The 58,787-nt window shown below is 40.8% G+C and overlaps 2 protein-coding genes across 4 annotated transcripts in view; one reads left to right on the top strand and one right to left on the bottom strand.

Moving 5' to 3' along the window:
- The first annotated feature begins 8,058 nt into the window (after nt 1–8,058).
- SYTL3 (synaptotagmin like 3) lies at nt 8,059–42,115 on the top strand. The gene is made up of 16 exons (XM_018564423.1): nt 8,059–8,282; nt 12,541–12,756; nt 15,564–15,628; nt 16,558–16,609; nt 18,242–18,308; nt 21,530–21,602; nt 22,125–22,252; nt 22,657–22,794; nt 25,424–25,602; nt 28,347–28,449; nt 30,330–30,500; nt 34,350–34,464; nt 34,540–34,645; nt 34,755–34,951; nt 37,733–37,812; nt 42,008–42,115. The coding sequence occupies exons 1-16, from the start codon at nt 8,173–8,175 to the stop codon at nt 42,113–42,115; spliced, it is 1,908 nt and encodes a 635-aa protein (XP_018419925.1). The 5' UTR covers nt 8,059–8,172.
- A 4,277-nt stretch (nt 42,116–46,392) lies between these two features.
- EZR (ezrin) overlaps nt 46,393–58,787 on the bottom strand; it is an 80,201-nt gene continuing 67,806 nt past the window's right edge. For all 3 annotated transcript variants that reach the window (XM_018564428.1, XM_018564429.1, XM_018564430.1), the window contains 5 exons: nt 56,477–56,607; nt 54,461–54,621; nt 50,710–50,802; nt 47,216–47,458; nt 46,393–46,594 (listed from right to left, as the gene is read on the bottom strand). In XM_018564428.1, the coding sequence (XP_018419930.1) occupies nt 46,430–46,594; nt 47,216–47,458; nt 50,710–50,802; nt 54,461–54,621; nt 56,477–56,607 (793 nt within the window). In that variant the 3' untranslated portion in view covers nt 46,393–46,429. The remainder of the gene's footprint in view (nt 46,595–47,215; nt 47,459–50,709; nt 50,803–54,460; nt 54,622–56,476; nt 56,608–58,787) is intronic.

The following is a 58,787-nucleotide window of genomic DNA, read 5'->3' as shown; positions in this document are numbered from 1 at the left end:
TCCCTTTGCAGAGAAACAGCCCCAAAGCATGATGTTGCCACCCCCATGCTTCACAGTAGGTATGGTGTTCTTTGGATGCAACTCAGCATTCTCTCTCCTCCAAACACGATGAGTTGTGTTTCTACCAAATAGTTCTATTTTGGTTTCATCTGACCATATGACATTCTCCCAATACTCTTCTGGGTTAGGCTTCTATCTGGGTGGGGGGAGAAGGGGGTATGGGGGGTGGTCGGGTTAGGTGTGGCACTGCTGGGCTATGATGTAATGCTGTATAAAAATAATAATGACACCTGAGCATGTCCCCCTGGTGTCATTATTATTATTATGTCCCCCCATGTGTCCGTCCCCAGTGTCATTATTGTTCTGTCCGTCCCCAGTGTCATTATTGTTCTGTCCGTCCCCTGGTGTAATTATTGTTATGTCCGTCCCCGTTATTATTATTGTTATGTCCATCCCCTGGTGTCATTATTGTTATGTCCGTCCCCAGTGTCATTATTGTTATGTCCGTCCCCAGTGTCATTATTGTTATGCCCATCCCCTGGTGTCATTATTGTTATGTCCATCCCCTGGTGTCATTATTGTTATTGACACCAGGGGACATAACAATGATAATGACATCAGGGGGACATAATAATAATGACACAGGGGGGGGGGACATAATAATAATAATGATAATGACACCAGGGGAATATAATAATAATGACACTGGGGGGGGACATAATAATAATGATAATGGCACCAGGGGGATATAATAATAATGACACTGGGGGGGACATAATAATGATAATGACACCAGGGGACATAATAATAATAATAATGACACCAGGGGGACATAATAATAATGACACGGGTGGGGAGGGCGTAATAATAATAATAATAGTGACACCAGGGGATCTGGATAATATTTTTTTGATCCATCCCAGCTGCAGCGTGGCTCTGCTCTGTCAACATATAGTGGGCAATATTGCATGGGGGGCGTGGTGGAGGGCCCAAGAAAATGTTTGCCCGGGGTCCAATCAATATTAAAGACGGCCCTGCCCCCGTGTGGTCCTGGGATTTTTGCTCACCGTTCTTGTGATCATTTTGACCCCACGGGGTGAGATCTTGCGTGGAGCCCCAGATCGAGGGAGATTATCAGTGGTCTTGTATGTCTTCCATTTTCTAATTATTGCTCCCACAGTTGATTTGTTCACACCAAGCTGCTTGCCTATTGCAGATTCAGTCTTCCCAGCCTGGTGCAGGTCTACAATTTTGTTTCTGTGTCCTTCGACAGCTCTTTGGTCTTCACCATAGTGGAGTTTGGAGTGTGACTGTTTGAGGTTGTGGACAGGTGTCTTTTATACTGATAACAAGTTCAAACAGGTGCCATTGATACAGGTAATGAGTGCAGGACAGAGGAGCCTCTTAAAGAAGAAGGTACAGGTCTGTAGGAGCCAGAACTCTTGCTTGTTTGTAGGTTTTTCTTGAGAGAAGTATGAAAGCAGGGTGATGTGCTGTTTTCAGAAAGCCATGTACAGCACCCTGATGCTCCCTTCCAAAAGCCATAATCTGACCGCACTGCATAGAGTAGCAGAGACCCAGAGATTATGGAACTGGGTCTAACACCTTGGTTCTCAACTGGTTAGTCTTGACCCATAAGTGGGTCGCCGCGTGCCTTCCACTTTTCGGGGTGAGAGGCTCCAAAAAAAAAATTACATTTTTTTGGAGTGTATATATGTGTGTGTGAGATTGTGTCTGTGGTTGTGTCTGTCAGCGTTTTTGAGGGCCATTCACACTAGTACAGTGGGTTAATCGAACAGGCCAATTACAGGCCTCTCTCATCAGGCCCATCAGGCCTCCTATTTAACATAGGTACCTCCACCAGGGACAGTAAGGCTGGGGTGGAAAGTGCTAGATGATGCGGGGAATCCAAGAGTCAGAAAATGAGGCGGTCTCTATCTTACTTGCCTCTAATGTTCTAATGTGAAAAGCTCACAGGGTGAAGTGAAATCAGAGTAAGCAATGTCAGTACATGGGAGGAGCTTGTACAACTGTGGAAGACTGAAGGGAAGGCTGGAGTTCAGATTTAATTATATTTTTTACGAGATGGCGTTCAGCAGAGGAGTTCGGTGAACATATACAAACCTGAATTAGTGAATTAACGTGCTGGTAAATGCTAACATATTTAATCATTTATTAAAAAGGGCACCTTATTCATTATAATAAGTGTATAACGTGTACATTTCTAACACTTAAAAACAGGAGATTTATCAAAGTATGCAGCGCTTGCTGTGTCAGTGGGAGAGACTTAATGTAAAAGTCATTTAACAGTTATAGTGTTTAGACTGCATAATCAAATTAGATTGTTTAAATGTAACCCATTGATCTCCATCCAGAAGATTACTGACAGATGATGTCAATATATATATTTAAAAAAATGAATATATGGAGGGACGAGAGTGCTCTGCTAATAATTTTATCCACCCCAATAGAAGACAACTAGCACTAATGGTGAGGGCTATATGTACAAGGATTGCTATTTGTTGTTGTGGCGGGGGGGTTGCTTGTTCAAAATATTAGGAATATGGCACTTGATCTCCTCCCCACCATCCCGGTTTCTATATTCATCTTTAAAGGCCACTGACTTTGACTATGAATATCCCACTTGATCCCCACCCCACAATCCAGGCTTCTATATTAATCTTTGAGGCCACTGACTTTGACTAGGCATAGAGCACATGATCTCTCCACACTTTTCAGGCTTCTTTATTAATCTTTGAGGCCGCCAACTGTGACTAGGAATATCACACTTGATCTCCTCCCCAACTTCCAGGCATCTTTATTAATCTTTAAGGCCACTGACTTTGACAAGGAATATCCCACTTGATCCCCTCCCCACCTTTCAGACTTCTTTAAGACTTGGAATATCACACTTGATCCCCTCCCCACCTTTCAGACTTCTTTATTAATCTCTGAGGCCACTGACTTTGACTGGGAATATGACACTTGGTCTCCTCCTTACCTTCCAGGTTTCTCTATTAATCCTTGAGGCCACTGGCTGTGACTAGGAATATCACACTTGATCTCCTCCCCATCTTTCAGGCATCTCTTTTAAGGTTTGGGTTCACTGACTGTGACTAGGAATATGGCACTTGACATCCTCCCCACCTTCCAGGCTTCTCTAATAATCTTTGAGGCCACTTATCACATTGATGCACCGTTGGAGAGGTGTGAGAGGAGTTGGTCCAAGAACTAATTTCCAAGTGGAAATCTATATTTGCATATTAGAAAGTCCAGAATTTAGAAGCTTCCAGACACCTCAAGAACATAGCTAAGTATATGTGCAGGCACCTTTGTGTGTATTCACTAAGCACTTTACATTGCCATACAGGTAAGCGTTTGATTTGTTTCCAAATAATCTGGAACTTAAAATCAAACATCAATTCTGTCATCTTTACATAAAGTAGATCGGCACCTCCCCTATGCTCATCCCTATATAGATATATCTTTATACAGATTTAATTCACATGGAATTTTGTAGACTCCTAATAATGTATGTATATTAAACATAAATATACAAGATATTTATCCTCTGGCAGCAGTTCTTTCCTTGAAGATTTATCCTAAGTAAATGGCCAATGTACAAATAAAACAAAACCTCTCCATTCTTCTGTAAATGGCAAATGCACAAATATAACAAAACCTCTTCAGTCATCAACAATTATGTCGGATGTCAGCAGATCATATGAAATCCTGAAACTAGCAGATATTGCTGATAATTTAACAGTTTTTTAGTCAACAGAACAGCTTGATCTCTTGTTTTTGTTATTATCTACACAAGAACTCTAAAGTCATGTCAGCACTGGACTCATGTTAAAAAAAAGCAGTTCTAACACATTTAGCATTAGCCACATTTGTGCATATAACCATATCTTTCAATCTCAGTAGACATAATTATATTTACATACATGCAAGTATTGCTAAAGTAGATAGGCCGCAGTGCATTTTGCTGTTTAGTAGACCAGAACCAACATATTCTTATGTCAGCATACAAATATAATTTTGATTTAATATGACTTCTGGCAGATATTAGTGTTTACAGACTCCCAGTTCAGGTCTCAGAAGTGCCCTGTTACCAGGAATTAATTAAATCTATCTACATATAGATTGAGATACTAAACTACCTGTTGCTTGACCCTCACCTCTACAGTCTTACCAGTAGTTGTTAGTGCTGGATAAAATTTTTAAGGGGCTAACCGCTGACTTCCCTTTATTTACATTATAGATAAATGCTGACAACCCTTGTACGAGCGTGGAAATAATTATTTGTGTTAATATGGCTTGCACCAGTCATACACTCGATCATCATCCTCAGTTTGCTTGCTATGCACATTCTGCTTTGTGGGACGAGATCCCCCCCATAGATTTTTGGTATACTTACAGACAGGGAGACACAAAACAGATCTTTTACAATATAATACCAGATCACAAACCTAGGGGTAAAGAGAATATTTAAGAGCAACACCCCTGACCCCAAATAGAGCAATCTGTTTTTCTTTAACCATTTTGCTGCCAAGGCCTTTTAATGCGTTTTTTGCACACGTAACATTTCACATTTTAGGCCTGCAAATTACTTAAAACCCCCCCAAACATTATATATTTTCTGAAACCAAAGACCCTGTACAATAAAACGGTGGCAGCTGCAATTTTTTATGTCTCACGATAGTAGCGCAACTCTTTATCAAACCCAAATGTTTTGCAAAAAATGCACTTATGTTTAGTGTAGTGCCCAAAAACACAATATAATACACATTTTTCTAAAACGCATGCAGAGGCGAGGGAACTTTTGATTTTTGATTTTTAAATTTTTTACTTAATTGCGATCACATAAGGGTGTTTACAAGCCCCCTATGTGATGGCATACTAGTAGTGACAGGTCATTTAGACCCCTAATGTCACCTTTGCACTACAAATAAGCTATTGGATCGCAGATTCTGGAGCCAAGAAATGACAGCTGAGGGACCAGAAGTGATGCATTCAGTGTTGCTTTCATTGCCATAGAGCAGAGGGGAGATCTGTGAACAGATGTTCGTCGGTCTCCTTCCCCGCTTCCTGATGACACACGTCGGTGGCAGCAAAAGAGTTAAAAGTGTATGTGTAGCCAAAACTCTTTTTTATAGTTTTGGGTAGAGTACAGGAGGATTAAAACTCCCACTGGATTATATTTTGCTGTCTGTGTACCAATGGGGAAATTTATGCTGACTTCCCGTCCCACAGGGGCAAAAGAAAATTAGAGAAAACCTGATAAGGAAAGCAGAGGTACCCTCTTAGACATCTGTCCCCAGAACATATGTATCCATTGGAAGCAATCTTCCCAAGTATTAAACTGATAAACAACCGCTCTGGGGGGATAGCTTCAAGTAAATTTACTCAGATAGCCAGCCAGACATGCAGCAACTTAGGCGCATTCATTCAAAAATATGGGCTTGTAGACCACTTTTGATAGGGTTTTGAACAATAGAGCTATCTGTGTTACCTTAAATTATCTCCAAAAATCAGATAAAAATGACACATATACTCATATTTAATTGGAGCAGGACCATTAGATGGGTCTTCTTGTCTTGATAAGATATCAAGATTAGAGGAAAGATGTTCATTAAGCCAAGGTTGAATGAACATATTTATGATTATATGTTTAAATTCTTGTTACCTTGTTTTATAAGGCCTAAATGTTCTACATGAACTCTAGTTACCTCTATCTACAAAGTGAAATGTCCTACCTGTTGCTTGTTCATACAACTCATTTTCTATATATTATATGTATATATGATGTTTCCACTATAAAATAGTGCACTCTATAAATGCAGACGTGGCACAATGTATAATGATGGTAATTAAGTGAAATTTTAAGGTAATTCACATAATTAAAGCTTGACGATGTGATTCAGCAGGGATCATACGTTTTCCCTATACAACCTTTTGTGTTGGGACAAGTCTAAATGTTTGGATTTCCCCTCACTTTCTTTCTAGACGATGATGGTCATCAGTAGAAATAGAGACGTGAATCTCCCCACTGGGTACATGGATATGAACAAAAACATGACAAAGTCTAACCTTTCCCACTCTTTCTAAAATGAAAAAAAACTTCTTCATTTTGGATATACAGTAATGTAGAAGACTGAGCAACTCGGGTTTTGTTTTTTATTGCTATCTGTATCCCCAGTGTGGTTATTTACTGTCACTATTGGTCCTTGCTTTGAGAAATCCATGACCTTAACCCTTCCCTACTCTCTCCAAAACTAAACAAAAAAGCTTTTGCATAGCAAGTACCCGGACAAAAACACCACAGTTAAAGTCGTATTTGTATTTAACCACCTCCCGTCCATGGCCATTCTTGAACGGCCAGACGGGAGTCTTAAGACGTCCTGTCCCTCCCCCCTGCTTGTGCGTAGCGCTCAGCGTGCACACGAGTGGGGAACTGTTAGCAATGTAAACAGGAACTGGCATGGCATCATTCTCAGTGGAGATCAAAGGGAGATCAGTACAGAATCTCCCTTTGATCTCTTCTCGGTCCCCGAATGCAGGAAGTGATGTATATTCAGTGTCACTCTCTGGTACAGGACACCGGCAAGAAGCTGGTGAAGCAGATCTCTGCTTCATCAGCTTCCCTGGGGGTCCCTAGGTGACATTAGGGGTCTTAGAGACCCCTGATGTTTCCATAAAGAGGACCTGTCACGTGAATTGGCTGTCACATAGGGGATTTCTTAGTCCCTTATGTGATGATAGCAATAAAGTTAAGTGTCAAAAAAAAAGTTTAAAAAAAATTAAAGCATAAAAAATAAAGAACTAAAAAATATTGTCAAAAAAATTATTTAAAATAACACAAAAAAATGTTTTAAAGTCCCCTGCCCCGCCCCCCCCCCCCTCGTGCCAAAACGACGATTGCGCCTGTTGTGCCGCACATGTTACATATCGCCGCAAACATTTTAGGGCCATCAATCACTGATAACATTAAACTGATAAGCTTTTAAAGCGTCGTCTGTAGCCAATTTTGGGTGTGGTCGTTTTCTGCGATTTCGTGGGCGCTCACAATTTTAAAGCTTGACATGTTTGGTGTCTATTTACTTGATGTGACCCCGTCTTTTATATTTTACCAAAAAATTGGGGTGATAATAAATGTTTCATAACATTTCATAGGGAAACTGTTTTTTTTTTTATACATAATTTAGGATACTTTTGTTGTTATATAGTAAAAAATAAAACCCCCAGTGGTGATTAAATACCACCAAAAGAAAGCTCTATCTGTCCCCAAAACATTGTATAAAATTCATTTCAGTACGGCGTTGCATGACTGAATAAACGTCAGTCAAAGTACCGCAGCTGAATACTGAAAAATGGCCTGGCCAGGAAGGGGGTGTAACACCCTGGTCTTCAAGTGGTTAATGCAGGCAGTTTGTTTTGAGTATTATTTTATAAAGAACAATCTGTTAACTATCATACCTTGCTTACTGAAATCATAATACCTCTTAATAGCATTGTGTACAAAAAAAACCTTTGCTGCTGTGCAGACCTATAACTCTAGAGGAGACCAACTTTTTGCATTTACAGTGGAGGCTGAGTGCTGAAAGCAAAACCTTTTCATTTGTTCTGCAAGCTGTGTCTAATGAATGGCTCCACTTAGCTGCTGCACATTATATCATCATAGTCTTGGCACATTATCGCAAATAAGTGGTTATGTTTCCCGCAGATACATTATGGGGTTAAGACCAGAAATAACAATGTGAAACTGCATTTTTGTTTTACTTCTGAATAGGTGAGCTTTTTTTTCTTTTCTTAAACACATACATTTGTGATATCATTAGAAGAAAAATGCTGCATATAAAGTCTATTGGGCAGAATGTTCTTTGGTAAAAGCATAGATAAAGTCAATCTTGCTGAAGACTAGTTAGGTGCCCTCCCAGAATTGTTAATGGTAGAGCAAACATTTAATTGATTTGCTTGCATTGTTCCAGTGATGTTGTGAAAAGTTGAGCTTCATAATTGAGTACTGAGTGGATGCACTCTTCTGTCCCAGGATAATGACACATTAAGCAAAGAGAGAAGTCACTGCAATCGAGTGCAGGCATCTATGAGAGCTGCAATACAGCTGAAGCACATAATAGCAGGTGGAGATATTGCTGGACCGGACCGAAGATGGCTGTTAATTTTGATTTAAGCTTTCTGAAGGAACTCGAAAGAGAAAAGGTACTTGACGTCTTGTATCGAGACCAGACACTTCAGAAATCAGAAGAGGAAAGAATAAGGTATTGTGGAAATTTGTTTTCTCATCTATAAAATGAGCAACATTGTTTTGTTGCAGTATAAACAGGAGGAAATGTATCTTTTTTTGTATCTTTAGCAAAAACTGTATATCTAAAGATGACATTTTAAAAGCATGATCCTCAAATATTATGGTACTTATACAAAGAGTTGTGATCATCTGCAGCTAGAAGGCAAAAAATACTTCTTTTCAACAATATGAATGTGGTCATGAAAACATGTGTATACTTGGATGGTTATTTGGCATTCATACGAGAATAACTTTCCAGTATTATCTATTGTTCCATTGGTGGTGTTTTACGCTAAAGGCTTAAAGTGTACCTGGACTCAAAAAGTAAAGATTTGTTATGTTATTGTGAATATTTAGAAATGTTAATTATAAACTAAGAAATACCTGAGAATACATATGAAAGGCATGCTGCCTGGGAAGGGTATAGTTCCAGAGAAGTCCAGTCATGCTTCTCAGGCCTGCTGTCTGTGGAGAGTATAATCTCCAGAGAAAGGACCAGTTCATGTTTTTTGGCTTGTTGCCCGGGGAAGGATGCTGAATCTATAGAAGAGTCATCATAAGTCAGTTGCCATTTTCCAATTAAACGGCCACTAGCTTGTGAAAGTGGCTGAAGATACCTAAATGTACCTGTCCATTGGCCTATTGAATCTTTAGTCTGTGGCAGAGGTTAAAGATACTATAGATATATATACTAAATATAAGTGAGCAAAAGGAATTGTTGCCGTGGTTTTTGGGTATCCTGTAGGCTGCAACCCCCAACCCTCTCTCCCTTGGACAACTAAGCCAATAACATTGAAAAAGAAGATTGATGGAGTAGAAGTCTGTCTGGTAATGAGTGCCCTCTACAAGGCAAATCACCAGTAGTAAGGCTCAGAGTGCCTACATTGTTCAGCAGCTCCTGAGGGGGTCAGTGTTACACCATTATACATCTTAATTTTAAATATTTTTAGTTTTTTATGGCTCTGTATTATTACAAAATATTTTACATAAACCAAAATTACATTATGTTAATAGAATTAAACTAGGGCTGTGCAAATTACCGATTAATTTCTCGATTAATCGTTAATCTTTTTGATCGATTACAATTTTTTTGATCGATTCAAAATTTTGAAAACTTTCTGCACGAGCGCCAGCCAAGGCATTGGCCTATACACATACAGCACAGCAAAGAAGTAATAAAATGAACTAGGATCACACTAATCCAGCACGTTATTATTCTGAGTTGCCCCACTCAAGCGGCGGCCCTATTGAGTGGGGCACTTGAGATTAATAACGTGCTGGATTAGTGTGATCCTAGTTCATTTTATTACTTCATTGCTGTGCTGTATGTGTATAGGCCAGTGTAGTTGGATCTGTATGTGCGTTATAATTAATCGATTAATCGATTTTACAAAATTTCGTAAGAGTCATCATAAGTCAGTTGCCATTTTCCAATTAAACGGCCACTAGCTTGTGAAAGTGGCTGAAGATACCTAAATGTACCTGTCCATTGGCCTATTGAATCTTTAGTCTGTGGCAGAGGTTAAAGATACTATAGATATATATACTAAATATAAGTGAGCAAAAGGAATTGTTGCCGTGGTTTTTGGGTATCCTGTAGGCTGCAACCCCCAACCCTCTCTCCCTTGGACAACTAAGCCAATAACATTGAAAAAGAAGATTGATGGAGTAGAAGTCTGTCTGGTAATGAGTGCCCTCTACAAGGCAAATCACCAGTAGTAAGGCTCAGAGTGCCTACATTGTTCAGCAGCTCCTGAGGGGGTCAGTGTTACACCATTATACATCTTAATTTTAAATATTTTTAGTTTTTTATGGCTCTGTATTATTACAAAATATTTTACATAAACCAAAATTACATTATGTTAATAGAATTAAACTAGGGCTGTGCAAATTACCGATTAATTTCTCGATTAATCGTTAATCTTTTTGATCGATTACAATTTTTTTGATCGATTCAAAATTTTGAAAACTTTCTGCACGAGCGCCAGCCAAGGCATTGGCCTATACACATACAGCACAGCAAAGAAGTAATAAAATGAACTAGGATCACACTAATCCAGCACGTTATTATTCTGAGTTGCCCCACTCAAGCGGCGGCCCTATTGAGTGGGGCACTTGAGATTAATAACGTGCTGGATTAGTGTGATCCTAGTTCATTTTATTACTTCATTGCTGTGCTGTATGTGTATAGGCCAGTGTAGTTGGATCTGTATGTGCGTTATAATTAATCGATTAATCGATTTTACAAAATTTCGATTAATCGAACACAAAAATGTTAATCAGTAACAGCCCTAAATTAAACTCGTCATGGTCTGCTGGCTATTTAGAGTCAACTCCATCAACAGCTTTGGTTTTAGATGATGAGATTCTCAAGCTTCCTAATAAATGGAGACTGCTGCAGGAGTAGGGGTGGTAACTGACTTCAGGCATAACCCAAAATTATAACTAACACTTTACAATAGCAGTAAACAGATATGTGCATTAACAGATCAATGTCTGCATCTCACTGGTTTTCAGTCTGTAAGCCAACCTTTCTCAACCAGGGTGCTTCCTCAGGGGTGCCTCAAAATTTTATTTAAGTGGGACTGTGATGTGTGGTGGAACGAAAACCGATGTAAAAAGGGAACTCTGATGATTAAGGGAGGACTCTGATATGAAAAAGGGGCTCCTGATGTGAAAGGGTGACTTTCATGTGAAGGGTGGAATCTTGATTTGAAGGGGGCACTTCGATGTGAAAGTGGAAAGCCACTTTTTTGCGTGTTTTATGACATTTTAGACTGTGGTGCCTGGAGATTTTGCATACATTTAAAGGGTGCCATGACTGACAAAAGGTTGAGAAACGCTGCTGTAGACACACTGAGCATTTTAACTTTGAAATCAGTCTGAAATGCTTCTGGGGTTTATTATTCACACTTCAGGTGAATTTGACCTTCAGTTGACCTGCATTTGACCTGCTTCCAGTGGCTTTTGCATTCTCATAGATATGTATGGGCACATAAGCAGTTCTAAATTGAAGAAAAGATCATCAACACAGGCCCCAATCTGTTGTTGGAAAATAAACACAACATGCACATATTTACACTACATACAGAAAAATAACAGGAAACCAATGGTAAAATGGCCCAGTTGTTGACAGCTAACAATTCAACAGGGTTAGTGATGTTCTAATACTCTTAAGGCCTGGTTCACACCTGGGCGTTTTACAGCGCGTTCCTACGCGCTGTAAAACGCTCAACATGTGAAAACCAATAATTGCCTATAGGCATGGTTCCCACCTTGGCGTTTTACAGCACGTAGGAACGCGATGTAAAATGCCCTACGCCCAAAGAAGTACAGGAGCTTCTTTGGGGCGTATTTGACGTGCGTATCCATTGGGATACAGCCGGATAGCCTACGGAAACGCGTGTTTGTCGTGCGTTTCTTTTACCGCAAATCACGGTAAAAATACGCCTCATGAACCGCGCGGCAAACGCGCATATTCCATACGCCCAGGTGTGAACCATAGAGATTCATGTTATCCTTTGGAATTAAACCCTTATATGTTATACAGTCACTTCCAATAGACAACTCTGGGACGCATATAGCAAAAGAAAAGTCAGCTGAACAGAATAAAAGTGCTTGCTAAATTTGGACTGTCCTTGCAGTTCATCTCAACCTGGTGCTTTGTATAAGGAGCGTTCCTGTACAATATGCCCCAAATAATATATGCAAGCTTTAAACAACCTATTCCTATGTCAATGTTTACAGAAATAACTGCCAAATATATACTACTAAGCTTATAAACAGCTCACAGGTACATAATCAATAATAAAAACTCTGCTCCAGTCTGTGTCGTAAGACCCAGTTATTGCCCCCCCAAAGGCGGGTTGAAGTTGGACCCAGACTTTCAGTCACAGCAGGCACTTCAGAGACACCTTAGCCCTTCCTGTAATGGGCATCTGTTGGTGACCAGGACGAATAGTTAGAGATAGAGGTAAGGGTCTATCTGTTCATTTTTGTCAAAAGGTTAAAATGTGCATATCATTAACAGTCTGCTAGGCAAAAAAAAAAATGGAGAAAGGAGTGTGCTTGAAACAGGTAAAGACACTGATTATTAAAGTACTATTAAGGTTCTTTAACTGTGTCTGCTAGAATTTTCTTTTTGTTACACTTGATTGATTATTTGTATCAATGAGCATCACAGTGTCATTTATGTTTGTTATGTATCTACTCTTTTCTGTTGTTTGATGCAGAAAATTGAAAGCACATCTACAACAGCTTCGATGGAAAGGTGCAAAAAGTGCAAGTCAAGAATACCAAGAGAGGTCTTGTGCCCGCTGTCAGAAAGCCCTCGGAAGGATTGTGAACAGAGGCGTTGTTTGCAATGGTTGCAGCCATAGAGTCTGTCATGGATGTCAGGTTTTTCGCAGTAGTCTAGCGTGGAAGTGTACAGTTTGCAATGCTCATGGGTAATAATTCTCCTCATATGTATTGTCTCTTTCACCTAGCCTTCCTTCTTTTGCAAATGAGCAGGAAACAGTTTGGGAATATCAAACAAATGACTGTATAACTGAGGCATTCAATAATTAACCTTTCTTCTCTACTTAGTTCTTTACACCTCATCTGCAAATATATAGGCTTGGTAATAAAAATAATTTCCTGGAATAAGGAAAGATTGCACGGTGAAATGCTGTAGAATATAGTTGATTCCATAAGAGACAAAAGCTCAGTTTACATACCAAACCTTCTTATTGACAATCTTTCCTCTAATAACCAGTTTCTGTACATCAGTGAGCTGTTCTTTTGTAAGAGGAACTCCATTAACAACTTTGTCTCAAAGTGGAAATTAATAAATATCATTTTCTGCAAGCCAAATCTTCAATTAGGAATACAAGGCTGAGTTATCCTGAAGAGCAAGGCTCTTCTTTTGGGCCTACGTGAGTCACAGTTTTTTCTTCTGAAATACACTAAGCTATAGCTGCATTTTTGGCTGCCAAAAAACTAGGGATGCACTGATACCGATACTAGTATCAGTGCCGATACCAAGTATTTGGGCGAGTACTCGTACTCGCCTAAATGCTCCAATACTTACCTCCGATACCAGAACTTCCGGTCAGAGCGGGATCTCCCTCTGACCGGCAGTGCCAAGGGAGCATGTAGCTGGCTTCCTTTCCAATCAGGAAGCCGGTAGGTGGGTTATGATCTGCCTCCCAACTTCCTGATTGGCTAGGAAGCTGACTTCACTGTTTGCTAGGCAGCCTGACTTCCTAACCAATAATGTAATGACCTGCCTCCCAGCTTCCTGATTGGTCAGTAAGCAAGGCTGCCTAGGAACAAGTGAAGCCAGCTTCCCAGACAATCAGGGAGGTGGGTCATGACGTGCCGCCCAGCTTCCTGATTGTCTAGGAAGCCAGCTTTGCTTGTTCCTAGGCAGCCTGGCAGCCTGGCTTCCTAACCAATCAGGAAGCATGGCGGCACGTCATGAATCACCTCCCGGATTCCTGATTGGTCAGGAAGCCACTCTGCATCGCAACAAGTAAAGCCGGCTTCCTAGCCGATCAGGAAGCTGGGAGGCGGGTCATGGCATGCCACCTAGCTTCCTGATTGGCTAGAAAGCCAGCTTCACTTGTTGCTAGGCAGCCTGGCTTCCTGACCAATCAGGAAGCCAGACGGCACCCCATGACTTGCCGCCCGGCTTCCTGATTGGGGACACTATTCCTGGGACAGCGGTTTAGAAGGTACATTCCCCTAAATTTGTGAGATCTCCTCTAACTTCCTGCCAGGTCTTTGGGGCAGGAGGTAAAGGGAATATCTCCAATGTTAATCAGACACCAAATAATAACCTGGCAGGGGTGTAAACTCTTTCCTACTTTATCAAAAAGTAAAAAAAGTTTTGTCTATGGATACACTTTTAGTTATCCAAGATTAATTTGACAGAACCCTATATCTTGTTCTAACCCATTTCAAATTAAACTGATGCATGCATATTGGCTTTTGCCAGTCTTCTGCTTTTCTCACATGAATGTTTAAACATTCGTTTGTTTGCCTGTCTCAAAATTTAGACCAGCTTTTCAGCCTCGATACCTCTAGAGGTTGCTAGGGGTTCCTAAGGCAGTTAGCAATTTCTGCCTGTTCTAGACACTTCTAGATAGGTAACCATTGACACCAATGATCTTTTTAGCTATTTCTAAGGTGGTGTTTCTTCCCACTGACCACAAATGTAAGGAGTATTCTTCCCAATGACCATCGCACTTATGTACCATGAGCTGCAGATTTAGTAATTATTAGCAGTGGTTTGCTGAGACCGGAAAGTTATTTTAAGGGTTCTTCCGTGGTAAAATGTTTGAGAAAGGCTCCATTAGATGGTTGCAAAGTACTATTATAACCTTAACTCAAAAGAGTTGATTTACTAAAGGCAAATAGGTTGCAAGTTCTGTATATATTCCGAGGCCATATAAACATGTAAAAATAGAAACACAAAAAAAGAGCAGGCAGGATTGTGCTTATAAAACTCTTTTTAAAGAAGAAAAAATGATTGCACTTACAATAACTTGATCCGGTGAACTCTGTTTTGTGTTCCTATGAACTCAAACTCTGCCTAAAAGCATACATTTTTTTTAGTTTTGGATAGAGTAGGTGATAGTTACAAACTCTGTACTTTTTGTGTGTCCTGTTGGGAAGATTTCCCCTAAGGCCCCTTTCAAATGGGTGCCTATCAGTTCCAGTCACCAGGGGGAATGGTGCTGCTGATTGGAGCAGAGGGGAACAGATATCACCGTTGTGACATCCGGATCCATCCAGTTTTTTCTTCTATCCTGCGATGGAGTTAAAAATGTAACTTACCGGGCACATGTTAGGTTTATGGGAAGTCAGATGGAAGCGGATGTATACATAAGACTGCCCCCAATCTGTCACGATCAGGTCCGGCAAAATGGAACTCCAGTGATGGGTAAACGACCGCACGTCCATTTATATCTGGCTTCACATAGACTAAAAATTTTTAGTTTTACATTTTTTTAGTTTTCCGCCTGAAAAAAAAATAACTGAAAGGGGTCTTACTTCTTGTCCCAGAGATACAATACTAAATAAGAGGAAATCTCTTCAAATTGAAATCCCTCCTTAACCCCTAAGTGGGCAGAACTTAATATGCGCTGATAGATTGCATGCCAGCATTATTGCACTTTGGGAAATACTTTAGTACTGTATTTACTGTATATTTTGAGTTTAACAAATGGTAGTATATAATGACAGTGATATTTTTCCTTATATATTTTAGAGATATTAAAATAAAGACTGGTGAATGGTTCTTCGATGAAAGAGAAAAGAAATTTCCATGTGCAGGTAAATGTTATGATTGTGTGGAAACCTGCAGGCAGAGCTACCAAGTGACTCTAAAAATAACTTTTACATTATCTTATTTTCTCTGCCTGTATCAGTCTGGCTGTTTCTGCTATGAATACTACAACATACCCTCAAGAGTCATAAAGCTAAAAAAAAGTTTGTGCTTAAAATGGCATGGTTGAAAAACGTAGTCACAGGAAAAGGCAGCAGAGTGTTAACATGAGGTCCGTTTTCTATTATTGACAAAGCTAGATGTGTGTTATTTTGCTTATCGTACTCCCAATACAGCCAATACAGTCTTGTGCCAATGTGTTTTCACTGCCTGTATTGCACCTGCTGTGGTTTATGGATCCCTAAGTCATATTACGATGGACCAGTCTGCTAACACAGATGGGCAAGGGCTCTTAGAAACTGGGCTCTTGACATTTTTCCAACTGTTAATTTTAGATGGGTGTTTACCTAAAGAGTGGTACTGCTGAATTAATCTATAGAATGAGAGTGGTCAAATGGAATCAATGTGGTATTGGGCTACTTTGTAGAACCATTGAATAATAAAATTACGGTCGAAAGCAGCCATTACAACCATAGCCCAAACTGAACCTTCTTCTATAGACTTCTAGTGAGTTTGGTGATTCCCCTACCAGGCAGCACCACCCTGCAATGTAAGCCTTATGGCCTGCTCACAAATCCAAGCCAAATGGGAGCATCATGGAAACCTTTTTTTTGCAGAATAGGTTGTGAGAGATTTTGAAACTAAGAAACCTATAAAACTGCACTGAACATTAAACACACAACCATAATCCAAAGCTGTGAGTTTGTATTTTTTTTAAAAAAGAATAATAATTTGTGGGCACATGTTTATTCCTGACTTTCCTATGTACCTGTATGAAACCTGTGTACTGTATGTGTTATGATTTTTTGTTTTAAAGGAAAACATGAAACAGCTGGTGCTAAGCTTTTGAAAACCTACCAAAAATTTAAGTAAGTGCTGATAATAACCTTTATTAATTTTGTTGTTCATATCAGAATCACATTAATCATTTGCAGCTTTGCTTTACATGCTGTGAATTTAAGTTCCTAGTGTACAGAATTCTTAATATTGTGACTATTTCACTGACATACTCAGGAGCTTATAGGGCAGTCCATTAAGACAATAACAATAAATAAATTGATAACAATCTTTCAAAATATTGTACTGCTTTTATAGAATGTTTCATGTCCGGGATCTTTGGCTTTTTACAGCATCAGAGAGGAAAAAGACAGACAGACAGAGATACAACATAAATATCGCACACTGTAGACTGCTTGCTTGATTGTCAACCTCCTGCATATGGTGACTGCGACTTGTGATTTCCTGTTTCAAGAACCTATATATTCTTGCAGCAGGAATCCTAGCTTGGTCCATACACATATCCATGACTGTCCAAATGTAATTGTAGATGGAACAATGACCTGCAACTCAGGAAAAATGCCCTGGACGCAATTTTTCTGTGTCTAGAAAGAAGTATACTGTAGCATACGATTATATGCAGGTAGCCACAGACAGAAGCGGCTGCTGTCAGCCTGTCATTAACTTGAGTGGCCTCATCTGTATGAACCGACCTGGGATTGCTGCCACAAGAATCCGTGAGTTCTTGCCACAGGAATCCCCAGTTGCACATAATAGCCCTGTGTGACTGAGGCCTTAGGCAGTAGAATACAGAATTCAGAGATAAAAGGGAGGGCAGGTGACAGAAGCATGTTATAATGCCCCATTATATAACAAAAAGAATAATGATGTCAATGTAAGATAGTAAATTACTGAGGTCAGCATATTTTTCTTCTACTTTACTGTACTTTTTCACTTCAATTTAGCCAGAGAAAACATAATACCACTGAAAGAAATTGAATATATTTATAAAACATAAATAGGGTTATTCACTAAAAGGTGGCGAGTTTGGAGAAGGCAGGAGATGTGAACAATATAGGACAACATAGCTGAACTGGAAAGTGAGCTGAATGGGAGAGTTTTTCCAAATCCGCTATTTTGCCCTAGATTGTTCACATCTCCTGCCTTCTCCAAACTCGACACCTTTTAGTGAATATGTCTGATAGAGAAAAAAATTGAGATAGTTTATAGAAACAGGTCGTACTCCTACAAGAGACACTCTGACTTCTATGTAGTTTATTTAATGCACACAGACCTGTCTTCAAACATTGTCAGATCTTGCAGGTTTAGTAATGTGAATTTGGTACAATCAGACAGTGCTCCATCTATGTATATGTTGTCATTGTTGTTGGCTTAGTTCCTTTTTCTTTTTTTTATTTCACTGGACAGGATATAAGCTGTGTATACAAAAGACTGTCTTCACAAAGCCGCCTTTACTTTCACGTTTAGAGTGTCTATTTTGATAAAGCATTCAGTCTAGTTTTAATTTGTATGTGTAACCTGCTATAGTACAGTATTGCCTTAGGCTTTGAAATGTGTCACTGTTCTTATTAGCAATAATGATGAAACGTGTTTTCAGTCAGTCATGGTCTGTAATATTGTTAAATGTCTTTCTACATGTATCAGAATATACAATGATACTTTGACTTTTGCTTTAGTAAGATTCTACTTTGTTTATGTCCTAGTAAGATTTCTGTTGTCCCTCCAACACCACCTCCATTCTCTGAAGTATCTCTGGCATATAACAATGAGGTAACATAGCTTTCACTTTTTTAAATCCTTGTTTTGGATTGCAACTTAATAAAAAAAAGTTGGGTGTAACAACCAACCATGGACAATAAAATACTACTGTAAAAAAACCAAAAAACAATGTAGTAAAACGGGGTAATTACAGTACAATGGACCACTTTGCTTAAAGTAAACTTGTCAGCCATTTTAAACTTTAATGGCTGAAAGAAGTGCATATACCACAAAGAATATTGTATAAGTTTTGGTACCCAAAGAAAAATATCCTCCTTTGTTTTCCCCTTTGCTTCAGTTTTACATTGTTAATAGATGCTTGACTTACTTGATTTTAGGCTAATCCCTGCCTTTTTCCTCCTGTATAATAGGAACACTTCAGTTGCCGTTAAAGCTGGATTCACACTTTCACATTGCAGCAACTTGCATACCATTTACTATGAATGGCATCCCAACACACCAGCTTTGTAGCAGTTTTGTTGCTGTGTGTTGCATTAGAAAAAAAGAGTAATCTGCGATCTTAAAGGAGAAGTATTGGGAGAGTAAAATAGTTTGAGCAGGTATGTGACACTACAGCTGTCACAGACCACTGATCGCTCAGCTCATGGTCTTTTCCCTGCAGAGAGCAGTGACTGTTATTCACAGCTCCTCACAGGGATTCCCCCTCCCATATTTTTGTTCCTCAGCTCTAATTGGAGGGACAGACAGGGGAGGGGGTGGGCACAGCTGGCTCTGGCCCTAGAGAGCCCGTTTTCAATCAGGCAGTAGAGTGGATGCCGCCAATTTTGGTGGGATCTTTCCTGGCTGCAGCGCGGTTCTGCACTGTCAGCATATAGTGGGCAAAAAAGGTTTGGCTATAGTTCTCTTTTAAGTACATTAGGGTGCATTGGAATGTGGGTTAAAGCACCAAGAATACACTTAGCAAATAGGTGGACAAGCTTAGCCCTGAAGTCAGAAAAATCAAGGTCTTAGTAACAAAGTAGAAGTAAATCATAGAGGTGCACAGGTTTTGTGTAGAAAAATGATAATATCAACAGGTGGTACTTGTTCTTGCCTGATCACAGGTTGGACATATTAAAACTAATGTTAAAATGTTGAAAAGGTGTTTCTATCCTTTCCCTTCTCTGTCCAATACAAAAATAAAAAAATTTTCCTGGAGGTTTTTAACATTAATGTTATTAATTTCTTTACTCATATGCTGACGAGTGACATGATTGTTTTTTTTTTGTCATTCATGTCTTTACAGTGAATAAACAAACTTTCCTTTGGGCAACAATTACATTAAAAATATTTCCCCACAAAAACATTACTCCTGAGGGCCCATTTAGACTTGTCTGTTACAGTGTGTTTTCGATAACGATCACACATTAACCACAAATCGGACATGCACCTTTTTTTCTGACGCAGATCACTACAACACATGGGTTGTGCATTACTGTGCAATGTGGTGTGCTTCAGAGATGTGTTTGATGCATTGTAGTGCCATTGACAATTATTGGCACCTCAGCCTAATGCCTACTGACTACTATGGAGGAGCAAATTGACCTAGGTTTGATTCACAGGCTATTCATCAAACTCATTTTACATTTCTGGAAATTGCAAACATTAATCTGAACCCTTTTGAGGTCAATGGGGCAGATGAATCTAGAAAAATCAATTCTGGCCATTCTGAAAGCTAATAGGAAAGAGATTGTCAAAGGCCTGAGAGCTAGGCACTGCCACTGGAATCATGTACCAGTGCAAATAGATTTTTCTTTTTTAATTACCATTCAGCAGAGAGAGGTTCCTTCTTTTTTGTGACTTCAAGGGCAACATTGAAAAAACATCAATCTTTCCTTTGTGTTATGGAACAGTACGATTCTAACAGACAGCGTCAGCAACACTGCATACTTGCATTACTTAATTTGTATGTGTAAAACATTTTTTTACTTTTGCACTATTGCTTGGCTTTAATATACCAGCAGCACCCCAATCTGATTAATTAATTATAACTAGGGAAAAAAAAGCTCTTTTAGGTAGTTGTGGATGCAACACTTGATTTTTTTAGTAACAGATATGAATTGACCTCTGGTGCTATATAAAATTGTACTTTCCAAAAATTAAGCTTACACGCTTAACTCTGTACAAACTGGTCAGTGGCACAACCGTTTGATTGTATAGTCTGTATGCTTTTTTTGCAGTACCACACTACCCAGTAAACCCTACCAAATAAAAAGCCAAAACACTTCAAAACCACAACCTCACATTTCTTGAACCCCCTCCTAATTATACCCAATTATTCCAAAAATATTTAAAATCTAGACTTCAAGTATGTGTTTGATAGATATTGGATAGCATCAGGACAGTCCCAGAGCACTTGAACGGGCAGTAAATTCGAAGAGCTCTGCAGTGTGCACCTCTGCTGCCAGCTAGACCATTGTGACATACAACCTCTGCCTGTAGCATGTCAGCTTTGGTAACAATACCATCCATTTCGGTACCACATGCAAGAAGAAATAAATGACTATACACCAAAGAGCATGGTGGGAACAGCACCTCAGTGATACCGGTCGGCAGCAAAAAGCCAGCACTCAGTCTTGGGACAAGGTCCTTGAGCACCCAAGGTGAAAAGGCCAAAGTGCTCCTTCCAATGAGCTCCCAATGAGCATTCCCTATGAACTAGCTCACCAGCATAGGTTGCAGTTCCTGCCCTTTTTGCACCCCCCCTCTTTCTGCTGAAGAGCTGACGATGGCTACCCCTTTTTTTCTGTCTGACCCTTCCCGCACTCTTCCTCACTTTACATCCTCCATGCCGTGCACCAGGCAGGAAGAATGTATGGCAACGTTAAGCGGTCATACCCAGCGAGTGTTTTGCCACACCAAAAAGTGTCATCAACACAAGCTGTCTGCCAAGCACTTAATATGCGCAACACCTAACTTTACGGTAGCCATGTTGTAGCAACAGCACCAGACAGTCAACTTAATTCACAAGCATAGTGCTCCAGAGGAGTGCTAAGCACATTTGTAACGAGAACATCCCTGCGCTTTTTGTTCTTATATTTAAAGTAGTGGTATGGTCACACTGCTGCGTTATAAATCGACCACTTAGAGCACTGAAGCAAGAGAGTCAGAGTAAAGGCCAAGGAGAAGGAAAGGTCTGAAATGGTAGCCTCCATGTTTCTTCCATGACAGGTTGTCTTTAGCAGCTGAAGCTGAAGAATAACCATTTATCTGAAATTGTCATTCCCTTCTAGGAGCTCAACAAGACAAAAGGTTTTCATAAATCAATGGAAAATCTCTTCCTATCTCTCAGCACACAAGTAAAAAGTGAGTATGAGTCTACTGCATTATTCAATTTAGTTTAAAAAAAAATGATTTACTTGTTTAAGATCAAAGTCTTGGCTTCCTACAGTGGTTGCCTAAAGAATAGTGAGGTCATCTTTTCTTGGTCCTAATACATTAGACTCCTTCATATGTTGCCCTTACTGCTTATGGTATTATGTTCTGGCAATGAATTAGTCCACTGTACTCGGTCTGTTTGTATTTAGTCATTTTTAGTCATTCCCTATGACATGCACATTCACTTAAGGATCCCTCAAAGCAAGTATTAATATATACAGTATGTATGTAATATACAGTATGTGTGTGTGTGTGTGTTTGAGCAGCCCTTTGAAAACGGACAGATCACATTTCACTGACCTGTCCGTGAAAATCGATTGCCATGACATCGATTTTAGGTCCATAGTGGCAAAAGGTTCAATGCACTTATCCGTTCATAAAATGGATATACTTCCTATTCTTGTCCTTTTAAATAAGTGACAATAATGCATTATTCTGTTTTTGTATTAGAAATTTCCAAGTCACAGAATGATATGCTGAACGACAGAATACACCTCTCTACAAACTATGGCAAAGTGGCAGAAAGAAGAAAAGAAAGGAGGAGTCATTCTGACACTGCCATTAATATAGCTTGTCAGGTATGCATTCAAAGAAAATTGTGAATACAAAGTAAAAGGATTTCACAAAAATACATAAAGTGCATCAGTCGTTCACTTTTTACATCCTTCTGTTTTAGACACCAAAATGGATATATTCATAAAGCAGTGAATTTGACATTCATCAAACATTTACAACAGGTGATTCTTTCTGGTGCACGGTTTTTAAATTGCAAGATATGGTTACCACCTGTGAATGTTTGTTAGACGTCACATTCACTGACTCAGTTTTACCTTGAATTCCTATTCAATATGTTATTAGAAAAGAAATAACTGAACGTTCTTATGTACGTATTTCTGTTTTTTAAATCTTTTTTTGTGTGTAGCGATATTGGCACCACTTATATAGTTTGTTATTTTAATTCAAAATAATGTATCTGTGGCAGCTGGAAAAGTCCATCAGTTTGCATAATCTTATTCACAAAGCCAAAGAGGAAGAACTTCAGCTACAAAGGACTAGAAGCCAAGAGGCAGTGGAAAGTGATGGTGCAAATCAGAGGGTGTTCTTTGGGAGCATGAAGCAGGTAGGTTATCACACTGTTTATTGCCTGCATAAGTTCAAACATAAAAAACTAAGAATATGTTTAGCATTGATATAGCAGTTATACATTTATTAATTTATATTTAACGGTTTGGTCTGAAAAGCCACCTGGAATCAAGACAGTCCTGCCTCACTTTTGGGTGCTGCTTAAAAACAAAACTTTTTTTTTTTTAGTTTGGTTTTATTTAGATTAAGGAACCCCTATGAAGTTATTTTTCTGTTGCCTGTGTCCCACTGGGGAGATTCCTTTCACTTCCTGTATCTTGGAGACTCAACAGAAAATTAGCGAAAATTCCCAAATAAACAGAGTTCCCATGTTAGAGAGTTGTCACGGGAGCAGATGTCCCCCATTGGATGATTTTCCCTTACCTCTTGCTCTGGTGACTAGTGTGTGACTTAAGTGTTGGATTTCTCCCAACTTTCTATTTCTAGGACGATGGGTACCAGAGAGTGAATCTCTCCAGTGAAGACACAAACCACAAAATAAACTCTCCCTTCCCTACTTTATCCAACATTAACTAAAAAAAATGCCTTTTACATACATTTTTACAGAGGAGCACTGGGACCATGAAATAAAAAATGAATAATTGAGCAATACAGAGACTGGTTTACTACATGGTTTAGAATACTCACAATAGCTGATGCAATCATGTGAAAAGAAAATCCCTGCTTACTTATGTCATCTTAATTGGGTAATTGAAGCGAATATTAACATGCTCACACAATCTTCACTCAAATATTGTGAATATATAAACAGCTGGCAATGGCTGTTTACATACAACCATTCCAGCGGCTATAGAGCTGCCCAATCGCTTGTATGTTGTGTGGGAGTGTGTGATCCCCCCTCCACTGTAGAGCCATCCGATTGCTTGTGTGTTGTGTGGGAGTGTGTGCTTCCCCCCTCCGCTATAGAGCCGCCCCACCGCTTGTATGTTGTGTAGGAATGTGCGGCATGTCTGTACGCTTACATGGGAGGGAGATCATCACAAACTCCCAGCAACTGATCTCCGCTCCAATCACTGGATCCGGAAGTGATGTGTATTACTGCTACTTGCTGTAGCTGGAGAAGAGGCATAGTGAAGCAGATCACTGCTTTCTAATAGAGGTCCCTGGTGTCACCATAAAGAGGACCTGTCACATCCTCTTTGCTATCAAAATAGAGGGCTTGTTAGCCCCCTATGTGGTAGCAATAGAGTTAAGTGTAAAAGAAAATGTTTTTAAAGTCCCACGTACACACACACACACACATACTAACTTAAACATGTGTCGTGTGCACCTACAAAACGATGATTGTGCCACCCATTTTACATTTTACCGCAAACTTCGGAAGTGAGAGCAAAAATTTGAGGGCCATCAATCACTTTTAACACTAAATTGATGAATGCATATGGTAGTTTTTTGCCATTTTAAGGCTTGACCCCATCATTTATATTTTATCAAAAAAACTGGGTAATTATAAATGTTATATAACACAAGGTAGGGAATACAGTTTTTTATTAAAATCTTTTCCGTACTTTTTACTTTATATAGTAAAAAAATAAAAACCCCAGTGGTGATTAAATACTACCAAAAGAAAGCTCTATGTGTCCCCAAAAAATTATCTGAAAGTAATTTCGGTATAGCGTTGAATGACTGAATAAATGTCAGTCAAAGTACCTCAGTGATACTGAAAAATGGCCTGGCCAGGAAGAGGGTTTAACTGTGATGAAACTTTATGTTTTTACGCTATTGATATATCAGAGTCCCCTTAGTGATTTATACTGTTGCTGCAATGGGACTGCTGTGATCAGAGAGATTGGCAGCAGTCCCTTCCTTCAGTCTCCATTTTGATACTTTTCTGTCTGCTCAGCCAAACTGCAGACAATCTGAACACAGATGTGTTTAGCCAATGCTTTTTAGCAGCAACACATGCTTATTCATCAAGTAGTAGGCCTGCATTGACCGGCAGATAGACTTGAGCCACCAGTAGTTCATTGAGGCTGCCCCTATTCTCACTGATGCAAAACTATCCTGCCCCTTGCAAATTAAATCCAACTTTTATTAATAATTAACAAAGACCTCAGATGATAGAAGACACTGGACCATGCACATTATGTTAAAATGGATTTAATAGAGTATTTGGGGCTTTGCATTCAATTTTATATTTGTATATTTGGGTATTTGTATTGACACAGCCTTGGGGATAGCTGGCAGTTATAGAATGCTTCATCTATGCTGTTTAGCCTGAATAGGGGAATCAAGTGATTTCTCTCGCATGTGTGGCTAGCTTAACATTCCAGAATATCTGAATTTATAAACTTTTGGAGACAGTTTGCCCAGATTATTTCTATCAACTCTGCATTTGAAAGCTAGTTGATTGTTCTAGAAATGTGCCATGTGTGTGGGCAGTGTAAGTGTTCATGGAGCAAACCTTTATGCTATTCAGGGTGTAACTGTGGGGCAGTTGGACATGTCTTTAGATTTCCTAGCCAGTCCAGCTTTCATCTCTGTGCCCATTTCTTTTGAAAGGTATCTCTATAGATCTATATAGTGTCCGATATACTGCACTGCCAGCCAAGTAAGTGATATTTTCACATATGATACATACTAAAATATTCCCTTTTTTTTCTTAGTCTAGCATGAGCAGCATCAGTAGTGTTTGCACTGATGGGGGAAGCATTGACAATGGAAATGTCAGTGGAGAAATTGAGTTTGCCATCAAATATACTCCGAAGACTTCAACTCTAGAAATATCAATTAAAGGATGTAAGAACCTGACACATGGAGAAGAGAAGAAAAAGAAGTGTAATCCGTAAGACTTGTAATGTACATGTTAGAATTCTGCTTCAAAGTACAAGTACTGGGACAGTAAAATACTCTATTTGCAATACTAAGAGCCCGTGTGGTGCACTACAGCTGTCACAAACCAGCTCTATACAGCGAGCTGAGCAACCACGAACCACTGATCGCTCAGCTCATGGCTTCCCCCTGCAGAGAGTGGTGACTGTCGATCACAGCTCCCTGCAGGCATTCCTCCCTACCCTCTCTGTTCCTCCAGCACTCATTGGAGGGACAGACAAGGGAGGGGGTGGGAACAGCTCTAGAGAGGCGGATCCCAACAATATTATCAGGATCCTTCCCAGCAGCGCAACTCTACACTGTCTGCAGATTGTAAATGTACTCCTGTGACCCAAAAGAGAAGTAAAACCACAAAAAGGGTTTTCAGCTAAACTCCAGGCAGATTAAAAAAAAGTCACTGATCTATTAAGTTATGTATTAAAACATAATTATATGTATTTTTTAAAAGAGAACCCAGAAAGTTATGGTGAGAAGGGATACAATAATGAGAGCAGATAGTGATACCTGCAATCCCTTATAAATGAGCCTCTTAGTCCTAATCCTACATTATATATGAGATCCTAATAGGTTGGACTTGATGGACTAATGTCTTTATTCAACCTCAAATACTATGTAACTATGCATATATACAGTTTTTTCTCTGAGATTACCTTTGCTACATTTTAACATTTATTGTGTTTTGTGATAATTACTTTGTATCATTTATTTATCCATTATTTTCTTTTTATGTATGTACCTTGAAGCCCATTTATCACCTTTTGTGGAGGTATTTTTAAGAAAACATATGCCAGCAATATATGAATGTACATGAAGCAGGCATATGCAGTTGGTGTATATGAACACAGAAACTTATTTTTTTTGTAATTCGTCCTCTTCGTGGCTTCCTTTCAAATATCTGCCTCTGCTCGACAAGCAGTCTGTGTAAATGAACACTCTCTCTCTGATATCTTTAAAAAAATATGTCACGGCAACTGGACTAGCTGTATTTTTCTTGAAGACGTTTCACTGGTCATCCAACCAGCTTTCTCAATTCAGGATGGCTTGTACAGAAATTCTCTGGGAATAAATATGGCGATGTTGCTCCAATCCACATACCAGGTGTTGATTATATTTGCATAATTGGAGTTAGGAGGTGTTAATTGCTGGATTTTTCTTCACTAGTGAAACGTCTTCAAGAAAAATACAGCAAGTCCCGTCCAGTTGCCTTGACTTATTTTTTACAGATATGCTGTACCATGACCTGGTCACTCTCTCTCTGAGCTCTCTCAAGCTATTCATTAGTATTCATAGCTGCAATTCCCCTCCCTTCCCAGACACTGTATTATGACCTGGGGAGCAGAGCTGGTCTGCAGTGATCTAGTTACAATGACTCACAGGGAGGCTGCTTTACAATCTGACCCCAGTATCAGACTGAGTTTCCTGTGGAGAGAATTTTCAATTTGTAGGACTCAGGCTTATTAAAAAAATTCCATACAAAATTTGAAAGCCAGCAATGTGATTCATGAAAATGTGTACGCATATACATCATTGCACCACTACATTTTTAATTTTTTTTGGGTGTGGGGGGGTGGGGTATATTTATATTTTGGGGTATATTTATATTTTCCACTGATCTGTATATTTGAGAGGCCCTTTTTTCCTCCTAGAAAATATATTGTGGATGCTGGGTTTGCTTTCAGTGCTCATAAACCTTACATTTTGTATTTTATTTTCCAGTAATTTGTACGGATATATCCTGTTAACAATTCTTCAGGGTTTTTCCACTGAACACCACTGGTTATTTTATGTCTTTAATAATAGGCTTATGTTTTTCAGATTTGGATAAAGGCAGGGTTTTAACCCTTGTCAGCTTTCTTTGCCATTCGTGTCTCATTGGGGAAATTTCCCTGCACTTTCTGTTCCATAGCAATGACATGAAGTGAGAGGAAATCCCTTTCAAAGCGACTGAAATTCCCAGTGATCGGCAAGGTCACCAGAGCTAGTGCTAGTTTCCCAACTATTCCTGTTCTGAATACAACCCAGAATTTGGTATTTGCTTTTACTTTCACTTCGAGTGATAAGAGTCACTAGGACAAATAGACAGTGTGAATCACTCTAACGTGGACACAGACAGCAAAACAAAACCAACCTGTCAGGCATTCTAATCCCTCTCTACTCTATCCAAAATCAACAAATATTGGCTCCCGTTGCCAATCCACCCATAAACTGAGGATATGATTTGCAATAATTTTTATAATGTACAATAATCAGGCCAGAAGAGTCACTCCTTTGCGTCTCACCTTTTCTCCCCTCCTAATCCTCCCGCTTCTCTCAACAGAATATGTAAAACAGTCTTAAGCTGATTCGACAAACTCGTTTTTTTTTTTATGATGCTTGAAAATGACTATGTTCATCTCTGTCCTTCATTGTTTTTGACCCCTGTAAGGGGAGTTTGGTGGAAACTTATATCTTCTTTATCTGCTCTTCGATGTTTTTTCTTTTAATAAACTTTTTTTATGTAAAAAAAAAAAATCAGGCCAGAAGACAGTTTAATCTAACAGTACCAGGTCCAAAGCTTCAGTTATGTTTACTATGTTTTGGTATGAGGAGGAATCATTGTGTTCCTCTTAATGAAGTAACTATTTGTTTTGTGGATTATCCTGTACAACTGAAGAGCCTTTTTAAGCTTACACAGGTTTTGTTTTGTTTTTTTATAAGATATGTGAAGACATACTTGCTTCCAGATAGATCTTCCGCAAGTAAAATGAAAACAAGTGTTAAAAAGAATACAATGGACCCATTATTCAATGAAAGTTTAAAGGTAACATTGTAAAATGATGTTGTCCATGTACTCTGGTTGTTGTTTTAACTAAAGGGGCTGAATTTATATGTACCCACACTCACTAACTTGGCTTTCACAAAATTCTTACCTGTAGCAAGTGCAGAAAGTAAAATAATCTTGAGACTTTTAATGGGATTATTCTGTTTATTAATGTAGAAAAAAATACAGCACAATGACTAATGTGTTCCGCAGGTACTAAAAAAAAGACATTATCACCCTGAAACATTCTGCTGTGCCTTTGCTGTGATATGCAGAAATGAATGGGTTAATCCAGAGGCATATCTACTATAAAATGTGCATATGGAATCCCACGTCACTCACTGAACTTCAATGCAGCGCCTGCCTTCAAGTGGCGACCAGGGCATGTGCCAAATGTGCCATGCCCTGAATACACCACTAGGTTAATCCTATACATGCAGAGGAACTTCAAGATTTTTAGAACTATATGGGCAACATAAATTAAAAATGAAATGACATCTATAATCTGATTGCTGTCTGCATTGCATTCACTTTGAGTAAATTATCTGGGAAATTTGTGACAATTCAGTTAGTTGCAAATCAAACATGCTTTATTAGACTTGCACAAATAATGTAAAACTAACATAATGGGGGTGATTTACTAACCTAAACACATGCACGCACTAGGTGCGTGTGATTTTTACACAGCAAAACGTATTTATCAACCAAAAAGTCTCTATAAGTATGTTTCCACTAATGCCATATATGGAAAAATCATGCACATGATGCATATATAATGCTGCTTCACAGTTTAGACAAAAATGGTTAGCTCATGCATTTACATTCCTGCATTCATCAACGCAAGCAACACAATGTAGAGCTAATTTACACAACATCACCTTGCAATTCATGCAAGGCTTTGCACAACACACCTGCTGGGTGTGTACACACTACAAAGGTGTTTAGATTCCACCCATAGATCATGCTGGGAGGGAACACACTACAGAGGTGTATACATGTTCGTGGTGTGTTTATAAGGTTAGTAAATCAACCCCCATGAATCATGAAAGCATATCTATATAAAGACTTGCAGTTTACTAGTCTTTAGATATGGTGGAGGATTAGTTTTCTTTTTATTCTTTTTTGCTTTATTTTAACCTGGTAATCCTGCCAGTAACACAATTTATGTCCAAAGGTTGACAATGCTCACTCACTATACTGTATCTATTGAGGAGCAGCATTGTCACCCTAGGACAGGAAGTATGTTAGAACTTGAGAGCACCTCACCCCCTCTTCAATGCCATCATAGATGGGAGTTGTTCTGTAGTAAACTAAGAGAGCTGGACAGAGCAGATAACATTGTTTGAGATCCGACTGCAGAGTGCCCAGGGCATAAGACAGCACTGGATTTCTGGCAGAATTATTTTTTGCACTTATCAAACAGAGGTAACCAAATACTTGTATTATTATTATACAGGATTTATATAGCACCAACAGTTTGTGCAGTGCTTTACAACATAAGAAAGGCATTACAATCACAATACAATTCAAGACAAGATGGTAAGGAGGACCCTGCAATCTAAAAGGGAGTGACATGTGATACATGAGATACATGATGCCTCATGTGATACATGAGGAGGTAGTTGTGTGGGGATCAATAGTTTGAGAATGTGATGGCTGAGGGGTTAGTTTGAGGTGGGATAGATTAGTATAATAGGCCATAAGGGAGCAAATAGGAGAAGTTCATTGTATGGGTTTACATACACTTTAATAGTAATTCATTGTGGCACAAGTATGACTTTACAGATGCATGAAAGGTCCTTTTGTAGTAAACATTTGTCACATGGATGATGGAGTAACTGTATATGCTTTCCTTTGCTCACTATTATATTCTTCTCTAGTACACCATTGACCGCTCCCAGCTGGAGACAAGGACGCTTCATGTGTCAGTATGGCATGCAGGTACTCTGAAGAGAAAAGTTTTCCTAGGAGAAGTGACGATACCTCTGGAATTATGGGACTTTGAGGACAACTCCACACAGTCTTTCCACTGGTATCAGCTTAAAGCAAAGGTATACACCAAGTCTATATAACCTGAATATATGATGGTATGTAAACAGAGAAGAATGAATTCCCTTGAGTACATGCACTTATTTAAGCATTGGCTGGACAACATTACACTGTGCTGCCTTCCTGCAACTTCCATAAAGGGCACATGGGACAGGGTGACAATGCAAGAGCACAATTGGGAGACCGTTGTCACCCCAAGAAGTGCCTAAACATAGACCTTATCAAGATCGCAAGATATTCTTTTAATAAAAGCTGCAGATTTAAAAAGATTAAAAACAACTTTTATTAATATGAACATGTTATAACTTTATGAGGACTTGGGACAAGCAAATAGCCAGTGATGTGTAGGGGTACCTTTAGAAAGTAATTGATCCGGGGGTGTGGCTAACCCATGAGTGAGTGAGGATGTGTGTGCTCTGAGCTCCTGCACCTGCTACATCCACATCAACTAGCCAGTGCCTTGTAGATCCTGTAGCTGCCTTGGTCGGACTAATCAGCGGTCGTCTTGGAGTCTCTGTACCCGCTCTACTAGCATCAGCCTGCTATCAATTTTATTTATCTTTTTTCCTTGGACTGCCTGCTCCGCTCGCACTGGTCCGCTGACATACCAGCAGAATGAAAAAGAGCAGTAAAAAGAAAAAAACCGGGGGGATAATTCAACCCTCCCAGTCGGCGACTAGAACAAACATCGGAACATTCTTCAACAAACAGGAAGCAGAGGAGTCAGCATGCACGCCGCAAAAACAGCCCGAGGTCGGTGAGTACGGGAGAGTGATTTCACCTGCCAGTGTCTCTCCGTTAAGCAGTGAGACTGGGCAGACGGGCTGTGATGGATTATCAGAATCAGGCAGTGAAGTTATGGAGATGGAACTGCATGGTGCTATGGGGAAATACCTCTCTCAACTTCCCACTAAGAGAGATATTGAAACAATGCTTCAATGCATAGAAGAATTACATAAGAGGGAAATGACAGAGATCCGGATTAGCTTTCAGAAATTCCATGCAAGGACAGAGGTATTGGAAGCAGTGGTCCCACAGATATTCTCGCGAGGTGGTATCAGGTGCCCACCATCACCCATGCCATCAACCGGGCAAACTCCCCACTGTGTTGGAGATTATGCGGAGCTCAAGGCACGTATGCTCACTTATGGTGGGATTGCCCGCACATACAACAATTCTGGGGGGACGTCACCCGTCTCATTTCCACCACTAGCGGTATATTTTTTGAAAATCTTTAATAAACATTTAATATGAAAAAAAAAAATTACTTTATGAGATTTTAGTGATTGAGTTTGGATCTACTTTAAGGTAGTTATTTTTCATAAGAAGAGCATGGTTTGAAGCTGCCTTAAAAAGTCATAAAGGAATAACAGATAAAGAGCTGAATTACATTTGCTAGTAGTAAAAATCATCTTAGAATCAGATGTGTCTAATATCATTTTTATTTCTAAAGAAGACAAATATAATTAAAGACTGTAATTTCATAAATGACATGGTTAAAAAATGAAATGTAAGATCAGGTAAACACAGAAACCTGATAATTCAATAAAAAAAAAATGCCATATGCTCTAATTCACTTAATGACATTCCCAACATACTTCTAAAGAGCTATGAGAGGAAAATACAATTATAGGTTAGGGAGTGAGAACGGATATTCTAAACAGAGAAAAAGGTTACAAACCAAAGCTGAGAAAAGATTGAATTATTTTCATCATACTAACAGCTCCAATTATTAGAAGGGGTACTTAGCAGAAGACCCAGGACACATGACAGGTCTAGAAAGGCCTCTGCTGGGGATGCTCCAAGTTTAAGTCAGTTAAATCTTTAGAGCACTAAGGGGGTTATTCACAAAGGAGCCGAACGATCCTGCCGTAGCTTTGGCTGATCCTTCGGCTCTCTTCGGCCCCCCTGCCCCCCCTGCCCCTTGGTTCAGTCAACCCGAAGGGCTGCTGTACGGGCTATACACAATAGCCCGTACTACAATCGAAGGCAGCCGAGCCGTAGGCATATGCTTCGGTTCGCCTGAGCCAAAGTGACAGCCGAAGCGTGGAGAAAGCTCAGCCGAAGCCGTCGCTCTGCCAGCTGTAATGACAGATCAGCGTCCCCAAATGACCTGGGGACGCTGATCTGTCATTAAACAATAACTGGACGGAGCCGGCTCCGCCTAGTTGTTATTTATTGGCCGGGACCTGCTAGAAGACTGTGGCAGGTGTCGGACAATAGGAAACAGTTGGACGGAGATTTTAGCTGATGTACGGCTGAAATCAGGCTCATTTCACTTCGGCTGGATTATTCACTCGGCTGCCTTCGTCAGCTTTGTGAATAATCCCCTAAATGTTTTCATACACGTACAAATTATCAAAAAAGAAAGATGTTTTAAGATCTGATTTGATGATGTTTGTTGGTTACTTGTTTGAGCATACAGCTGGATTAACTTGCCTCTCATCCCAGGGTGAAGTTAAGGTCTTACTTTATGATTCATTGATTAATTTACAAGTGTCATTAACCTGGCTTAGGCATACAGTGATCACTAATTGATTAAAGATTGAAGTGTATGGTAAGCCAGACCTTTTCTTTATTTTGGATAGAGTAGGGAAGGGTTAAACCCCTATCAGTTTTTTTGCAGTCTGTGCCCCACTGGGGAGATTTTCTTTCACTTCCTGTCTTGGAGACGCAATAGGAAATGAAATGAAATTTAATTTCCCATCTTACACAATTGTTATCAGAAAATGTTTTCTCCTCATTGACAGATTTTCCTTCACCTCTTGCGCTAATGATATTAAATGTAAGGTTTCCTCTTACATTCTGTTTCAGTGACAGTGGTCAGCAGGACATATAGAGGGATTAATATACTCAGTAGAAACATAGACAGCAAAAAAAACCTTCCCTACTCCATGTAAAACTGAAATAAAATGGTTTTGCCTTTACACACAGATTGTTTAATGTCGATAAATGCAAAGTAATGCACTTTGGAATTAAAAATAAACAAATGGGTTATACAATTATGGGTATGCCACTGGGGAAGTCAGAAATGGAGAAGGATTTGGGGGTCATTGTAGACCACAAACTGAAAGGTAGCTTGCAGTGCCAGGCTGCTGTAAACAAAGCTAGCAGGGTTTTGTCCTGTATTAAGAAGGGGATGTATGGCAGGGACAAGTCTATAATTTTGCCACTTTATAGATCATTGGTTCGACCTCATCTGGAGTACGCGGTCCAGTTCTGGTCACCAGTACTAAGAAAAGATGTCCTTGAGTTGGAAAAAGTCCAGCGGAGGGCAACCAAACTAATTAGGGGTACGGAGGACCAGAGCTACGAGACAAGGCTACTAAATTTAATCATGTTCACATTAGAGGTGAGGTGATTAAGGGGGGATATGATCTCCATGTACAAAATGTTCAATGGTGGTAGCAACATTAGCGATAAACTGTTTAAAATTAACTTCATTACAAAAACTAGAGGCCACCACCTAAAATTGGTGGAAAAAAAATTCCAGCACAAGGGGCGAAGGGGGTTCTTCACAGTAAGATCAGTTAGGGTCTGGAACTCACTGCCACAGGCGGTGATTTCAGCAAATAATGTGGAATTGTTCAAGAAACTTTTGGACGATTTCTTAAGGTACCGCAATATACTGGGGTACGGGTACTCCTAGAATGAGATCCTAATAGGTTGGACTTGATGGACTAATGTCTTTATTCAACCTCAAATACTATGTAACTATGTAACACACAGTTTACGGTCATTTCTGTAAGGCAGTTTTTTTAGACTATTAATAGTTAGTGGTAGGAAACCATCACTTACAGTACATTGATGTCCTGTTTTATTAATAACTTTTTGACTTTCATTTTGTTTAGCCAAAAAAACATGAGGAGGGCACAGTACAATATCATGGGGAGTTGCGTCTGAGAATCAGATTGGAAATACCCCCAGTTCCCACAACCTTCCAGTACGAACACCATTCAACTTATGGTATGTATGTGGGACCTGGGGTTTGATTCACCATTTAGTCTATAATTTCTTGAGGTAACAGGTTTCATTATCCAGGTATGGAAGGTAAACATTTGGGAGTGATTCAGCTTCATCTTGTAATAAAAAGTGCCAAGAATTTGCTGTCAAGACCAGATGGAACGTTAAGTCCATTTGTAAAAAGGTGAGCTGCCAGAGTTTTTATTACTGTTTTGTAATAAACTAAACAACATCCTTTACCTAAGGTGATGCGTATATATATTTAATACTATTTTTCTTTTGTGTAACTTAAGTTGTCTTATCCTGCCAAATAAACATGAATTAAAGCAAAGGACTCCAGTTCTAAGAAGACAAACCTCCCCTGAGTGGAATCACACCATCATTTATAACATCATGAATCAAGAAGATCTGAAGAGGTCACGCCTAGATCTCACTGTTTGGGACCAGGGCCTGAATGAGCTCTTTGTTGGCGGGACTAGTATGAGCACAGGTAACTCGAAACATATGATCCACATTGAGCATCTTGCTCATAGTAATCCTATGATACAATGGGTTAATAGGCTTGCATAAAAGCTTTTCATTTAACACACAGCCATTTCTATACTGAACCAAATGAATAAAAACAAAAGAGAAGAAACCAAATGTCAATGCCTAGATGTAAAATAAAAAGTAGTTTAGATGGTCAAATTCATTCAATAAACAGTAACAGCACTGCAGAAGGGTGACGATTCAAGGGTGACAGGGAAATAAGAGTATTCCCATTCAAGCTTATGAGGCACTTGTGGAAAATTGTATTTTTTATTTTAAATGGAATGCTATGAAACAACCTGTGTTTAAAGTTACACCTTTGCAGAGAGGAAAAGTTGTAGAGATCAACTGTCTCCTGCATAAAAATTAATTATTGCATCCACCCATAACCAATATTTTAGTTTTGGGTCTATACCAATGGACTGCTGTACCCACTGACTTTTCATAGGTCTCATGGCTTGCTTTATACCATATGGTTGAAAATATCCCCGAAACAAGATAAATAGGGAACTCTACATTGATTGCAACCACCTCATAATGAGCACCATAGGTGTTCAGCAGTGGGAACTTGGGTGCAGAGATCTCACTAATGAAGTCCGCAAAGGGTGATACATTAGCTTTCAGTCCTGGGAGAATGGCACCAGTAGTTTGGCATTTTTAGGTGTAGAGAGTGATGCCCTACCCTTAAGGGCCCCTAACCAACAAGCCTATCTTTGGCTCTCTCTATATAAATGTAAAACCCTTGTTTTCATACTCACCTCTCCTGTGCTGGTGTCCTCTACATTGCACACCAACTTCCTCCACCAAAGGATACCAGCAGGAAAATCAAAGAGACAGAATCCAGTGCTTTGCTCCAAGAATATTAGGCTGTATATTAGTGTCAGGGAATCGGGTTCCGTCCCCTGGGTCAGCCGCGCCGGCGTCTGGTTGCTAGGCGACCTGCCGGTCACGTTCCCTCCAGGGCTTGTACTCTCAGACGTCGCTCTCAGACACATACAGTGTCTAAGTGACAGGCAGAGTAGGCCGGCCTTCACACAGCATTTCCGTTACTAGGAGACGGTTGGGAGGGCCACTGCTGACGACTCCACCCACACACACCTGCCTCTCCTACAAGAGCTAAGAAGGCTCACTTGCTCAGCGTTCTAGCGAGGTAGAAAGTCAAGCAACTTGCTAGGGCATTCACCTCCACCATCCTGAACCTTGCTGTCCTCCTCCAGAGGATTCACAGCCGTGAAGCTTCCACAACCAGTGGCTCGGGGTATCTGGACTGTTTACACCAAATCGCAAGTACCACCTGTATTCTCAGTCTGATACAAGATTGCATATCCTCCATTGGCTTGAAGCGACAGTACTCTATTGAATGCCTGCAGCTCACTTACCTTATATATATATATATATTACTGCTATCCTGATTAACTGAACCGTGCATCATTATCCTACCACTTAACAGTACCATCATTGTATTGCCTTGCATTAGTGGAGTTAACTAGTGTAACTACAAGTCCCAACACGGCCCCAATGAATGACAATTGAGGACCTATATTGTGTTCACAATCCTGTGGTGGTGTATGATGTGCTAGGGGTTCCGACCTCACTCATTCAATACAGAGTGCGACAGTGAACCCTCTAACTGAGCCATCCACAGAGTCACTCCGCAGCTGAGATCCACACACACAAGCTTGCTGGACATTACAATTAGTGACATGCGGTACCTCTGGTTCCGGGTAAGGCAAGCCCCAGCCTCGTCCACAGCACGTCCCGCAGCCCCGCCGGCCGAAGCCCCTCCCCGGTCCCCAAGCTAGTGTGAAGGAGGTAGGGAGGAGCCTTCCTGTCCCTCACTTGCTCGTCACTGCTGAGGCATCAAGATCGATGGCCTCAGTACTTTTTTTTTCTTTTTTTGAATGGACCAATGGCCCTTTGCCATTGGTCCAAGCCATCCACAGAGCTCACACCTCAAACAAAGAGTAGAGGCTGTGACAGCTCTTGCCTCAATAGTTAGGTTACACAAGAAGTGGGAAAGCCCGCTGCTGTTTAAGCTAACTACCTGTCAAAAGCCAGATGCAGCACCACCTGTAATTAACAGGCAGCGCTCCATCAATGACAGGTTACACAGCAGGGAGGATTTCCCTGCTGTGTAACCTGTTAGAAGCCGCTCTAAATGGAGAAAAATCTGTCAGTTTCAGACTTGAAACTGACAGCTTTTTCCTCCATAATACCAGGTGAGGCTCTGCCTCCCCTGACCGCACATCCCTGCTGTATATACAGATACACATGACTATCAAAAGATCTTTTTCTTTCTAATATTTTAATTTTTCCCATGAATATGTACTCTGTTTATCATGTAGATCATCTACAAATGCATGGTTATGTCTATTTAGGAGAAAAATAAAAGCATGGTCAGTCAGCCCCAGCAGGGAAAACAACAACAGTTAGCTGAAATCCAACCCAACTAATCACTCATTTTCTGGAGAGTGCTAAGCACAGGGGTCTGCTGGTGTTAGCTGCCACCCATTAACATGAAGATCCTTTCCTGATCTAGCTGCATTGGCAACTATCAGTTAACTTCTGTGGGCACCTTAACAAGCCAGGGTTTCAATCTGACATCAACACTTTACACCTGACATGTCATTTTTAAATTCACTTTAATTTTGTAGCCGGACTGGAAAATTATTAGCTTTGGGTGAAGATTTACTGTAGGCTCCCAGTATCCAAATTCAGATTGGTCTATTTTTTTTCTCAACAGGTGATGAAGCCAGTGCATCAATCTACCACCAATCTGCCCAGTTAATATGGCAGCAACTTCTCGCTGCACCCAACACATGGGTAGAAGATTCTCTTGCACTATATTCCAATAAAGGGTCTTTTTGTTATTAAATTTAATCTCTGGATATTATGTTCCATACTCGTGTATCATCTTGCCATTTCTCAGCTTAAATCCCCTCATTAGATGAAGCTCAGCCAAGTGGATATTTGTATGAATAGAATAGAACATAGTCTTTGTTATTAAGTGATTGTGCTCTCTGTTGTATCTTATAAATTATTGCCAACTTTTTCCTTTTCCAAGCTATATGTTCACATGGAAAGACTTTATAGCTGAAGCCCCTCTATGCATGCACAAATCAGTAGGGTATGGTGAGATTGTCCTGAAGCCTCCTGGGATGTATGACATGATTCACTGGAGGCTGCAAGTGCCTAGGGCTATGTCATCCTCAAATAGGTGAGGAGAGAGGAAGTGCGAGCAAGTACCATGAGAAAAAGTATGTGATTATTTACCACGGTGGGTGGAGGAAGCAATTGGGAGGACATTATTTTATGTGTGAAGGTCTACTTTATTACAGTTGTTGCGTACTAATACATTTTAGCTAAATTTGATTTTGGACATTAAACAGATCCTATACTCAATATCAATTTAATACAACACATAAATGAATATCCTACTTTGCACATCGTAGTTTGTACATTTCCTTTTAATATTGTTTGGAAATGTGTGTACATTTATGGTGGCATTATGAAATTGTAGGTATTATTCCTTCATATGCAGTATTTGGTTTATATTATTTTATACTTAGTTTGTTGAACACAAAGGTTGTCTTTAACAGATCTAAAAAAGAAAATATTTTAGGGATGGTGGTGGTGATCTGAATGATTTGCTCTTACAGGAGGCAAGACATGTATAGTTTTTTTGGTCACAACACCTTATAGGCATGTTTGTCTGTCCAGTCATTTACATATAAGATGTTTGCCTACAGTTAAGGTATTCTGAGATTATTATGTACTGGATTTTTAAGTGCTGTCTATATGTCTATTTAAATTGGGCCTACAGAATAAAAATCCTTTGTCTAAACAGTCTTATGTTATTCTAGAAAGGTGTTGTTCTCTAAAGATCATGAAGGAAGCTCAAATGGTCATTATGAGCAATAGACATGTAAATTTAGTTTTGTTCTGAATGAATATTCGTCCAAATTTTGTGAAATTCAGACATTAGGATGCATTCAAATGAAATCGTCCGAATGCGAACAAATTCAAATGTTGCTTTAATGAAAATTTGGATTTGTCCGAATCTCTGGCCAATCTGATTTTTTTTCTTTTTTTTGCTCTTGGGGGTTGTATTACAGACCCGGTCAGGTGGCTTCCTGTTGTGGATCTTTCTGAAACGAAAATTCAGAGAGATACGAAATCGGAATAACGAACCACAAACTAAAGAAATAGAAATCCCAAACCATCTGAAGCGAAATGAAAGACATTTTTTCGGGGTTACATGTCTAATAAGCAACATGCATAGATATAACGGGTACGGCTGTATGTATAAGGTATATAACACTGGGGTTATATAAAACCATTGTTAGGTCAGCATGCACAGACACACACACCTTTGGTTTTACTTTATCTCTGCGGATAGAAACAGAAGTAATGAAATTCTTCCTTTACATTATTAGACATCAATGGGTAGGATCCCTGCATATGGGGCCAAATAAATCGTACTCATTTTCACAATAGTATAATGGCATTGGGCATTTTATTCTCATGTATTATCTAGTTACATCTATCCAGTGGTAACGGAATTATTTCTTAAGCTTTTGTGATGAAAAAAACCTCTATGCTGTTCAAGCTAGTACAATGCCCACTTAAAAAACAAACAAACCTGTGCTCTTCACAGTTACCCCTTGCCATGTGGCACACTGAAGGTGTTCTAACTTTTACATTTAGTTTAGTTTAAAGCGAAGTCCACTTTAAGACTATGTTTCATATTGCACTATAGAATTTGCTCTATTTGGGATGCTTTTATTTTTAGTGACGGACAACTGAATCTTAAAATAGGAGTTGGGTTTATATACAAATAGGAAATAAAGAAGGGATTTGGATAGGGAGACAGGAAAGGAAGTGGAAGAGGGGACTCGCACTCATTCTGCTAATCAGCTAATCCAATAATTCTGTCTTTCCACGCATGCCAGGGCCTTATGTGTCTCCTTGGAACACTACCATCAAATGGGTGCCAGCGAATCACATTCTTGCTTGCAGAGTCCAGACAAACTTGTTCAAGAGGTTATAAAACATTACCACTGTCCCAGCTTCTGATTTTTTTGTGCAGATCATTATACAGGATTAAAGTACAACCATAATGCCCCTGTTCCCCTGAAGCATGCTGCAATACTAAGCAGGTGTGGGCATCTGACTGTGGCATGGGCTACTGACCCTCAGGCATAGAACCATTTATCAATGTCAAAGCACAGAGAGCCCTGTTGTTGTTTTATGCTTTTCATATGCCTTATCACAAAGCCACATGAGATCTGTTCTTTCTGGAGGCAGCAGAGAGAAAGCCTTGTGCATCAGTCAGCTCACCTGCAGTATATAAAGGCCTGTGAACAGCTGGGACTAATAGTGAGGTCTGGCTACCAGGTAAAAGCTAGGAATGGAGACAAAACCCCCAGGATCCAGAAAAGAACATTATGGTTCCGAGAAAACAAAACCATAAGCACTGGAGCCACTCAGCATGTGAAGACGAGAAAGCTATTTGACACATACACACTGTCCACAATCCTGCCAGCCAGTATATATATATATATATATTATATACACACACATCTGTATTTATGTGTTTAACTACAATAGTATGATAAAACCTGTGATTTTGCATTCATAGCAAATTCAAATCACAGAATGCCATTGGATGAAATATTGTTCAAATCACAGAATGCCATTGGACGAAATATTGTAGCAGCTGAACGGGTAGGCAGGTCCAGTATGGTTGCCTACAGTTTGAAATTCCAGGGACACAGTGCTGTTGAAGCAGATTACCTGTGCTATTTATTACTCACAAATACTGGCTTAAAAACTAGCATGCAATATGATCTCATAGTGGCGTATTTACTACATTTGATAACACAATCCTGTTTTCTCTTTAAAAAAAAAAAGGATGGATGGGAGGAATGTGAAGCTGATTAATGTTCACAAACATCTAGATAACAGAAAAGTTTCAGAAACAAGCTCCATGCAATTGCTCATGCAAATCACAGACAGCTATAGCATCTATGGCTCGCTGATAGTTTCTTGGTCAGCCAGTTATACTGGATATATAAAATTATCCATAACACCTTCAAATCTCCCCTTGGGGACAGCAGAGCAATGATATCTCACATTCCTCAGTAACATCTACTCAGGTCCTCCTGTACTTTGTGCATTCTCTGCATTATAGTAGGCAGGGCAGGCCAGCTGAGTTATCTACATTAAAGAAATGCACATGTTGTAGCTGGACTTAGTCATGAAGTAAGACGCAGCCTAATGATGTAACTGGACAAAAGTGTGCAGGGAATGTATGTATGGGAGAGAAAATGTTTGACAAGCCCCTTAAGGAACAAATATACAGTAAACTGATGCAACACTATAGCACTGTGATGCTGGTAAGACCGATATGATTTTTGAAGCAGATAAAACTATCTAGGTATAGGTATTGTAATATACATTTGTGCAAGTTTTCAGATTATTCAGAAGTGAGAAAAGGACCTCATTAGACTGAACCAGGTGTCCAAGCTATGGGCATTCGAGTATTTACACATCTTTAACATGCAGTAAATGATCAAAATATCCTCAAAGTTCACAAGGAAGCAGTGAAGTCCAAAAAGTTGAGTCTCAGCTCTTTTCAAGCATTTGCTTTGTGCTTACATTAGAAATGACAAGGCTGACAGGCCTTACTGCTAGGAGGGGGCAGTAGAATTAGTTGAACTACTAAAGTGAAAGTGCTTCTGCTGCAAACTTTGAGGTTTAATTTTTCCACAGTGCCTTCAGCTACAGTGAATTGAGGGCTTGTTTTAAAACACATTTACTGCTTGTTAAGAATAGGCAAATACTTGAATGTCCATAGACTGGCCACAGCTGCATTTTAAAGGTATCCGTAGATATAAGATGATCCTGAGCTGATCCCCAGGTTATCCTTAGAATGTCCATGTCCTAAAACTTATATCTCAGTTCATGGAATATGCTGACAATTTGAATCACCTAACAGTTTCTTATGTTTCTTCAGGACTCTGAAGGTGAGAGTTCTGCTTTTGGATTCCTAGGTCTGCATACCTGCCGTGACGATCACGAGTGGGTCCCACTCTTCCAGCTGGATACTGAATTTATTTTTTAAGTAAAATGCAACAGTGAGTGGTAAATCTTTAACTCGGGTGGAAACTCCCCATAACTAAGTGGCAAAAGTGCCAGTAACTATGACTTGAAGACTTTGCCACTGGAGTATGCTAGAAAAATAAAACGCCATCAGATGATTCAACCAGCCAGCCAGTTATCTATAACTGAAATATTACTTTTGGGTTGACTGGCAATATCAGATTCTATGGGTGAACAGTAATTCCATCCAATACTTTTAGGAGAACTCATTGAACAATATTTGGTGGCCTGCTTCATACAGACACTTTACCAAATATACTGCTTTACTTGATATAGTCACATCTCAGGTCGGATGCACATTCAATTATATACAGTAATACCTTGGTTTACAAGTAACTTGGTTTGAGAGCGTTTTGCAAGACAAGCAAACATTTCTGAAAAATGTTGCCTTGTTATACAAGCAAATGTCTTGCAATAAGAGCAAAATTTTGTAGAAAAGCGCCACCCGAATAAGGCTGTAGCTGTGTGAGCGATGAGTCTGTTTAACGACAACACAATGTCACATTGGATAGATTCCTTGTTATGGTTTCACGAAATGAAAAAGATTCCATTGAGTCAAGAGATAGCAGTGATTCCGTTAGCGATAGTGAAAGTCGTCCTACACAATAATCCTTCTCTCTCTCGTCCCCCTCACACCAACCACAAAGGTATGGGTAATTGGTTTATTTGTCTTTATATTTTGTACAGTATTATATTACAGTACAGTATTGTAATCATTTGTATATGAATATTTTTGGGTTGTGGAACGAATCATCTGAATTTCCATTATTTCCTATGGGGAAGTTCGCTTTGATATACAAGCGCTTTGGATTACAAGCATGCTTCCGGAACGAATTATGCTTGTAAACCAAGGTATTACTGTAGTTGGTTTGGTTCAAACTTGAAAACGTCTAAAGTCATCACAGCACACTATCATTCCTTTATCCAATAAAGTGCTCATAACATAGGATGTTATCCATGTTAAGAATGTTGAAATGAAGTGCATAGGAAAAGTGTGTCCAATGTTTGCCTTGGTATTGTTCTGTAACCATAAGTAATCATTTAATTGCATGTCCAACCAAAACCATTTCTTTTAGTTTTTGGATGTACTGGTGAAGAATTAAGACCCTTTGTCTTAAGACAGGAAGTAAGGCTAAATTTCCAACAGCAACAGACAGAATAAATCATTTTTTTCTAGGTATATTAAGGGAAGGCTGGAACCCCTGTCAGCGTTTTAATTCTATGTAAAGTCAAATACTGTACATCCATCCTTAACGTGTTTCTATGTATAGAAGAATACATCCATCCGTAGCATGTGTCTCTGTTCTGGCATCATCTCCGATGACCCCAGGATGGTGAAACATGTTAGGGATACACTGATCTTTTGGTTATCGCCTCTCCATTGAGCTACATGGACTGCACAACCATTAGCTATCCCCACATATCTACCTGCTCAGAGCACAGACTGGATGCCTGCACCCACTTATCCATGACAAGGCTCACCTATGTTATCGTATCTATGGAGGAGCAGTGTTGTTACTCAGGGCTACTGTCCTGATTTAGACTACAAACACCTCACACTTTCCTCTTCTCCATAGAATGAGTAGGTTTTGTAGGTTTTTTGTAAGAGAGATAGCTGGGAACAATGTAACTGATAAAGAGTGCCGCATAGACAGAGAGCAACGGCAGTTATCAGCAGACAAGATTCCTAGCAGAATCAACAGGTATTTTTTTGCAGTTACCAAACATATAAAAAAATGATTACAATGATATATTTAGCAGACCAAAATGACCAAATAGGAGAAGTTTGTTAGTAGGTTTACAATAGAGCTGCAGCTAACGATTATTTTCAAAATCGATTAGTTAGCCGATTATTAAGTTCGATTAATCGGTTAATCGGATAAAAAATAAAATACATTTTAAAAAATGGCTCCAGTGATGGGACTTCTAGTTTGTATTGAGATTGCAGTCCATCACAGGAGCAAGCTTGGAGCAGTAGAAGTAAAAAAGAAAAAAAAGTGTGGTGTACAATATAGTGAAATGAAAAGTGTACAATTATACAGCAATTAATGCAGAATACCACCAGCTATAGAGGAATACAATAAATCCCAGCAATAGTACATTATAGCTGGCGGTATTCTGCATTGCAATGTATAATGTACTATTGCTGGGTGTTGTAGTCCTCTATAGCTGGTGGTATTCGGCATTGCACCACTGTATAATGTATTATTGCTGGGATTTGTTGTACTCCTCTATAGCTGGTGGTATTCCTTGATTTGTAGTCCTCTATACAGTGCAATGCAGAATACCACCGCCTATATAGGAGTACAACAAATCCCAGCAAAACATTATACATGCAGTGTACAATGTATTGCTGGGATTTGTATTCCTATATAGCTGATGGTACATTGCTCTGTATAATATACAGCACAATGTACCATCAGCTATAGAGGAATACATATCCCAGCAATACATTATAGAGCACCATGTGTGGGTGGGAGTGCAGGCTTACCTGAACAGTCTTCCAGCAACTTGTTTCTGAGATCGGGCCTGTCTATCGGCGGCTGTCATCCCCCCCACACCTGCTCCTCCTTACTTCTTCTCCCCGCGTCCCTGTGCCGATCGTGGATTTGGACGGGCGGTGAGCGTGAGGCGCGGAGGAGGTGCGGGAGCGTGGATGCGGGCAGGTCTGGCAGCGGCGAGCGTGAGGTGGGGGAGGAGGTGTGGCAAGCAGCGTGTGTTAAGCCGTGAACAGGGCCAACCAATCAGGAGCCGATTAATCGATTATTGAAAAAGTTGACAACTTTTTCAATAATCGATTATAATCGATTATGTCGATTAGTTGTTGCAGCCCTAGTTTACAAGCCTTTTAAACATGACTTTTTTCATATATATTTATACTACGTTTGTCATTTACAGACAGTCCCCAGGTTACGAACAAGATAGGGACTGTAGGTTTGTTCTTAAGTTGAATTTGCATGTAAGTTGGAACAGGTACAATTAAGTGTAACTCCATCCAAAATGTTTTTTTTTTCTTGTTTTAGATAGCATAGGGAAGGGTTAACCCCCTGTAACATTTGTTTTGCTGTTTGTGCCCCTGTACAGAAGATTTCACCTCACTTTCTGTCCCTGTGACAATTGGATTTTGTCAATTTTGGGTTGTAGTGGAAACAAGGATTGGTGATAAAGCTTCAATGGAGACACCTTTTTCCCATGATCACTCTTACAGGAGTGAATTTCCCTTCCTAGGGGGTGGATTTCCTTTCACTTCCTGTTGTCTCAAGGACAGGAAGTGAGATTAAATCTTTCCAATGAGGATACAGACAGCAGTAAAAGCCTTACAGTGACCCGGGAAGAAGAGGTGGGCACCTCTCATCTGCATGTCTAACAAGAGCCAACTTCCTGTACAGCACTACGAACCAGACCCAAAAAGACGGGCACTCCTCGCCAGCAGGAGCACGGTAGCATTACAACTACCCCTGCTGTACAGTAATAGCCTCCGTTTGTAAGTAGGAGTCGTATGTAAGTTGGATGTATGTAACCCGGAGACTGCCTGTGCATGGCAGATTATTGCTGCAATGCATTTGGAAAAGACTATACTCACAAATAAACCAGTGACAATCTGAATGTAGCACAATGTCTTAATAATAAATTCATTGACACAATGCTTTACTTTATTTTTTTTTAAATGTTTTAACACTCAAAAATTTGATCTGGCTTATATGTTAACCATCAAGGCTGAATACATATTTTTTGAAAGCAGTGAAAAATTACACAGAAAATATATGGCACAGTATTCACCCAAGAAATCTTTAATCAAAGGCATACACCAATGCGATTTACAGTGAAAAAAAAAATAAAAACAAAATGACCCATCTGCATCAGTGTATACAATCTGGCGCCAAACAGCTGACTTTCTCATGGAAAAAAATATATTTTGCTCCAAAGTAAAAGGACAAAAAGCCTTTTGGCACCACAATTTCAACTGTTAATTATTAAGCTTGATAAACATAATCTCTAATAAACTATTTACTTAAATAATTGTATGGTGCAAAAATGAGCTGCGCCTGCTCGGGGCAACCGTAAAGCATTTTGGCCCCATTATAGAAAACCTCTTTTCGCTACGATGCTTTCTGCATGTAGTGGTCTAAATTCCAGAAAGTGGAGAATAAACAATATTTTCAAGCCGTTTTTTTCTGCTTTTGTAGCCATTTAACGTCAACTATACATTATTATTAAAATAGCCTTCCAAAGATTCTCAAAGGAAATACAATGCGTTTCTGACACTGGACGTCCTTTACATAGCTTCAAACTCATCGATTCTCTGTTTTGTGTTGCCCTGTCGAATTTGCCGCAGAGTCTTGTACTTGTCGCGGCCCGCTCGCATGTTCTCTGTGTGCAACAGGTCGTTGTGAGTTTTCTTGGTGTCATCCCGTGCTTGAGACAATTCACTTGTCAGAGCCTGTAATGGACAAAGAAAAGACAAACTGATGTAGCTCACTTGAGTACTTACAATAGGGCCGAAATGCACTTTTGTGTTCCAGTGTGTAGCTATAACGTGTGTCACCACAACATTACATACCCTCAGTTCGTTGCAGTACTATTCATTTTGAATGGCACTCCAACACACTAAGGCAATGCAGCTCTGACGCACATGCGTTGCAGCACAGTAAAATGCATAGTAACACACTACTGTGCGTTGAAGAGTGCTGCGTCAGCAAAAAAGCTGCATGTCCATATTTTGTGCCTGTTCTTGTGTGTTTGCAGGCCCGTTACAATGAATGGCCTGTCTTAATGCAATGCACATTAAGGTTTGACACAACATGTGTTGACGTGTATATGTTAATGCAACACAACGGCAAAGTGTGAATGGGCTCTTACGTGATCTACAGACTTTTTTAAAAGTGGTGTAATAAGAAATGCATAATATGGATTTTATAAGTTATGGAGTGGGAAACAACAAAATAAGCATTCACTTTTGAAGGACTATATATCTTCTTATAAAATAATCCCCTCACTATCGCTATGGTAATATATAAAAGTCATAAGGACTATATAAAAAAACTGCATTTTGCATTCTCACCATTAGCTGCCTCTGTACACGCTCATTTTTCTCTGCTTCCGTAATGCGATTCTCCTCTTTGCGGTCATCATGAAAGTTGTCATATGTGAACTCTGCACTGTACCCCACTCCATCCTCTGGCAGGTGCTCATTCACGTAATCTTTGACGGGCTCATATACAGGTGGAGGTGGCAATGGAGGGGCACTCATAACCATGTGCAGCTCTTCCTTAGTTCTTAGCAGGTCTGTCTGGGCTTCCCTTGCCTGGTTACCAAAAAAAGAAAACATAAATTAAACTATATTTCAACCAAATTACAATTAAAAAATAGCAGAGTTTTGAGTTTTAAGAGACGATTGGGTTATATTGCTGCCTATAGGGTGATTTAGACACTGGCAAACAAAACAACAGTGACAAGCCTGTTATAACCCCTACCACTCCCAGCATGTGTCAGTTTTGTAGCAAGGAGTGTCGAGAGGACCAACACACAGATGGGTGGGACCTGTGTCCTCCAATAAACTTTCAAGAAAAGGATTCTACAGTTCTGAATCAGTGGCCCCTGTCTCTCAAGATCTGATGTTCAAAAGACATGCCATTAAAGCCAATGACTGTGAAGCAGGATGGTGAACTGGCCCCTGGGACAGAAGAGGCGGTCGATCTGCTGGGAGTATGATAAGGTTGGAGAACAACATTTATCTGGGCCAGCTCGGAGCTATGAGTATCACCTGAATGCCCTCCATCCTTTGAAGGAGACAATGAAGGAGTTTCAAAAGAGGGGAAGCATAGATCAAGATTTTTGCTGACCCCAGGGAAGTACCAGAACATTCACTGCTTCCACCACAAGTTTTTTTGCACCTGCAAACAAGATTCCTTAGTCTATTGACGATGCTGTGGGTTGAGTGCACATCCGGTGTTCCAGAACCTGTGACACAGGTTCTGGAACACTACCAGGGACCATTCCCCGGGGTCCAGATGATGCTGGCTGAGGAAGTCTGCCTGCCAAATGTCCATGCCTGGAATATAAAAGGTGGACATCTTCCATTTTTAGGTTGGCATGCACCACACCAATAAGAACCAAAATGGTCTCTCTAGGCCTGGAAGTTATGGCCAGCAACTCCTCAGGGGCAGTCTCATCCTTGACTCTATCAAATCAAGCCTCTGCAACCAAAGGCTGCTAAGGCCACAGGCAGGTCAGAAAAAGTTGCTGCTATGGAAGGCATTGAGGTAAGCTTATATACTCTGCGGTTGGAGTCAGCAATAAAGTTGCAATTTACCCCTAACATCATGCATAACTGCTGTGAAATCCTCTCCAGTTACCGCCGGGTGGGAGGCAAGAAGCGCTCCAAAGATTGTAAAGATTCAAGCAGGGTACAGCAATCCAGGCTGTTGGTGTCAGGTTCTGAAGAACTACACTGCAGGCCACTCAAACCGTTAGTGGATTTCGAGTAGGGCTGCAACAACGATTCTCATTATCGATTAGTTGATTTTCAATTAGTTACCGCTGCTCCTTTGTTCTCCTCCCCGCTGGTGCTGGCTGCAGCAGTCTCTGTCCCTTTCAATCCTCGCTGCTCTCCCCGCCTGTATCGGCAGAGGCAGCAGCGACACTGACCACTGCAGCCGGCACCAGCGGCGAGAGGAAACTGCAGTGACCCTGCAATCCCCCCCCTCTGCCTGCCCTGTTCTTCCTCCTCTGCTCGACCCGTTCTTTCTCCTCTGCCCGCCCCATGCCTTCTCTGCTGCCCGCCCTGTTCCTCCTCCTGTACTTTCTCCTTCAGTTCCCTCCTCTGCTGATTGACAGCAGGCACAGCGCGGGTGCAATAGCCAGCCTGCTATTGACTATTACAATTTAAAATAACCAATAAAAGGCTGGCTATTGCTCTAACAACAACTAATCGATTATGAAAATAATAGTTAGTTGCAGCCCTAATTGTGAGCCAGAAACACCATACCCAGCAGGAATCCACCTCTTGTGTTTGGGATCCAACATGTTGCACTGCAAGCAGGGAACACTTAGCTGTTACAAGGTAAAACCTTGAGTACTCACAAACCGACTGCTGGAAGCAGTGAAAGGAAAGTTCAAAATGCTGGAAGTGATCAGGTCACTGTAGTCAGCAACAAGGACTAAACAAGTTGGAACCACACATCTCTTGTGATTAGAAGCATTGGAAGGAAGGTGCTACCTCACTTTGAATAGTCGAAAAAGAGTACAAAGTGTGCGATAATCTACCTAGTGACACAGCACTCAATTTCTCAGTTTTAACCCTTTCCGTGGGACCTGCAGAAAAAAAGGATAGTTCTAATAAAAAGAAGTAGCTCTCAATGCCGGCCCATATTAATGAGACTGGGTCACACCGGAGACTGCCATGGCTCTGAGCCTGAAAAGCCCTCTGCAGCTAACACAGTACACAGAGGTCTGGAAAGCCACAAGCAGAACCCAGTGCCGAAGATCACATTTCAGGCAGGCCCCCCAATCATCCAATTCATGAGGGTCTGGCCTTCAAAGCTGAGGATAAGCTAATCCAGATAGATACACAAAAAAAATGGCTAGCAAAAACAGTTAAACCTTTCTCAATAAAGCAAAGACTTCCCTCCTCCTAAGACACGAGGAAAAACCCTGAGACACGCTGGGAGTGGGCAGGGGTTATTCCAGGCTAGTCAATTAATTTGTTTAATCCTCCTGTAGATGGTATTATAACCCAATTGTCTCTGAATCTGGTGTCCCTCAATAAACGAGAAAAAAATACCCTTTGAGAATTATGTAATGATAAAAAATACAGAAGGAAAATGAACATTTATATGCGACTATATTAAAACACAGCTAGGATTTGTCAGATTTTTTTTACAGACGCAAACACATGTACACCAAAGTTATGTAGGAAATGTAGAATACAATGGATATATTGCCTATTGCAAATGCATTCCTTTTAGTCTTATTAAATAGGAATGAAAAGAGAATGAAAAAAAAGTGCAGTAACCCATGGCAACCAATCAGACAAACCTTTAGCTGACTACATTGAAGTGTTACGGTTTACTGCACTTTCACATTCTTCTATTTGAATAACCCCATTTCTGATACTCAAAGATGAAGCAAGATTCACTGATCTTAGTAATAGTTCTACTATTGTGGCAACTTTCCTAAATCAACAGCAGTAGTTTCAAAGCTTGTCCTAAAATGCCAAAAGCAGGGCATGTTTTCTACAGCTATGTAAAAAGATGTGATAAATTTACCAAAATATTACTATGGGTTATATTGTGAATATATACAGTATATGGTGAAACACATACAGATATTGTGATTTAAGCCTTTAGAGACATGTCATTGTAACAAATGGTTAAAATTTGGCATATGTAACAAACAATCAGGTAAAACGGTGCAAACTATAGCAGACTAAACATCTAATTAAGCACAACGTGTCATAATTTCAATCCAGGAGACCATATCAAGAATAAACAGATTAATGTAGTAGAAACTATTTCTATGGTCACTAAAAGACAAAAAGGAAATGTGAATGCATACCCTCGACTGCCATTCGCCCGCCTCATCTTCTTTGGCTCTCTTTGCTTCCTCCAGAAGGGTAATTCTGTTTGTATACTCTGCAAGCTCTAAGGCCTATGGGGAAACACAAAGGTGTGAGCACACAGAAATATCTGTTTTATGGCAGGTAGAAATGTGTTCATACTATGAAGACATAAATCAGGGCAAGGTGGTGAGAGGCTCTTCAGCCTCCCTCTAGCGCAGCACTGTCAGTTCTCACGGCAAGCAGCCAGTCAAAATATGCTGCCCGGTGCCGAGTGTCAGCTTGAGGTGGGGTGAGATGGGGCCATGGATGCGAGGGAGGTCCATCCATACATGCATTGCTTACAGCTTCCTCATGTGTCCTGTAGAGGTGCCTGGACTGGAGTGACGTCAGATTATAGCTCCTGGCACCTCTACAGGGTGCGTAAGGGAGCTGTATCAGCAATGCACATATGGATGGACCTCTGTCATAGCACAGTAGCCTACACTGAACTCCAGGCTGAGGATCCACTCCAGTTCTCGTAAGATAGGTAGCTGGCTGGATCTTAAGTGTGCGAGATTGTGTATGTGGTTGTGTGTGTTTTTGAGGGCCCGTTCACACTAGTACAGTGTATTAATCGCACAGTCCCGTGCGATTAACGCACTGTACCACGCAAAATTGCACCTACCGCGCATTCTGGTGTAAAAAGTGTGTCGCATTCCCATTCGTTTGAATGGCACCCCAAACGCACCTCCCACCCACAGTTTGATCGCCACCATGCGTTGCAGTGCAGTGAGATTTGGGTCATGACCTAATGACAAATGTGGGTCCTGAGGTTACACAGGTTGAGAACCACTGCTCTATAGGGTCCCAGACCTGGGACATTACAGACACTTAGGGCCCCACTACAGAACAGGTGTGCATTACTTGGTGGCAGCAAATCCTCATCTTGCCCTGTAGATGGCAGCAAATTCTCATAATGCAAACTGTTGAGGAAGGCTAGGTGGAACACCCTACTAATGAGAAAATGAGTGACGGGGAGCACTCTGCAGGAAGTATGTGTGTGTGTGTGTGTGTGTGTTCGGGTAAAATACAAGCTGCAAAGAACAATAGGAGTGGACAAGAGACATTCAGAAAGTGGGATCTCACCAGCTGCTCCTGGCTCTTCATCTGATCAACAGCTTGTCTCTCCAGCTCGTCTTTGGCACGGAGAGCAGCAATGCGTTCAGCTTCCAGTCTTTCTGCTTCTAACTGAGCTCTTGCCCGCTCATTCTCCAGCTCACGGGCTCTCTTAATCTGTTCAGATAATTCTGTTTAACAAAAGTACAGACTGTGTCAATGAGGATGTCTTTCAATCAGTGCAGTCTGTACAAAGAAATTGCATTTTGTGATGGACTGTGCCACTCTGACATATAACAATGAAATGCCCATTTTACAGGCTGGGCAACAGATAATTTCAAGTGCCAAGGTGGTATGACTCAATTGTCAGCTCTTCTGCTTTGTACATTTCATGATGTCTATTAGTCATACTTTCTCTTGGTCATCCTACAGGATGCCTCTTCTGCTATACCAAACCCCTGACTAATTACAGATAATGCCATCTCTTCCTTGCCATTTATGTTATACAGTTTCCCATTAAAATCACATACAGTATGATTTCAGGATTATCGGTACTCAATACAGAAAATTCAGTATCGGTGCATCCCGGGCACAAATTTTAAGGCACTTTCATTAGAAGGCATGTGATGTTGTAAGACACACACACACAGTGTGTGTGGAAAATAATTATTTGATCCCCTGCAGGTTTTGCAAGTTTGAAAAAACACATGATACAAATGTTATAAATTGAGTTGCAGTTCAGTTAGTAAAAATAAGTATTTGATCCCCAAGCAAAACATGACTAAGTACTTGGTGGAGAAACCCTTGTTGGCAAGCACAGAGGTAAGATGTTTCTTGTAGTTGGTTACCAGGTTTGCACATCTCAGGAGGGATTTTGGTCCACTCTTCTTTACAGATCTTCTCTAAATCCTTAAGGTTTCTTGGCTGTCGCTTGGCAATTCAAAGTTTCAGCTCCCTCCATACATTTTCTATAGGATTAAGGTCTGGAGACTGGCCAGGCCACTCCATAACCTTAATGTGCTTCTTCTTGAGCCACTGCTTTGTTACCTTGGCGGTATGTTTTGTGTCATTGTCATGCTGAAAGGCCCATCCATGACCCAACTTCAGTGCTCTGGCTGAGGGAAGGAGGTTCTCATCCAAGATTTTACAATACATGGCCCCGTCCAGTGGCCCTCCAATGCGGCAAAGTCGGCCTGTACTTTGAGCAGAGAAACAGCCCCAAAGAATAATGTTTCCACCTCCATGCTTGACTGTAGGGATGATGTTCTTAGGGTCACAGTCAGCATTTTTCTTCCCCCAAACACAGCGAGTCAAGTTAATGCCAAAGAGCTCCATTTTTGTCTCATCTGACCGCAGCACTTTCTCCCAATCCTTCTCTGAATCATTTAGATGTTCATTGGCAAACTTCAGATGGACCTGTACATGTGCCTTCTTGAGGAGAGGGACCTTGCCGGCATTGCAGGATCTCAATCCATGGCGGTGTATTGTGTTACCAATGGTTTGTTTGGTGACTGTGGTCCCAAACAAACAGGGGGGCCCGGCCAGGACATCCCCGTGATGCTAAAATGGGGCAAGCAGTGGGTAATTCTGTTTGTATACTCTGCAAGCTCTAAGGCCTATGGGGAAACACAAAGGTGTGAGCACACAGAAATATCTGTTTTATGGCAGGTAGAAATGTGTTCATACTATGAAGACATAAATCAGGGCAAGGTGGTGAGAGGCTCTTCAGCCTCCCTCTAGCGCAGCACTGTCAGTTCTCACGGCAAGCAGCCAGTCAAAATATGCTGCCCGGTGCCGAGTGTCAGCTTGAGGTGGGGTGAGATGGGGCCATGGATGCGAGGGAGGTCCATCCATACATGCATTGCTTACAGCTTCCTCATGTGTCCTGTAGAGGTGCCTGGACTGGAGTGACGTCAGATTATAGCTCCTGGCACCTCTACAGGGTGCGTAAGGGAGCTGTATCAGCAATGCACATATGGATGGACCTCTGTCATAGCACAGTAGCCTACACTGAACTCCAGGCTGAGGATCCACTCCAGTTCTCGTAAGATAGGTAGCTGGCTGGATCTTAAGTGTGCGAGATTGTGTATGTGGTTGTGTGTGTTTTTGAGGGCCCGTTCACACTAGTACAGTGTATTAATCGCACAGTCCCGTGCGATTAACGCACTGTACCACGCAAAATTGCACCTACCGCGCATTCTGGTGTAAAAAGTGTGTCGCATTCCCATTCGTTTGAATGGCACCCCAAACGCACCTCCCACCCACAGTTTGATCGCCACCATGCGTTGCAGTGCAGTGAGATTTGGGTCATGACCTAATGACAAATGTGGGTCCTGAGGTTACACAGGTTGAGAACCACTGCTCTATAGGGTCCCAGACCTGGGACATTACAGACACTTAGGGCCCCACTACAGAACAGGTGTGCATTACTTGGTGGCAGCAAATCCTCATCTTGCCCTGTAGATGGCAGCAAATTCTCATAATGCAAACTGTTGAGGAAGGCTAGGTGGAACACCCTACTAATGAGAAAATGAGTGACGGGGAGCACTCTGCAGGAAGTATGTGTGTGTGTGTGTGTGTGTGTTCGGGTAAAATACAAGCTGCAAAGAACAATAGGAGTGGACAAGAGACATTCAGAAAGTGGGATCTCACCAGCTGCTCCTGGCTCTTCATCTGATCAACAGCTTGTCTCTCCAGCTCGTCTTTGGCACGGAGAGCAGCAATGCGTTCAGCTTCCAGTCTTTCTGCTTCTAACTGAGCTCTTGCCCGCTCATTCTCCAGCTCACGGGCTCTCTTAATCTGTTCAGATAATTCTGTTTAACAAAAGTACAGACTGTGTCAATGAGGATGTCTTTCAATCAGTGCAGTCTGTACAAAGAAATTGCATTTTGTGATGGACTGTGCCACTCTGACATATAACAATGAAATGCCCATTTTACAGGCTGGGCAACAGATAATTTCAAGTGCCAAGGTGGTATGACTCAATTGTCAGCTCTTCTGCTTTGTACATTTCATGATGTCTATTAGTCATACTTTCTCTTGGTCATCCTACAGGATGCCTCTTCTGCTATACCAAACCCCTGACTAATTACAGATAATGCCATCTCTTCCTTGCCATTTATGTTATACAGTTTCCCATTAAAATCACATACAGTATGATTTCAGGATTATCGGTACTCAATACAGAAAATTCAGTATCGGTGCATCCCGGGCACAAATTTTAAGGCACTTTCATTAGAAGGCATGTGATGTTGTAAGACACACACACACAGTGTGTGTGGAAAATAATTATTTGATCCCCTGCAGGTTTTGCAAGTTTGAAAAAACACATGATACAAATGTTATAAATTGAGTTGCAGTTCAGTTAGTAAAAATAAGTATTTGATCCCCAAGCAAAACATGACTAAGTACTTGGTGGAGAAACCCTTGTTGGCAAGCACAGAGGTAAGATGTTTCTTGTAGTTGGTTACCAGGTTTGCACATCTCAGGAGGGATTTTGGTCCACTCTTCTTTACAGATCTTCTCTAAATCCTTAAGGTTTCTTGGCTGTCGCTTGGCAATTCAAAGTTTCAGCTCCCTCCATACATTTTCTATAGGATTAAGGTCTGGAGACTGGCCAGGCCACTCCATAACCTTAATGTGCTTCTTCTTGAGCCACTGCTTTGTTACCTTGGCGGTATGTTTTGTGTCATTGTCATGCTGAAAGGCCCATCCATGACCCAACTTCAGTGCTCTGGCTGAGGGAAGGAGGTTCTCATCCAAGATTTTACAATACATGGCCCCGTCCAGTGGCCCTCCAATGCGGCAAAGTCGGCCTGTACTTTGAGCAGAGAAACAGCCCCAAAGAATAATGTTTCCACCTCCATGCTTGACTGTAGGGATGATGTTCTTAGGGTCACAGTCAGCATTTTTCTTCCCCCAAACACAGCGAGTCAAGTTAATGCCAAAGAGCTCCATTTTTGTCTCATCTGACCGCAGCACTTTCTCCCAATCCTTCTCTGAATCATTTAGATGTTCATTGGCAAACTTCAGATGGACCTGTACATGTGCCTTCTTGAGGAGAGGGACCTTGCCGGCATTGCAGGATCTCAATCCATGGCGGTGTATTGTGTTACCAATGGTTTGTTTGGTGACTGTGGTCCCAAACAAACAGGGGGGCCCGGCCAGGACATCCCCGTGATGCTAAAATGGGGCAAGCAGTATTTTTTCTCACTGCATCGGAACGGACTGCACTGGGGTGAACAGTGCACCAGAAATCCCATTGTGACGCAATCTTGATGCAGCTGCCAAAACGGAATGGACTGCATCTGGTGTGAACTAGCCCTTAAGTTAGTGGGTCCAAATAACAGCCAGGCTGCCCCTGTATTCCTCTCATAACAGGTTTAGTTTATTATTCTTCAAGTGAAGTTGACAAGATTTTTTTCTGATGAACAGGAATGTGCAGATTCCAGAAAACACACCTGAATTCCTTACAAAACTGAGGCAGCGTAGACAAGCAAATATTGCTCTGGACAATGGCATGGGGAATGTGCACATTTTAAGGGCTGTAGCCTTTTAGTAAAAAAAAACATTATGGTCGTCCAACATGCAGAGCTTATATTTAGGAAACATTTTTTTTGTTGCAGTCTCTTAAAAAAAAAATGGCCCGAAGAAATCAACATTTATTACCTATCTCTGCTCTCCTGGTCTTCTCTTCATAATCATGCAACCTGAGCATGAGTTCCTCCTTTTCTCTTATCATCTGTTCCTTTTCTTTCTCGACCACTTCCCTCTTCTTCTTCTCATTTTCCAGTTGTTGCCTGTGTAGAGCACAATGAACAGGGGAAAATTCTTAAACTTATATCTCTACTATAGAAAAAAAAACTCTGCTTGTTTTATGCTGCCAATGATGACATTAGCAAAACTATGTGAAGCAAGGCCATCCAGGACTACTTTTAGGGCCTGTGTGGGCGGGCTTTCAGCTTGATGCAATCAGTTTGAGGCCCCATTCACACCAGGGCGGTTGTGGATGAGCGCGGTTTCCGCATTGATTTTTAACCACTTCAAGACCAGGTGTTCAGACCCACATCCTGGCCAGGCCATTTTTCAGTGTTCAGCGCTGCGGTACTTTGATTGACGTTTATTCCGTCATGCAACGCTGTACTGAAATTAATTTTATACCATTTTTTGGGGACAGATAGAGCTTTCTTTTGGTGGTATTTAATCACCACTGGGGTTTTTATTTTTTACTATATTAAGGAAAAATTGAAAATGTGGGGAAAAAAAGTTTTTGTTTCATTATGTTAGGAAGCAATGATTATTACCCATATTTTTGGTAAAATATAAAAGACGGGGTCACGTCGGGTAAATAGACACCAAACATGTCATGCTTTAAAATTGCGCGCACCCGTGAAATCGCAAAAAACTACCATACCCAAAATTGACCATAGGCGACGCTTTAAAAGCTTTTACAGCTCATCAGTTTAGTGTTATCAGTGATTGATAGCCCTAGAACTATTGCTCTTATCCCGACGTTTGCGACGATATGTAACATGTGCGGCGTAATGGGCAAAATCGTCGTTTTCGCACGTATGCACACCCGACGCTAAAATATGTGATGGGTCCTCTTTATGGAGACATCAGGGGTCTCCAAGACCCCTAATGTCACCTGGGACCCCCCTGAAGAAGCTGATGAAGCAGAGATCTGCTTCATCAGCTTCTCTCCAGCATCTAAAGCTGGAGAGTGACACAAGAATGCGGACGTGATGTAATATACATCAGTTCCACATTCTGACAGCGGAGAGGGGACCGGAGGGAGGTCGTGTACCTCCCTCCCTCTGATCCCCTGTGACAGAGGCAGTATGCTGGTCCCGGGCTCGCACCAGGCACAGCAGAGCCCGGGACCAGCGGGAGGGGGAGCCACGGAGGGGGGCGCACATCCCGGGACCTCATACAAGCGATCAGCCGGCTCTATAGCCGGCGGATTGCTTGTATATTAATGGGCATCGCTGCCTTTTTTTAAATATCGGCATTTCCCGCTCGCCCAGCGGCACGCGCGAGGGGGCGTAGCTGAGCCCGTTCAGATCTAGAGAGCTCCTGGCCGGCCATTTTTTTACAACGGCCGGCCGGGAAGTGGTTAAAGGGCTGTTTTCGTTGCGTCTCAGCGCTGAAACACAATTAAAAACGCCCAAAAACCACGCTGAACAGCGCAGTTCCATTCAAAGCTGTATGGAAACCGCACTGATCATCGCGGCAAAAAAGGGTCAGGGAGTAATTCAGGTAGGGGGCGGTTCAGAGTGTGTGCACCCTCGCGGTCGCTTGAGCGGTCCTGGTGGGAACGGGGCCTGACATCAGTTTAAGATGCTTCTGAGATCATTCAGAATTCCTTTACTGATCCAGTTGATCTAAAGTTGACCTCAAGACCTGCTGCAAGGTTTGGGATTCCCCTAAACTTGTATGGGAATGCAAAACCCTGAAGCAAACAAAAGCCCATCAACAGATTACAGAGACTCTTTGGCTAAAATAAAACTGGTAAAAAATTTTGCAAAGAAGAAATGTAATACTCATCTCTCCCACTGCCTGTATTGCCGAACACTGTACTGAAATAGTGGTCTGTGAGAAGAACAACAGCACCCCCCACCACCATGGTCCATCCCCTCTGCCAACCCCCTCCCTCCAAGCTGGCCGCCTCCCTCCCCACTATGGTTTTCAGGGGCCCCTGCTTTTCTGGGGGACCTGGGACCATGGCAAGGTAGTTCAGGATGGAGAGCAGGGAGCAGAGCTCTGCTCCGTGTGGACAGTGAAACACCGTACACAGAGCCTTCCCATCTAAGCTGTCACAGGAGTTCCAGCACAATTCAATAAAGAGAACCTGTCACGTCCAAATGCTATCACACAGGGGCTTGTTAGCTCCTGTATGATAGCAATAAAGTTAAGTGGGGGGAAAAAATTGCTAAAATGTAATTTTTTAAAAAAAACCTCAGAAAATGTAAATAAGATA

The sequence above is a fragment of the Nanorana parkeri genome, unplaced genomic scaffold (assembly GCF_000935625.1).
Source record: "Nanorana parkeri isolate BGI_ZX_2015 unplaced genomic scaffold, ASM93562v1 scaffold750, whole genome shotgun sequence".
NCBI lineage: Eukaryota > Metazoa > Chordata > Amphibia > Anura > Dicroglossidae > Nanorana > Nanorana parkeri.
The sequence above is the reverse complement of the archived record's forward strand: the minus strand, read 5'-3'. Positions and strand labels throughout refer to the sequence as shown.

What these genes read in the sequence shown, in the direction of transcription:
- SYTL3 (XM_018564423.1), top strand. Translation starts at nt 8,173, where the DNA reads ATGGCTGTTAATTTTGATTTAAGCTTTCTGAAGGAACTCGAAAGAGAA. An exon ending in TCAGAAGAGGAAAGAATAAG is followed by an intron (nt 8,283 to 12,540) that starts GTATTGTGGAAA and finishes TGTTTGATGCAG; the next exon opens with AAAATTGAAAGCACATCTAC. An exon ending in AAGAAAAAGAAGTGTAATCC is followed by an intron (nt 25,603 to 28,346) that starts GTAAGACTTGTA and finishes TTTTTTTATAAG; the next exon opens with ATATGTGAAGACATACTTGC.